This window comes from Zosterops lateralis, assembly GCF_965231275.1.
Source record: "Zosterops lateralis genome assembly, chromosome: 1".
In the NCBI taxonomy this organism is placed as follows: Eukaryota; Metazoa; Chordata; class Aves; order Passeriformes; family Zosteropidae; genus Zosterops; species Zosterops lateralis.
The window spans coordinates 67,115,571-67,187,659 of record NC_139762.1 but is presented as its reverse complement, the minus strand read 5'-3'; the positions used below and the strand labels follow the sequence as shown (position 1 = coordinate 67,187,659).

General features: G+C 43.1%; 1 protein-coding gene across 1 annotated transcript; it reads left to right on the top strand.

Moving 5' to 3' along the window:
• Positions 1-21,600: 21,600 nt before the first annotated feature.
• LY86 (lymphocyte antigen 86) lies at positions 21,601-48,003 on the top strand. Its single transcript, XM_083865761.1, has 5 exons — positions 21,601-21,902; positions 35,700-35,786; positions 37,228-37,356; positions 44,299-44,351; positions 47,263-48,003. The coding sequence occupies exons 1-5, from the start codon at positions 21,782-21,784 to the stop codon at positions 47,356-47,358; spliced, it is 486 nt and encodes a 161-aa protein (XP_083721887.1). The 5' UTR covers positions 21,601-21,781; the 3' UTR covers positions 47,359-48,003.
• The last annotated feature ends 24,086 nt before the right edge of the window (positions 48,004-72,089 follow it).

The window sequence follows — 72,089 nt, the reverse complement described above, 5'->3', positions numbered from 1 at the left end:
GACATAATAATGTTAGATCTATGTTCCTTTTCTGATTGTGTCTAACCTTCTATCACGAGGTCATGAGGGAACTGAAATGATAGGTTTTATAATACAGAGGCAGTATCTTCTGTGCCCCAGCTGAAACAGCTTTTGTTTACAGGAGATCCAGGCTATGATGAATGAGAGGATGCCACCAATAAAAGCAAAAAAATAAAAAATAAAAAAATTTAAAAAAAATCAAATAAAATTAGGTAGTCAGGTTAGAATTTATTTTAAAAGAAATGATGCTGAGATAATAAAAAAGGAAAATGTATGCAAGGGTTCCTAGCACAGCAATTTGGAGGGATGAAAAACCCCCATATTTTATTTTCAAGCCGTGGTTTGAAAAAACATCACTGAGGAAACAGTAACAGAAATTTAGGGTATGTCTATGCTGCACAATGCTAATTTACCTAGCTGAGCTCTGTGCTAATGTGGCTATACTGTTTACTGTACTTACAGCTAAATAGTTTAGTGCTCTCTCTGAAATTGCTTCGCCAAATTGCACTGTGCAATGGAGAAATACTTTTTGTAGTCTTCACCACTGCAGGATACCTTGAAAAGCCAGGTGTCACACTGCTGTGTCCTTTACATAAGTAGAACAGTGGTTGTGCTACCCTTGCAGACTTAGTATATTAAACATACCTTGCAGGAACCCAGCCAGGACAACCCACATTGCTTAAATGTGCCTAGATGAACATGCCTACAAAATTCAACAGAAATGCTCTCAGGCACTAAGTCAAATCCAGGCATAGGGGTCTTCTGCAGCAGTAGGGCCCAAGATCTGTAACCACCCCCCCCCACACACACACACACACAACTCCATGAAAATCAGCCCTTCAGCAGAACCTGTAGAAGATGCTGTGCTATTGAGGTGACCATGCCACACACAAACAGGGGTTTTACCTTGGATACAGCACCTACCACACACTTAGAAGCACCTTACTCTACATAGGCTCAAAACAGAGCAGCTAGACTGTGTCTTGCCCAGTCAAAAAGGCCTCTGGAACAGGGAGACTTACTGCTTTAACTCTGATCTAGAGTTAAAGCTCTGTCTGCCCATAACAACACAGCAACATGAAGTTGTGCAGAGGTTAGTACTCACTGAGTGCAAAGGTCTTTTTCCAGAGAGGAGTCACATACTGTCACAGCCTCGCTGATGCTTTTACCTACAGTCCTTAGCCACACACAAGCCCATACACTGCCTTGTGTACAGATGTCTGGTGTGTCCCCAAATGCACAGGGAACAAAAAATTCTCAGACTGCCAAGCCCCTTCTGACAGCACACAGCAACACTCAGCACTCAGTGGTGCTTGGAGGGGTCAGACCCAAACATTTCCAAGTAGCTCTTCACTGAAACATGCACCAAAGAACCATAATTCTTGGACAGCAGAGTAGCTATCTCCAAGGACTGGTCTGGGAGAAATGCAGTACTAAATTAGCAGCTACTCTTGAAACACACAACTGACATGATGGCTGATGTATTTTTGGCCTGATTCCTCTCTGCCAGCACCCTTTAGTGATTTTTCTCCTTAGCTAATTTTAACCAGATTTGAAAGAAGGGCTGGACTATCACAGATAATTATATAAGTTTCAGGGATCTGACAGCTGGAGAGAGAATTAAGACCAAAATTAGTGCTTTCTATTAAGGGAAAGCAGGCAAAATTCAGCCACTATATATTGTAGCAAGCCTGAGGCAGCCAACAAACCTGTACATGTTTGGTAGCAGAGTAGCACTGCTGGCATTTGCTCTTGCCAGAGCTGGTAGTTTTGCAGTAGTACATGGTTTAGGACACAAACTCTTAAGTGTCCATGTATAATTATTTCTGATATTGTCATAACAGCTTCTATAATTTTGTTGAGGTATTTGTAATAGCAGAACATCAACTGAAATTAGGCTGATTTGTGAGGGAGAAGTCAAAAATATCTGTTTTATTGTAGGAAAAAATGCAATTACAACACCTCAGAAATTACTTTTATTCTTCTTGAACAGTCCGTTGTTCAACTTTAATCTTGCAGTTACTAGAAAGCAAGATTGGACAGTGAAATTAATATTTATTTGGAAAGGAATTCAAAGCATGTCAGGCCAATCTTCTGTTATGTGTCAAATTAAGGGAAATTGTGTTTTGCCTCCAAATTAAAAAGAAAAACAATTCTTGAGGAATAAAAATGTCATTGTTCAAGGAAGAGTAATAAAGTATGAATGTCTTTCCTTCAGCTGACTCTCTTTGTAAATAAGAAGAACACAGAGGTCAATAAGTTGTCATTACCGAGCTTCATAAATCCTCAGTGGTTGGATTTTACCACACAGTTTAAGTTACAAGACCTTATAAGAGGCCAAGAAAGATTCATTTGGAATATTTATAGGCAAAGACGAGGTCTCTAAACTTTTGTGGTTGTTACTTGTAGTGTCAACAGGGAAAAGGCTGCTTGTCCTGGAAACTGCTGGCTCCAAAACACAGTTCCCTGCACATGAAACCATTAATAGAGGCCTATGGCCACTGAGTAGAATCAGAGGGTTTACTTGTTCATTACCAAGCACAGCTTTGCTAGCAGATCAGTTGCAAAAGACAACCTAATTTCCTATTACTTTTTTGGTTAAAAGTAGGGCCAGCACAGATACAAATAGCAAATATCCCTGAAAGTTGAAGCACAACACAGAAAGGAAAAATCAGGAAAGTTGACTTGAACAGGAGGTAAAATATGACCACCTGTGCAATAAGTTGCATGAATCTTACAGGGAGCTACCCAAGGACAAGATGGGTTCCTCTCATAAGGATTTGGTCCCTAGACCGAACAACACATCGAGCTGTAAAGGATATATAGTAGCACAGTATGAAAGGGGAAAAGCAGCAAAAAATTCCACAGAATGTCTAGTATACACTACAAAATGGAAAAAACTGCTGAAAAGCACTTTCTGCCTTGTAGAAAACAAGTCTCAACTTATCTGAATTGTCCTGTGACTAAAGTGTGAAGGAAATGTGTATATTTGCATACAACATCCTGAAGAAAATCTAGAAGGGTAGATTCAATTAACTATGAGTAAAATTTGGGCTTCTGGGTACACTAACCTCCTTAAATTTAAAGCTTGTGTTATTTGCACACTTCAGATAATTTTTACCCCTTCACTCCCATTGAGTGAAGTAAGCTCAGCATGTCAGGCCCTGTCTTACATGTTTCTCTCTGTAATGATCCCAAAATACAAGCCACAGCTTGCCATCCTTCTCTAGCAGGACAAAGAGAGAAGCCTCTGTGGCAGTGTACAAACGTGAGAAAGCCACCATGACTGAGCTCTGAGCCAGAGCAGAGGGGGACAAGGGACTATAGGAAAGATGTTAATTAGGCACTACTTCTACAATGAATAGGCTGATGGAGGGCATCATTATCGAAAGGAAACATGCATCACTTCAAACAAGCTGTTTCTTGTCCTTGCTTAGTTAACAAAGAAGCCATTTGAGTATGTCGGGTTAAGATTACTATTACACACTGCCATGGGAAGTCCTTGAAAGCAACCTATGAACCTAACAACAGACAGCATGTGATAGCATTCAGAGCAAGGCTTTTACTGCTCCCATGCCTTTGTGCAGCTCTTGGTGACCTTGGATATTCTGAGCAGGGACACAGGAAGTATATTAAGAAGGAATTATTAAATATTGATTTTTTTTTTCCTGGCATTGAGTACCAAGATAAATGCCAGAAATTCATCTGTCCTGTTGAAACTGACCCAGAAAAGGTGCTTCATCAAGTCCATGGAAAAGGAAACAGGGACAATGAAGGAAGAAACTTTTCCATCTTACCCTCATAGATCACTCATAAGAACTCATGAAAGTGGCCTGAATATTGAGGCCACAACATCTGGCAGAAGGGACTTTGTAAGTGCTCAGGAACTTTGCTGATTCTATACCTCAAAGTTGTCTGTCTTCCCACAGAGTTTTGGCCATAATCTGCCAAAATGACCAGGACTTCCTTGGTCATACTCAGTAACCTGTGCCATCTTTCTGAGCAGCTGGCATACACTGACATTTACCCAGGTTGCAGCTGCTTTTGCAAAGAAGACTTAAAAGTAACATTTAATTGCATCAGATCTCAGCCAGAATTCCTGAACTGTCTTCATTAACAGCTAATAAAGGAGTACCCTTCAGCAATTGTTTTTCTCATTCACACCAAATTAACAAAACCTCACATGTTTCTTCCAGAGTTCAGCACTGGATTTTAAGGCCGATGTGACTTTGTCCAGAATTGGATGAGCTCCAGGGCTGAAGGCAAGGAAGGTGCCAGCACTAGTGATGGCATTGAAGCTCAGCTGCAACTCGAACTAGGATACAGTCTTTCTGGCACCTCCAGTGCCACCAGATCCACTTTACTAAGGAAAGGCTGGAGGACATCGTAATGACTTATTCAGGCCGTAGTCAGGTTGTTCTCTGCTGACAATGCAACATACTCCTTTGAACTAGAGCTTCAGCTTACCGGTGTTTTTCCACAAAATTTGGAACAATTTACCTCTTTGGAAGAGTCATAGCCCAAGGGGGTTATGAAGTTTTTGTCCTTGAGGATTTAAGGACCTGCCTGAGTAAAATTCATGGTAACCTGGTCTAACCTCACTGCCTATCCTACTTTAAGCAAGAGATGGGACTACAGATTTTCCAAGTTCAATTCCAACCTGAACTGTCCTATAATCCTGGAAAAACATAGAAAACTTGTAGATAAATACTCTGCTGCAATTTTTTTTTCTCATATAGAGTAGGAGATGAAATTTTTTTCAAAACTTAACTTAAAGAAAAAACTCCTGTTTGCCTTATGCCTTACTCAGAATTGCTTGTATGAACTAAACAACATTTGGCTGATCCAAAGTGTTGATCCTCATTTCAACCTCTTGAAACCTAAGCCAATTTCTCTGTTTCATTTTGAATGTTGATATAGTGTTTATTTGCAGCCTGTTTAGGCCTGGCCTGAAACTTTAGGGGAGAACAAGAGGAGAGAGCTCATCAAGTAAATCAGTTGACAAAAAGAGAAGAACCCTCTCATACAAATCCCCCTTAGCAACATTTATGAGAGAAAGAAGCTTTCCATGGGAATCTGCTGAGAAGGGAGATACCTGGAAAGCTCTTTGGCTGAAGGAATCCTGATTTTTTTTGTGTGTTTTCATGTACATTTCAGTTTCTTCATTAAAGCAAATGTTTTCAGCCAAAGATGGATCTAAAAGCCATTTTCACATACAGGAAGATAAAGGCAAAATCGAAGTTAATTGTGCATGGGGTGAGGGGTGGCAGCCTGCAAAGCTGTGGAAAATCGGTCATGGCATGGAGAGTCTTGAGGGAGTTTCATTTCTGAAAGGGCTACAAAGACACTTGCTTAGGAGTCTTTCTGGTGCCTTAGAGAGGCAGTATGGATTGTGTAAGACACTTGCTTAAACTCTTGCACAAAATCATGGAACCGCAGAATAACAAGCACAAAAGAACCACTGGAGGTCATCTAGTCCCACTTCCAAAGATGAGATATCACAGTGCTTCTGAACAACTTCTTCCAGTGTTTGGCCATCTTATCTGTGAAAATTTTCTTCCTTACACCCAGATGTAATTTCTAGTTTCTCACACTGTGACTTGTGCCTGTTGCCTCTTGTCCTTCCTCTGCTACACTGAAATCTAAACTATGTTTGATGGTTCTCACAGTCCAAGCTTCCTTAGAGATGGACGAGCAAAGACATCAGCTGGCAGAACATATAGTAACCATGTCTGGTGACAAAAGTGACTAATGGGTGACACAGAGAGGTGCAGCATCTACTTTTTAAGTAAAAAAGTGAAATCTGCTATATTTACTCTTTCATGCAAAGTCTGAACTTACTTAACTCATGGCTGAAGTACTGTAAAATCATAGTGTGAAATACTGGGAAATGTCAGCTATGCTGCTGAGAAAACCTACCCTGAGAACCAAAATTTAGACACTGCCTTAAATAGCAATTTCCATTATAATTGCCCTCCCTTCACCAAGTTGCTGTAGAATAGCAAACATTCTTCTTTGTTCTCCTAGATCCTAATACAAGTTCATTAATTTGCTCTCCACTTTGGAAACTAACAAAGTGTTGCTAAAAATGACCATTCAGGTACAATTTCTGTCACTTGCATTTGTAGCAAGGCATGTTTTGCCCTATGACTAGTCCTGTTTATTTCTGGGTTGACAGAAGTGGCAAATTCTAGCCCATAATATCTGTGTGCCTTAAAAATAGAGAATGGAAGAGAGACAGTGAGAAGAGATTAGAGTACCATATATGCTCGGTAACCACCCACACATGCCTGCACCCCCACAGAAAAGAAGTCTCACTCTACAAAAAGTTATTAATTGCATTTTAAAGATCGACAGGTTAATTGAGCTGTTTTGGAAAAACTGACTACAGAATCAGTTTGTTCTGTCATTACATTTTGTCAAATTAAAAAATCCAAGTATATTTTTTAAAATCTACTACGAAGCCCAATAAAGACTATGATGGAGTCTAGGACACCCTCACATTCTTTACCACAGTGCCTGCTTTCATTGCATATCATGAATATTGGCATCAAGTTCCCATACATCTAACTTCCAGACATTATTCTTTTACAAGTTGGCTTTCACTGAACACTTTGTATTGTAGGGTATGAGCTTGAAAAAACATGAAGAGATGAGTCAAGTTTAAAGAGAATAAAACACAAACAAAAACCTTCTAAAACATACTCATAAAAAGTAGAGATGAAGCACAGAGGGGTTTAAAGGAGTCAAAAAGATTTATTTTCCCAGACATATTAGTGAAGGGTCTGTCAGAATGGTGATTAAAGTTTGCAGACACAAAAAAAGTACATCCCACCTAACCCTATTTTTTCAGCAGATGTGTTTGGGCCCTTTTGGGGGAAGGAACCAAAGGACAGCTATGACATTGTGCCTAGGAAAACCAGAGCTTTTCTGGGGGTTCTTCCAAAACATGCAGTAATAGAAGGCATACTGTACATCTATACATACACAAGCAGATATGAATAGCACGGTGGTGGGCTGTCCATGCTCTACAGACTTGCAGTCTCTACAGACTTCACAAAATCTTAAAAAGAAAAGAACAAAAAAAGCCCTGAAGCAAAAACCCTACCAATGATTAAAGCTAATTCCAGGTAGTTTGGTGCTGTGGGCTAGTTTATATACCAAGAGTACATAGTAGACCTCTTCAAATAGCGGAGCCTAGACTGTGTCACCAGCACAAAACTTGCTCAGTCTCAAAAATTTCCCACCTCTGTTCTGCACAGTGTATGTCAGGAGCTTCACACAGAGCAGAGCATTCAGGTTTGCAGGACCTGGCTGCTGCAGTGCAGCATTGGGTGGCCTGTTGCACAGGCACACACTGTGCCAGGCAAACTGCAATATTGACATATTAACATCAATATTGATGTATTAAGATTGACAAGCTGAGATGAAAAAGTGTAAAAATGAGGAGTGTATCTCATTTTTCACTCAGAGGAACTGTGGAGCTTGGTTCCAAACTACCAACTTTTCTCCTCTGCATATGTCAAGATGACCCCCTACTTCCCACACAGCTACCAAATTTTGTCTATTCACAACTTCTCTCCTTCACTCTAGCTGAGAAGCAGCAAAAAACCATCCAGTATTAAATAAAGAGCAGGCAGATTTTGTAGCTCATCCCTGGGGTCTGGGCACCAGAGAGAGGATTCTGAGTGTACAGGGATGGAGATGGCTTTCAGGTACACATGGGCTCCTTTCCCCCTGCTGTATCTGACATGATCACAATAACCTTTGTTCCTTCAGGGCCCCAGAGCTGCCACCAACAGCCCCAAAGGAGGGAGCCAAAGAAGCATGGATGGTTACAGGTACCTGTTGGCTGGATTATTTAATCACTAGTGAAACACAGCACTCCACAGCCCTGGTTTTCAGTGTGGGACTTCAATCACCGTGAACGCCACACAATCCAGAAAATCCAGGAGTGCAATTCTGTTTTACATTGGTGTAAACACCACCATTACAGAGGACACACTCCCACTCACTTTTCCTCAATCAGCAGGTGAGGAGGGAGGCACTGCCACCAGCACATCTGCATCATGCAGCTGGGACATTCTGCTGCCACTCCACCATCAACAGAGCAATATCCTCCCTCTCAGCTGCAGGGCAAACTACCTTTATAGACCCCACTGTCAACCTTGGTACTCTACCCCAGACTGATTTTTTCAGTTGGTTCAGCAATAAAACACCTAATGATGCTGGTGTCTGAATCATCATTGGTCTCTGAGACAAATAGCTTAGGTATCCCTCTGCAGAACGATTGCTCCAGGCTCTTTGCAGTCTCAAGCAGGCATTAACACGGGCATGTGTCCCCTGCACACTGTGCCCTGCTTCCATTAGAATGTTTTGCAGCAAGATAAATTGGTCTCACCACCTCCTCTGCTGCAAGTGCCTATTCTAAAGAGGGAGTCTCTGATTCCAGCCGAGCCTCCCTCCCGGAGGTGTGGCACTGCGGGAAGGGAAGGAAGACTGGGTACTGCACTTACAGTGAATGGGATTAGATGGCTGCTCTTGCTGTTTCATCAAAAGAGCCCCTTCCCCAAGCAACACTGATTCCACGGATATTTAAGTGGAATCAAGGTGAGATAAAGAGTATTGTATTAATACGTATATGTATTTCCCCCTCTTCCAAACGTCAGCAGTTAGCATGCCTGATGAGAGATGCTGCAAAGAAATGATTTCAGGTTGACTGCATCACATACTTACTCACTGCCATGAAGCTCTACACTTCAACAGAATTCCTGGTGAACGATGATGAAATATTCATCAGTTCATATTTGTAAATGGCCCAGCAGCATACTGAGTAAATGACCTCCGAGGAAGTGCCTTGCATTAAAATGGAACAGCAACCAGCTGAAATGAGGGAACTACAAACTATGCATGTGTTTTGTCAGCACAAACAAGCAGCAAACACAAACAGAAAGAAATCTAGTTGGACTCATCATCCTGACAGCAAGAAACAAATGAGAAGCCAGCCTGTTCACTTCAGCAAGACCCACTGGTGGTGCTGCCTGTGGCAGGAGTGAGTAGGGCAACCTGGGCTAAGCAGTGCTTCCTGCCCTCTGTCACAAGCAGAAAGCGAACCAGGCAAGGCAGGAGATTGAGCTGCTTGTTTTTCCCACATGCTGGCCCTGATTGTTCAGCACCTCAAGCACTGCTAGTCCTGAACTGCAGGTCTTGGTCCGTAAAATGGAAAACACAAGCCTATAACCCTCCTCAGAGGAACTGGGGAGCCTGGCTCCCCCAAATAGATACGTGATGCTGAGCAGGAGCATCCCCACAATTATCATTCCTTGCCGTGCCTGAGCGCTTTGATGGGAGCCCCTGTAGAGAGCGAGCCAGGTTTGCAAGGGGGGCAGGCTGTGGGAGTGGGAGTACCACCCAGCACTGCTCTTTGTCTGGGGTGCTGCTAGCCAGTGCTGATTTAAGGAGCAGAAGGGTGGATTTTCTGTCCTGCTTTCAGCAGTCATCATTATTCAGGATGCGTGTTTTCCAGGGAGGTTGCCAGAGCTGCACTGCACCGCTAGTGATGGTTAATCCTTGTACGGGAAAGCTCCACAATGGAAACTGTGAGGAGAATGCAAAATAAATTAGGAAAACCTAGCAAGCCATCGTCAGCCTTTGCAAAATGCAGAGACACTCAAGCCTGGCCTCCCCCAGATCTTTTCCAAGGTACTTTCTTGAAATTGAGCTTAAAACCCCATCTGTTGTTGCCCCAGGCCTCACAGAGAGGTGAGCTCCCACTGCCAGAGCCAGGTGGGCGATGCAGCCCTTTTTTTATCATTTATTTATTAATTAAACGCCCTGTGATAAGGCAGATCTACATGCAGGTCCACACACAGCTCTGCAGGCTCGGAGGGGCCTCGGCGGCCGGGAACTTGAACAAACAGCACCATCAGGTGGCTCTCCGGGAAATAGATGAGTGGAAGCACCCAGGACATCTCCAGGCGGAGCTGGCCATCCCTCCGCTTTCCTCTTCCAACCCTCCCAGCAGGGGCGCCCACAGCCCCTCCTGGCAAAATCCACATTCAAAATTGTTAGAGAAAGCTCCAACCGCAGCAAGACACATCCAGAAAAAGTGTTAAAGGAAAACTTTCGATCTGCTTCCTCTCCCCCTGGCATGCAAGTTTCTTACGTCCTGTTCTTTCCATTGCTGTCAGCTGTGTGTATCCTAGCTCTAACTACATGGTTTAATTGACTCCTTAACGGGCCATCAGGCATCCAGAGCACCCGTCTGAGCATGGTACAAGACTTAATTCCCTCCTTTAGCTTCTTCAGTCTTTGACGGCACTGGCAGATCAATGTTTTCACCTTGAAAAGGATTTCTGGTGTACAACCCCCCCTTTGGGGGACCACTAGAATCCACCTCCTCCCACCTGCACAGGGAAGGAGGAGGATGCCTCATTCAGCCTCAGGCAGGTGCCCTTTCACCAAAGACTGCCTTTGAAATAACTTGGCTCCTTCAGCCTACTTGCTGCCTTCTCCTGCTGCTCACATATTTGGTCAATGCAAAGTCAGAGCAGAAGCCTTTCCCACTAACTAACCAGAGCAGCTTTGATCCCCTGAGAGTTGCAGAGCAGATATAACCCCAATACACATAAACACAACAGATTCAGCTTCTAGAATCCAGACCTCAGCCATTTCACAAGCTCTGCTCTCAGGCTCCTGCTTGTCACCTTTACCTATCCCCTCAAAGAGAGGAGAGTACTGGATAAGACAATCCAAAGGAAAGCAAAATGCTGTCGCACCCACAGTGCTGCAGTGACTGCAGCCATACCCTCTCTATTTCCGTGATTACCAGGGGAGGGACCCATGCCATCAGTCTCAGTTGCTTTTCTCATAACTGGATTTTAAAATTTTTTTCTTCAAGTTGTTCTCCACTTCAGTGAATAATTAGATATTTCTAACTATTTCCTAGCAGAACTAAGGTAATTTAAATATAAATGCATATAAAGAATATGTTTAGTTGTCTGTATATTTATTTGCCTATACAGACATGTCTTCTATGAGTAAATATATATATGCCTTACATTTATATAAGATACAGAAATCAATAGGCACATAAATATATACACAGTTACATTCACAAACCTAAAGTAAAATTATTCAAAAGTGTGGTTACTCAGTTCCTGTAGGAAACACCTCAGTTCACAGTTTCAGCCTTGAGTGCCCACAGTTAGATCTTACAGCAACAGCTCTGAAAATCAGGACCTTTCATTGTTAAATTTGTGCTTATGCATACAGAAGGACTGATTTACATATCTAATTTCAGGCCTCTAATTTTCAGAAATTTGCGGCCTGAAGAGACAATCCAGTGTTTCCAGTTATACTGCCCCCAGGGGCACTTCTGTACCAAGCACATCATCCAGTCACCTTGAAGGGATGTCAAAGCATTGCAAGTTGTTGACAGCCCATCTCAAAAACCTCTGCCTTCTGTAATAAAGAGACCTCCCAATTCCCAAATATGCTCAATGCAATAAAATTTTTGAACATCCCATATAAAGTTGGTAATAGAGCACCTATCACAAAAGACAAAAAAATAAGAGGAAATGAGATTATATTTCCCATCATGGCATCTGCATTAAGCTCAATAGCTGCTTATTTCTACTATAATTGTGCCAAAGTCACTTTGAATTTCATTTTCTTTATGCACCTTGCTCTGAAGCTGAAATATTTTGGGAAAAACAATGCACAAGACAGTACTTAAATGCAACAATAACATCTCACCAGTTGCAACTAATGATGTCAGAGGAGGTCAGGTGGGCACAGAAGTATGAATTGTCCCTACATTTGTACACTTTTTGAGTGGCTAAATAGCACCCAGGAGAACTGAGGTCTTCCTAGGACAGTAGGAACATAGAACACTAAGACAAAGGGATATGTTTTTCCTGTCACCTTAATTCTCTTTCCTTTCAAGCTCTTCCTCACTCCTTGTCTTCTCTTTTTCTGTGAAAGGAGAATGCAGTGCTAGGGGAAGTCAGCCTGCAGCAGCACTGGAACATGGGAGAGCCTGCACAAGCCACCTCCAGGCACTTCTATAAGTACCTCTTTTCTACACTGGGCTGTCAGTTGTGCTGCTCTATTCTTGTAGAGCCATGGAGCAAGATGCTTGGGGTGGATTTGTTGGCAGATCAGTAGGGAATCATAATATTCCTGCCAAATTCATTTTCTCATGTGACCTGAGCTTGACTTAGAACATGGATTTCCTACAGAGACAAGTTTGAGCTGTGCCAGGAATTTGAAAGCCAGGTGGTCTGCAAAGCTTCTCCCCAGGCTCTGAGATCCTATTTCCTTGCGTCATTCTTTCCAGACAGCATAGAGTGCGGGCTGGGGTGCTCACAGCAAACTGAGTCCTCAAAACCAATGCAATTGCTCCTTCCCACCACCATAATCCTCTGCAATGAGACTGTTACAGAAGTGGGAGGAAAGATGAGCACGTTTTCTGCTAGGAAACAGATTCAGACAGGCTTTGACCAAGAATGCTAGTGAAACTTTTCTCTGCCAGAGGAAACTCTAAAAAAAAAAATCCCACTTTTTCATCTCGGCAGCATCCAAATCTGGCTTAGCTAGTCCAAACTGTCATGTCCTTGCTAAATCAGAAAACCTATATTTGCCTATTTGGAAAGGAAAGCTACCACACATAGGCAGATAAGCTTTTCTGAAGAAAGCTACCCATAGGCTCTCTGATCTCTTGGGACAAGAAGGTCCATACATTAATTTTAGATGTCTGGCAATCTGCATACTAGAAATGTCGTATGGCTCTGATCCATACTGACTTCTATTAAGGAAACAAAAGCTAGAATGAGCTGGAAACTCTCCCAGATGATGATCTCTGAATATCCATTGAGAAAAAGCAGCCTACCCTAATATATTTCTTGCCCCATCCCTAAGAAACTCTAATTAAAGAAAATATGTTTGGTTCCCTAAGGAGGCACAATAGTGGTGTTAGCATTGTAATGGGACATCAGACCAGGATCTGGACCATTTCTCACAGACACAGAATGGTTAAGGCTGGAAGGCACCACTGGAGGTCATCTAGTCCAACCTGCCTGCTCAAGCATGACTCCCTACAGCATATTACTCAGGATTCTATCCAGATGGCTTTTGAGTGTCTACAGAGAAAGAGACTCCTCAGCTTCTCTGGGAAATCTGTTCTAATGTCCAGTCACTCAAAAAAAAAAAAAAAAAAAAAAAAAAAAAAAAAAAAAAAAAAAAAAAGAAAGTTTTACTCATGGTCAGGTGAAACTTCCTGTACATCAGTTTCTGCCATCGGTTTCTGCCCATTGCCTCTGTCCTGCTGCTTGGCACCACTGAGAGAAGCTGCTTTTCTCACTGTTTAGTCTCAGCATGAACTGGGAGTAATGCACAGATTACAGCTGTTTCCTTCTGGACTTCTTAATCTTCTTGTACAGCTACAGAAGGATCCCTGACACAGAGCAGGGAGTTGCAGCCTCATCCTAAAATGGCTCCTGTCATTCTCTCCAGAAACATTACAGAAGTGGCAATGGTCCATCACACATATAATCCCATATCTATAATTGCTGCCTTGTTGGCAAATTCCTGTCACAGATTGCACTCAGTTCTATCCCACCCTCACATCAGATGCAATCCACACCAGCCTGTGCCTGCTGGAGTGCCTGGCTGAGGTAGCAGGATGGAGAATAGCTCACTGCACTGGCACTCTTGGGAAACAGAGAACTCAGACTTTGGAAAGTCTGAACCCTTGGGGAAGCCACCTCAGCTGAAGACACCCCTGTATCACCTCTGTTTCCTGAGGGCCCAAGGAAGGGACAGATGTAGCATGTTCTTCTCCTCCTACTCTCTCCTACTCCCTCACTCCTTTCTGTCTGCCTTAGATGCAGTCACAGCAGCCAAGCTCTCCATATGCACAATTACAAAAATGCTCAACGTGGAGGGAGTGATGTCTTCCATTGAAGCAGCATTTGAAACAGCACGAGTCACTGAGAAAGCAAAGTCCCTGTTGACGTTGTGCTGATGGCTAAAGGACAGACAGAAAACCTGTGTTTCTACAGTCAGAGAACAGCTGGATAAACTCAAGAATAGCTTTGCTGAGAGCAACTGCAAACTCCCTTAGCACACTTGAGGAAGAATGTAGCTGGGCGAGTGTCAGCAGAAACTATGAAATTCATTTGCATCAGACTCACAACTTTATGGCAGTAGGCTGACCAGTCTGAAATTCACTCCTTAAATCCATGAGAATCTAGTTTAAACTCAGTCTTTCTTCAACTGTAGTTCCTCTGCCTCCTTTTTTTAGCATGCTTCCAAACAAATCCAACATCCCCACCCATCAGTCAGAAAGGAGAGGAGAAACACAGGCTGGGAAATACTCAGGTACCAACACTCAGGCATAGTAGGTCAATGAAATCCCAAATTACTGCTAATTTAAGCCCTGCTTTCTTGCCCGGAAGGGCTGAGCTGCTTGTTCACAATGTCTGTTGCTGGTAGGAGAATTCCACTTTCAATTGCTCTCCTTTTTACAGTTCTCTCTCTGAACCAACATTTCTTTACATATCTCCCAGCACACGATTATGAGACCATTTTTAAAAATTTCACATCAGGCCTCTGTAGAAATGAATTGGATCATTTTAGAGAAGGAAAACTATCAGTGCCAGGTGATCCAGGAGCACAAGGGCAGCTATTTTGGACATTTATCCCTGCTTGCAGATGACTGTTCAATCCAAAACCCCACTGAGTTGCTAAGTTCCCCCAACATAATACTTGTGCCACTACAAAATTCCATACCACTGCACTGTGTGCATTGGCTGTAGGTACTTGATACCCATAGATATCACTTCCTGCCCTGTTGAGTCACCTGCAAACAGAATTTGTCTGAAGAGCCAGGAACTCTGCTCCTTAGATTAAACATTAACTACTCCTTGGCTGAGTCTGCTCTGTCACAAGATCCCAAGACATATTATGAAAGCAGTGTCTGGACACTGCTGAGCACTCCTTAGGCAGGAAACTGAGCATATTCCACAGTCACTTCCCCATGAACACAGAGGAAACTGCATTAGCCAAGATGGAGAAGCACTTCCACCAGGAATGGAGAAACATTTGCACCAGAGTTGCAAAACTAGATGGATACCACATGACTCAATGCAACTGTCCTGGTGTGCTGTTCCTTACTGCCTAACGTGCACTGATCTGCATTGATCCAAAATTACACTCCAGCACCTCAGTGTTGGCAAACAAATTCAGTCTGTCCAGGAGGGCCACTGGGTTTTGACAGAGGCCATTGATCCACTGTGATCCTGATTCAACATCAATTTAAACATATATTACCTGGCTGAAGACCTACTCACGAGCACTGTCATGAGGTAACACAGGAGAGACTGACTTCTGACATAATGACACCTGCCAAGTTCATGCTAAACCAAAGGCTGTTTCCCTGCCTAATTGAGGGTGCCTCACCAAAGCCATGCACTGGGAGGCAGTTCATGGAAGGGAGAATACAGCAGTGTGAAACACCTTTTCTCACTCCTTTGAGGTTGAGGTTTCAAAGATTAAATTCAGAAGCTCCCATTCTGAGCTTCATCTGAAGAGGAAACCACCTCCAAGGCAGGTCAGAGCTCTTAGCCCAGGAGAAGTGCCCACATTTTGAGCTCCAGCTCACAAGAAATAAAAAAGTTCCTTAATCTATACAGGCTATTCTGGAAGTGGAGCTTTCTTCTAATTGCAGTGCTTGATCCTGGTGCTGAGAAAATTCCTCTTCTGGTATGGCACATTTCCACAATATTGTACCAGCACTTTCACAAGAAGCTTTGAATTCAGTGAAGTGGTATTTTCTAAGGAGAACAGTATCCACTAGAAAATTCCCACCCACCTTAAAACCTAACTACTGCAGCAATAATTCTGCACAGCTACTGAGACTGGTTGGTGGAACTGAGGAGACGAGAGGCAGAAATAAATGAATACTTTTTCTTTGCAGCAAAGCTGTTTTTCCACTTTTATCCTGACTGTGATTTTGAAGCCCACATGACTTCAAGGCCAGAATTCCTTTTCAGCCCTAGACCACACACATTTGCATCATGAATGTGCATGTAAACCCCAAATAAATGTATGCATGTGTCATGTCTCTGCTCTGTGTTACTAAGTCTGCTTTCCTCTTCCCCATTCCCTTAATGCAAAGGTGCACACTGAGGACAAGCTGACAAACATGACAACACTAGCCCAAGAATAACATCTGAAACTCTCAGTCAATCTCATTTTTCATGGACATATGTCACTTTAGGTGCATCACAAGTATGGCTGTCCTCTCCAGACAGCACCAGAACAAACTTATCCTACATTTTCTCCTTGCATGCAAACAAATGGCAAAGGGATCGTATATAAAACTTACCTTCCTGCTCTAGGATCACAGAATGGTTTGGGGAAACTTTAAAGCCATCCAGTCCAACCCCTTGCAATAAGCAGGTACATCTTCAATAGGATCAGGTTGCTCAGAGCCAGGTCTAACCTGGCCATAAATGTTTCCAGGCTCTTTGGGCTACCTGCTCCAGATTCACCAACCTCATCATAAAAAAACTTCTTCTTATATTTAATCTAAATTTACTCTTATAGTTTCAAAGCAATAATTCTCATCTTATTACTACAGATGTAATTAAAAACCCTAAGCCCATATTTCTTGTAAGCCTTCTTTAACCATTGATAAGATTCTCCAATAAGATCTCCCTGGAACTTTTTCTTCTCCAGGCTGAACAATTTCCACTCTGTCAGCCTTTCTTCACAGGAGAGGTGTTCCATCCCCCTGATTATTTCTGTGGCCCTCCTCTGAACAGAAGGAACATAGCTGCTCCATGACAGCAGCCTAATTTCACAATTTTTTCCATGACTGCCCACCAGTTTATTCCAGCAAAGACTAGTTTTTAACGAGAGAGAGAGAGAGGCTTTACACTGCACACATCTATTACAGCTGCACAGCCTAAGGTGTATATGTTGGTGCAAGCACACACCCTCTCCATTTGGCAGCAGATGAGCCAGGAAACTTTAGTCTGTTACACAGGCTGTAGACTCCAGATGGAGTCCTGAAAAGTTGTAACAACACACAACCTTAGTTTTCTGAACGTTTATTATAAACGATAAAGAGAAGAAAGTTCTTTCCTTTTCTCCACACTATTCACTACTCCCTTTTCCTTAAAGCTTTAATTTTAAGATGAGCTCTTAAAATTAAAAAGGTAACATAGTAGCCTGCTACTATATAAGGTGTCAAAGTGAAATTAAAACCTATATAAAACCATGTAGACTTATGCAATATATTCCAAACAGCACCAGTGTTCCATGAAGAGCAGACAGTACCAAAAGCAGTTCAGCCCCAGTCAGTCACTAAGGGCTTGTGCTGAGAGCATGCCAGGACTCAGCAAAGCTCAGCTTTACAGTGGTTACAAAAAAATCACAAAACATCAGCCCCCTCTGAAAGTCCTGCCTGCATCAAATTTTGTCACTTTACAACACTCCCCACCCCTTGGTTTGGTCTTGGAACTCTTAAAAAGACAAGGGGTGATTTGAGTAGCTGGGTTCCCACCCCAGGTGCTGGGTTGGCAGCTAAGGGCCAGTGGATCCCAGGAACTTTCATGCCCTATGGAAGGAAGAAGACTTGAGGGCCTCAGGCTCCACTGGTCTCTGCTCCTGGCAGGGCTCAGAAGGTGCATGAGCCCCATCAAACACATTGCTGAGCACCTCAAACATCCCCAGCACTGGAAATCTCAGAAAACAAAACTCAACTTCTCTCAGGTACAGCTGGAAAGGGGGGAAGGGGGTGGCACATTAGCTTGTATTGCATTTCTGGGTCCTGTTCTTTTTGAGCTAAAATATTAAATATACTATTGCAGGCACAGTAGGAAAAATTCACTTTTATGGAGAGAAAAGGTATCACCTTTGGAAAGTCTTGTCTGTTTGCTGAGAAATTTTCACTCGTTGTCTTTGACTAGAAGGAGATCCATGCTGAGAAATATGAGGCAGAAAGCTTTTGTTCAGAGCAAATTGCAAGAGAAAGGAAGATAAATCAGTGAAGCTTTTAATATGAAGTCTTCCCTCTGGCAACATTTCATTGTATGATACAGGCATGCAAAGATGCCAATGGCAAGAACAAAAGATTTTGGCTTGAAAGAATGAACTTAAACTTTGCTTAGGACCCACCTGATACTAGACTTGCTCAATAGAGGAAAAAAAAATCCTTAAATAAAACATGCTCTTGAGAGGAAACCTCATTGCTGAAGTGAAGCACTATCCAGGTCTACATTTGAAAAGGTTTTGCAAACACAAGTACTTGGCTGGGAGGATAGGAAAAACAACCCACCTACAGCTACCCTGGCAAAAATCAGTGTAGGTGCAGCTGTATGAGTGCAAGCAAGAGGCCCCCTCTAGGCCCAAGCCCCATGACTAGCTAAGCCTCTGTGGGGAACCCAGAGTAATTAAGCCATTCAAGGGCAAGGATGATGTGTGAGCACAAACCATCCATTTGGAGGTGGGGAGAGTGGGGGTGATTTGCTATATCAGCAATCTTCTTTCAGACAACCCAAGAAGTTACAGACATTAATGTAACATTATCTGCTTACCAGCATGCCTTGTATCTCTTTACTCTTCCCAATTACATTACAGATAAAATAATCTTCTTGACAGGGAACAAGAGATTTTTTTCACTCTTTAATATGTCAAAAACATCCGATCAAGAGTCATGACTGATCAAGGTCAAGAGTCCTCTAGGTATATGAAGCCACTGCCCCTCTAGGTAAATAACTTTCTTTGCAGACAATTTTGACCTGTTTATCTCCGTGGTCAAAACCTTCAGTCAGGCAGATAAAGAAATATGTTTGTTGGCCAGATAAGCAATGTGCCAAAACAGAATTCCCTCTGCCAGGACTGATACCACTTCATTTAGATGTAGTTTCTCATCCCACAGGCTTCGGCTGTTTGAAAGGAAAGTAGTTCTCAGAACATATGGAGTTGGTAATAAAGCTCTTTCTAGGAGATACAAGGATTACACAGGGAATGAAATGGAGAAACAGTGTCTGCAGCACACCCTGTAAAACTTGAACCACTCCAAGTAAAATTCCCTTCCCACTGAGAAAGAACAACATGGTGGGACAAAATGGATGTGGCAGCATGGCTTTCCAAAACATTAGCTATATCGTGGCTATTTCCCCTCAGAACACTGGCTACCCAAAACCTGCTTGAGACACACATTCCAACCTCGCACTCACAAAAAAAAAATCTTGTGACTTGTCATTTTGAGTCTGTGTCAGGAGCACTGCCAAAAAAAGGGGATGAAAGAGCAAGAAAGAGTCTATGCACCAGACGGGGAAACAAGTGCCTGTGTATATCAGAGCTCCCAAACTCAGCTACAAAGTCATATTTGGTTTCTGCTAGATCTACCCCTGGCATCCTACTTCCAGTGAAGCAGGAAGACATCCCACAAGTCCAGTGTTGTTCCATGTTCCCAGGCTGTCTACTTGTTCTTAAACTAAAATGTCTACAAGGCAAGGCAAAGACACTGAGATATCTGCAGAGAAGCTGCCTTCTGCCAAGAGGACTGCTTGGAGTCAGACTTCAAAAGCCACAACCAATGGCAATGCTGTTCCAATCGGATGGGGCAGGCAAAGGGAATGCTGGTAAAGAAAAGCCCATTGTTCAGGAAAACCATTCTAGTCCAGATCAAAGTTCCATTTAACCCAGTAATTTGTTCCCAGAGGTGCAGACAAGCAGCCATGCAGAGAAGAGTAAAAGCAGGCCAAGCAAGTTTTGCTTTCTTCCATGTATTTTTGCAACTTTCAATGTTTTCATCTCAGGAAAAGTCCTGATCCTGATTTGGTTTGTTTATTGAATGATCCCCAGTGGGTCTCTCTTTGAAGCATTTATCCTATCTTTTCATTTGCTTTGTTCATTGCTATTGAGCATTAGTCTAACATTTTAAGTGAAAGACCATGATGATAACTGCCCTAAAAAAAAAAAAAACCAAAACAAAACAAAACAAAAAACGGGAAGTTAGGTTCTCAAGATCCTGATCTGAAGTACTTTGTGTTCTGTAATATATTGCTATATACAATTTTTACTATTGTTATAGAGCTTTGTGGGAAGAGGCTTTCATTTTATGTGATTTTAGTTTAAATGTGTTACAGTAATCGTAGACATTATCTCTCCCTACTATTCCCTTTTCAATTGCTCTTGCTTTTGTCAACTATCTGCAGGGTACAACCCAAGTCCAGCCAAACCAGATCTGTAATTCAGATCTCATTATGTGACTCATATATGTTCCATGCCTAAGGACAGTTGCCTGGATTCTCACTCTGGCCCTGGACATAAAATTTACCATTATGATAGCATCCAAAAATATGAAGCAAGCCTGAGCCTCATTATTTAAAGCAAGGTCTCTTGGATTGCACTGAACTGAACTGGTTTTTAAATTTAATACATCGTGGTTGAAATCTTGGCTGCCTCTTTAATCTGTGGGGTTACTTTTACAGCCTTCATTGAGGCCAGGATTTTGCCTGAAGAATAGCTCTACCATTTAGCATTATTTCGTAATTATCTTGTTAGGTGCTTTCCTGTTTACTAAACAACATAAAGTAAAGCTGTTCAGCTTTACTCAGTGGCAGAGCAAATGATACTTGCAGCCTTCAGAGCAAGAAAGACTGAGATGGCCAAAGGGGTCTTTTACCCTACTCTGTTATGGTACAGAGCCAATTTCTCCTTGTCTTGAGCTCAGAGAAGACTATTGCAGGCATTTGCTTTAGGGTTGAATTCAGCTTGTAGCATTTTTCCAGTTGGTGCTCTGTCCAGAAAAAGATCTTTCTGGCAACTGCAGTTTGAAATTGTATTCCATCCCTGGATTTTAAACTGAATCAGAGAATTTTACTGGAGATGAAGGAACTCTCCCTCCTTCCCTTACTGATAGATCCCTGCCATCTGCACCAGACACTAATTTCTGCATAAAGCACAGCTTTAAAAGAGCTAGTGCAAATAACAAATACACATTTTCACTAGAGGGCCATTAAGTAACCAGGAAGACAGGAAGAAAAAAAATAAGTCTAGGTTTACCCGACTGCCTATACTGCTAAATTGTATATTCCCAAAAACCACTGAACAAAATCAATGTAAATGAAGGATTTAGCATAGTCAAGCAGAAAGAATTCGTTCCCAAAAGTTTCAAGACTTGCTTATGTGGTGTCAGCTTTATCAGACACACCTCCTTTCCCTCCAGACGACAGATTTGTTACTAGGAAAAACATAGAGACCAAACTGTTCATCTTCCAAAATTTGGGCTGACTTTATGTGATTAAGATGGGGCAATTTGGATTGCAACTTTTTTTTCAGCCAGAAGGCTGCAAAATAAGCCTGTCTGAAGTCTTGTCCCAAATGCTTTGACTTCAAGAGAAGAAACTGGCAGCAAGAGGAGAAATAAACACATTGCTGCATTGTTCCAGCAGGCACCAAGGCAGGACTATGCCGGGCAGTGAGTAAGTGTGATTAGCTCATTTGTCATTAGTTTAACACCAAGCAGAAAGCAGAAGTCTAAGTACACGGAAATAACACCCTCCAATTCTGATTAGCCTCTTGTTTATACCACATTGCGGGAAGCTGAGGCTGCACTGGCTCACAACTCTTCTGCAGGCACGAATGCTGTAAATCCTGCGTCCCTTGGAGGAAGGAACACCTCTCTCCAGAGTCTTAGCAAGAGATAGAAGTGATCCTGCAAACTACCACCACCACCACCATGAAGACATCAAATGCTCTTCTTTTCATCTTAGTCCTGGTTTACATCAATGCCAGCACAGAATGGCCTACACACACAGTCTGCAAAGAGGACAACTTGGAAATACATTACAAAAGCTGTGGTGAGATTTTTTTACATTTCCATTTTCCTTTTAGCTGCTCAACAGAGTTGTTCTTATGCAGTGAGTAAAGCTTATAAGCCAAGGAGTGAATGGAAGGGTTACACTCCTAAACCTGCTCTGGGTTTCACATCTAAAATATTTCTCGTGTTTCAAGTACAGCTCGTTTTGGTTCACATACACGCACAAATCTAACTGTATTTGGAAGATAATAAAGAGGAAATAATGTAACTTAATTCAGAATAGTAAACCGCTGTGAAAGAAACAGTTTCGCATGAAAGAGATGACTAAGATTTTTATCTTGAAGTTAGAATAAAGAAAAAAATAGGAAGACCCTAGATCTTTAACTTTTTAACCCCTGGGATGAAACAGGCTCTTCAATGCACTGATCTGCTGGTTTCCTAATGTGTGATGAGGCTGTGATGATGTGCTTTTCTGTCCTCCCACTTGGAACGACAAGGGACCCAGTGTGACAGTGGGAAGGATTCATGTTCTCTGCCATTACCACCGTGCTTAGCCAGACTTCAGCAGCAGCCCTTACCAGAGGCATTTCCCAGGGATCACAGGGTTTTGTTTGTTCTTTAAATCTGTAGAGAAAAAAAGGAGCAAGCGACACTGGAATTAACTGAAAATGAATTCACTGAATGGTGCCTGCTTTCCACCTCTTGCCTTGCTGGCCATGTGCCTCGCCTATTGTGCTGATCTGCTTTACAACTGGGACAAAGGGAATTAGATTCACAGACGCCTCATTCATTTTCCGCACGTGATTTGAAAAGCTATTCATGGCAAATGAGCACCCTGGAGTTTGTTTTTCCAATTCATCCACTTACAAAGGGTTTTCCCCGGGGCTTTTCCTCGACTGTAGCTTTCATGCGTTTTTACACACCCATTAAAATAAAGCCAGTGAGGGACAAGAGAAGAAAATAAATATTTGTAATGCTGTTCTTTACTGGCCTGCTCCCAGGGGACCAAAGTCAGGCTTCACATTCTATAAATGGGTAAAATGCATTAAGAAAATATTTAATTAGATATTGAATACAGACTTCGGTATTGCCTTCATTTTAGTAAGAATTTATTACATAAGTGAATTCTGTTCCCTCAACAGGTCTCAGTCAGCATGAGATGCCTTGACACAGAGGCACAGGCTACAGTCTGAGTGAATTCAAAGTATGATGAATTTGTCTGCTGGCATGTGCCAGTTTAATGTCACTTCTTACTGTGCACACCACTGGCCTAGCTAGCAATATGCATTTGTTTAGAGTCATTTGTTTCTGCCACTTCCTTTGGTTTGCCCAGAACAGAAAGATAAGAGGTACACTCATTCAGGAGGAATTCACAGCTTGAGAAGCACAAGCCTGAGATCATAAAGGTCAGGTGTCACCACTTAGAGTGGCCTTCTGTTCTCCTGGGCACAGCTATGGGAGATGAAAAGAAGATTATACAGATGTGGAAACAATGCAAGAATTAAATGAGATTCCTTGTTTGAAGTCAGGTTCCTTTCTCCCTTACTGCTCTGTCAGATTAAAGTTGAGGCAATTCATAACTGCCATCACAATGTCCTGCCTTGCCTTTTGCCAGGGGCTACCACACGTGTAGCATCAGCCCAGGATACAACCATCTGCATTGCTGCTGATGCAGTTCATAATCCAGCAGTTTGCATAAAGGAGAAGCATAAAAGGTGTTTGGGGTCCAGCCCCAAAATGTATAGGTCAGGAAGATCAGTCCAAGTACACTAATTCACATCTGCTTCAGAGAAGACAATGTCCTTACTGAGCTCACTGGCAAGCTCACAGTGGTGCCCGGGGTGCTGATCACCCTTTCAGGAGAAGGGGAGCTTTGTCCCTACTTCATTTCACTGCAAACCATAACTAGATGGGCAGAATATGACTCTGTTTTTCGTATGTGTCCTGCCAATTGTTCTTACCCAGGAGGGCACAGGCTTCTTAGTGTTTGACAAGACCCTTTCCCAACAAAACTTCTCATTACAAATTTATAATGGCAGCAAACTCAGAGCTGATATTAGGCAACTGCCCATAGTCTTTAGCTATTTCCGAGGAACACTGTTGCACATGTCCCTCCAGTCTGAGAAATCCCTTTGGTATTTCCTGCTCCACTGAAGACATCAGAGGATGTCCCATTTGGGGGATAACAGGAGCCACAGCGAGGTAACAAGTACAAAATCCTGGGTGAAGGATTGTCTGTTGGCTTCAAGAGGGTGAGGATTTCACCTCTAATGTTGTTACTATAGACTCTAGGATGTTATCAGTGAATTAGGATTGAATCAAGTAAAATATAAGGATGTTAAAAGTGTTTTAACCAAGTACTTCACAACTTGTTTTTGGAGCTTAATATCCTCTCTCAACAAATTATTAGAATTCAGTTTGAGCATTTAAAGAGGAGCCAAGTAGTAATTTTTGCTTTGCTGTTTATCAGATCCTCTCCTATAATGCAGTAAAAATCTGACTAAAGTCAAAAATATGGGGTAATATAACTGTGATTAATGCAACAGAGAAGTTTAGGTAGATAACTGAGAAAGTGTAGCCATCTCCTGTACCCACGAGTAAGTTGCAATTGTTGGTCACAAACAATTGTTCTAGCTGCATCCTGCTCCTATAGCAGGTAAGATACAGGTGTGCATCAGGCACCCAGCCTCAGCCCATGCTCTGGATCCTATAGAAGGCATCCCCATTCCCACTCAGCCACATCAGACTAAATATTCTGTAACCATGACCCCAAGTCATGCACCAAAAGAAAGGGTTAGATTAGATCCTAGTCATCAGTACAATGCAACTGTAAAAAAGTAATCTAAAAGAAATCAGACAGAAATTCTCAGCAGCAAGTCCATGGTAAGAAAATCAAGCTGAGAGACAGGTGGTCTAAAAGTAGAGTAAATAGACAGTGTGCTGCCTCCTCTATGTAACCGCAGGAGACATAACACCGAGACAGTCTATAAATAGCAAGACATTTCCTATTAGGGCCACTCTTCCTCCCAGGAACAAGTGACAAAAATGAAGGAATATCTCAAATGACCACAAATCACTTTAGAAACCTGGGCAGAGATCCTGAGATAAAAGCAGCACAGGTTAACATCTCTGACTGAGAAAAGAGAACCGTAATTGGCAAGTCTATGCACAGACATGAAAAGAGCCGGCTACATAAATGGCCAATTTCTACCCCTTTTAATTTGACTGTAATAATGCTTTTGATCTTTCCAGCTACATTTTAAAAGGCAATTGTCTGGGAAGGGAAGGGCAGGTAGGCAATGGTAACAAAGTGCCCTGGGCAGATTCCAGTGTTATTTGAGTAATAGGCATCTACTTGGAAGTGCAAAGTGCAATGCAGTCAGAGACTACAGAACATGACTCCCAAACACGTCTACCAGCACCTGCTTCTAGATCATTTGAGTAAAGCCTAATTGTCTTAATTAGCCATGAAAACATTCTTACTATGTGGTGTTCAAATGGGACCCCCTTCATAGGGAAAAGCAGGTGATTGCTCCTGCAGACACATGAAAAATATTTTCCAACTATTTTTACATCTCCCTCTTGAAATGTTAGGTGGGCCTGTATTAACACTTTAGTGCTTCAGAATGCCTGCTTTCGTTTTGACCAGCAATTTTGGTGATTATTTAATTGAATTATTTAGATTAGAACCTGGGAGATTTCAGAGCTTCACACTGCCTGAAAATGTGGGTTTCTTTACAGTGCAGAAATGAACACTGATAAGGCAGAAGGTTTTAAAATAGGGTATGGACACCATCAACCATTAAGGAGGTCATTTTTTGTGCACTGGAGTAAATAACAGGGAATTTCGGGGAGATCTTCAGAAGAGTCAAAGTAGTAGATTTCCAAGATGACATCTTCAGAAACACTTCCAAGACTATATAAAACACTGCTCAGATCACATGATATTTTTAAATATAGACAAACATATTTTCCCAATTCATATCTGATTTTGTTTTCTTTTTCTTCTGTTTTTCATCTGAAGCAAGGTTAATAGCCATTAAAGTTTCAGGAGAAGGAGCAAACAATCAGTATTCATTTCAACCTTCTGAATTAAATATGAAATTGGCTGCACTCTTCATAAGTTTTCTATCTGTATATCTACAAATTTTAAAATAATAAAACATATATAGGGATATGGATAAACATCTGCTATAATTCATGTCTTCTGCTAGACAAAGAACCAGGACAATCTGGTCATCTAGAAAATTATTTTTACGTGACAGTGCCTCTTCCAAAACAGAGGAAAGTCACTCTGAACTTATATCCAATGAGCTCCATGTTTGCTCGCATAGTTCTATGTAACACTTGAAGCAGTGTCATTTCTATAAACCTTTTTCCTGGCCTCCAGTGGCACAGTAAGAGAGAGTAGCACTGCCCACTTCAGTATACACTTCCATTAAATTGCATTTGTAGATAGAGAAACTCTCATTTTTATGGCTTTACTTTTATGTGTGAGCCCAGATTTGGATCTCTGTTAAAACAGCCCCTTGAAGTCAACAGGGTGTAGAACCTGCTCTGGTCAGATAGTGCACGATAGAAATGCTCCTGTTAAACTCTGTATTGAAAGAACTTTTTAGTGCTTAAAACAAGTGGAGACAGAGACCAATTTGCTCACAATTTCCTGATGATTTGTCTGTCCTTTCTGAAGAGTTTCAGGCTTACTAGGGTCCCTCTCACACACTCATTATACTTTCTCCTACATACTTAGAGATCAAAGATACAATTTTCCTTAAATTCCACTTGTTCCTTTTTTAAAAATACACCTGTAACATGCAGCCCTGATCAATCATCAATACCAGCTTGTAAGAAGTACTGTTAAATTGGCATCACTGCAGCAGTAATTTTACAGTATATCATCTTCTGTTCTCTATGTCAACCCACGTAACTAGTCCTTTTCCCTCCCTGACCACACACTTATATTCTTTACTTAAAAGGTATAAGTAATCTGATAGCTTCAGCTGGGAAAGAAAGGTCTGCAAAAAAGTTCTCACTCATGCCTCTCCAGGGCAAAAATTCTTCTAGACACTTGGTAAAAAGAGGTTATTTTTCCATTATTCTTTGGGTTTTTGGCAGACAGATTGAGCCAGATGCTTCTCTTGGACTTATTTATTTATTTCCCTCAAACAGTCTCCAGCAATTGCTTCTGCTTCTAAATTATTTAAAGCCACACGACACCAAGTCCCCTCTGATCTTTTGTTGCATAGATTGCTAATGGGCAAACAATCAAAGAACTTAAGAATTCCACTTGAAAACAATTTTTTTGTTTGTTTACTCTGTCCAAGCCATCTTACTGTCATAGCTTTGCTGTTGTGCTCATCTGGTATAGCTTACTTATTCCAAAGGGAAGACCAGATGTGTACATGTATATTTCTGGCACCGGATCCTAGCAAACTGAAACTATCATCAGAATCAAGGTAGTGTAGTTATGAGCGCACATGCAAATCTTCTTTTAAAATTTTGGTCCCACTATAAATTAAAACTATCCCATCTATTTCATTCTCCATATCTCATTTAAACTTTCTTTTTTCTATGTGAACTCTTGAGGTGATTCTGAACATCATTTTACCCTTCTTTCGGGGGGGAGAGTACTTAGTAAGTTTTAAAATGTAAATGGCATAAAGGAGCAGGAGACTATGTCATACCTCCAAGTTACTCTGGCAGAAACATTAGATTCGGTTCCTAGACTTTAAATCTTTCCAAAAAATCAATATTAATGTTTTCACTGAGACTAGCAGTGGAGAGAATTAACCTCAGCTGAACTTCTCCCACCAGGCTCTAAATTTTTCCATCCAATTTAGTTCTCAGTGGTTTCCTCACAGAGCCAAATTCTTCACCAAATCAATTAAGGTCCTGCACCATGGACTGCAAAAGAGGGTTGTTTATGTGTGACAGCCTCTCCTGCTCTATCTCCAGCTGATAAATCTAAACTCTTTGGCATGTTTTTCACCTACTCAGTTTTGCCACATCTTTGGTTGCTGTAGCCACTGAGTCACTAAGGTAAATGTAATGATGAGTGGTAACAATTCAGAAGGCAAGCCATAGAAAAACATGTTCTCTCCTTTGGAAACATATAGGAGAGATATACCTAAAAAATGGCATATTACATTACAGTCAAAAAATACTCTGGGCAAGGCAATACTGTCATTTGCTATTGAATGACAGCCGAATCTGAGCCTATGAAGAGAGCACTTTAATACACTAAACAGGTGAGTCACAGCCATTTTAAAAATTTGATAAAAATTTGAGATTAGCTCCTGTATTACATAAAGCAAGTATTATCAAAAGGCACATTTCATAAAGCCAGGAGCAAGAACAAACCACAGTTGATGATAAGTGCTCTTATGCAAAGCTTTCTCTGTAAGCCTCTAAGCAATAAAGCATTGTTACACTTTCTTGACACTGCCACATCATCTCATCTAGAGCTGTCATCAGGGCCTCAAAATATCTCTGGATCCTACTATGCTTACAGTTTAGCAAAGAAAATAGAGGCAGGAGATCAGATGCTCACAGCAAGTTAATATCCATCGGAAAAACATCCAAAGTATTCTAAGAAAAATTAACACCTCAAAATGAAAAAAACCTATATCAGCATTATTGTATGTTGGTGTCACTGAACCAACTTTAAGGAGGCAGCCTAAAACCAGGGAGAAACAGTGACCATCAGGGACAAGATGTCCAAATGCCCTTTACAGATTCACCACGTACCGAATCAAAATCCTTTGATCTGTTCCAGATGCTGCTTTTACACTCAAGAGATCTTCTAGTTGCCAAAAGCTAGCATCTTGAAAACTACCACGAATTAATTCAATGCTTCAGTTTCCTCTTCATCTGAAGATGGATGGCTCCTGTCAAATGATCCAGCGGTGATCAGGCAGGTGGGAACCCAGCTAGTTTCCTCAGCAGAGGGAGCATGCCATTCCAACTGTAGCTTACTGCCATACTCCTGTAGTGGATTTAAACCCATCCTGGGAAAATGGGAACATTTAGCCCATTTATATGCTGCTGATTACTGTTCTGTATAATCAGCGGTGTAGCTGATATCCCAGAGCATGGCATGTGTCTGACAGCAGGGCACTTTCCAGCAACGTTTGGTTCTATTTCTGACACAAGTCTGAAGGTCTCTTGTGAAACCCCAGTCATTCTGGCAAACACTCATGTCCAGAGAACTCAGTGTCAAGTAGGGCACTATGAAAAAATTATTAAAAAAAACCCCACCACACTGAAGAGGGAAGAGACAGCTCTGATGAGGGATACAGGCAGTTACTGTAAGCATCTTATTTATCCAGTGCATGGTGTTTTCTTACCAACAGAAGAACAAAGACTTTCTCTCTCTAATACAGTCCCTGCTGGGCCCAAATTAATGCAGTATTTTCTTGCTACACTGCTGTAGTTGAAGCCTGCCCTGTCTGCCTTTCTCTCTCAAGCTAACTAGGACAAATCAGGATTATCAAGTACAGATCTATATGTGCTGTCTTTCAAAGCCTGCATCTTTCAGTTTTGTCCTCTTAAACAGGCCTGGATAAAGCTGTCATACCACACAAAGCACAGAAACCTCCCTTTCCAAATACCACTTCTGGCAAAAGCAAGGAAGGAGTCCAAGAGCCTTCAGACACTGAGCCTCCCCTCAAGCCTCAGCCAACAGCTCTAACAAGCCTCCTCTCAGGAAATGTGGTTCAGGCAGGAAAAGGCAGAGAGACTCAGGGCATGTCTTTGACAAGGCTGCTTTATGCATGCTAGTGACAGCCCCATCTCCAAACACAGCCCTGCAGCTGCAGAGAGCCCCTCACACCTTCTGTCTTCACGGGGGTTTCCCTCCACCTCATCACATCAGCCTGGTGCCAGAAAATCTCTTCCTCTCTTCTCCACTTGGCATTTGGATAAGCCTTCTAAGTTACTGTTTCTTAATATTTGCACATTTGGACATCAGTTATGCTCTGCAATGAGTTTTATTCAATATAGCAAGAGATAAAATCTTTGTCTTTTATTTAAGCTGGTTTTGTAAGACACTGAAATCACCTTGCTCCAAAAACAAAGCCATAAGCACCACCTGGTAATGCTTGTACCTTAATTTAACCAAGAAATATATAACTGCTCTATGCATTAACAGTGTTCAGTATTCTTGGGAGAGGGGTGGAAAATATTTAACTTGCATAAACTCTTTTTTTTTTTTTTTTAAGTCAGTTTTAAGTTTCTTTTGCTAGTGTCATGGGCTTTTTAGTTTAGAGATTATACTGAAACCAAATCTTCAGGCTTCCCTCTACAGCCATGAAAGTTTTATCAGAAAGAAAGAGAGCTATTCACTCCATTGCAGATCTCCAAAAGCTTTAGAGATTTGGGTTTAAGCACCTCAGGGACCTCAAGTTGATAGCACTGTTTGCAATGGGGAACTCCCACAGTCTGTAACCCCAGGACATTAAGGATACACGAACTCTACCCTTCCCTATTCCTTCTCCTCTATGTTGCCTAAGCAAGCCAGAAAAGTTCAGGTGATAAAACATACAGTGACTTCTGCAAATGGGGCCAGAGTGACTGAACTGAACTAGGCCAGAATTCCAGTCTGAATTAGGCAAAAGCCTGGAGCTGGTCATAGCTAAGGCAAATGTCTTGGGATGAAGCATTCTCATGATAAAGTAGGCACAGCCAGTGTGAGTCTCACGGTTTATTTTGCTCTGCTCTGAGCAGAGGGTCACTCTGCCCCTCCCAGGCACGTCTGGATGTGAAGTGGCATGCAGGGAAGGCTGTCCCAAGGGGAAGTTCATTGAACTAAAGGTGCTCAGGGAAATGCAGATGCATAACCAGAGAGATGCTAATTCACCTGATGCTTCTTCCTCATCAGCTTATAAGTAGATTCCAGTGTCAAATATAACCTTGAGCATTCGGGTTAATTTATTTAAATAGACATTAAAGGGAAATTGTTGAACGAATACATAAAGTCTGAAATCCCAAACAGTTCCTCATTCTTTCCCTCTCCTTTTATCACCTTGAATGTTGTAAAGACTAATGATTTAATTTTATTAAGAGCTTTGAAGGTAAGGAGTATTGGGTAATTGCTAAATGTTTCTTCCTTGTGCTAATTTCCATCTCCTCTAGCACCAGCTTGTCCTTATATGACCTTAGCCAAGTGCAGTTGTGCCATTTCATCACATTCTGTGGCTTATTTGCTCCTAAAACTATTATTTTGAAACATCCAAAGCTTAGCAGTTTGGAGGGTCTTCTTACCACTCCAAGGCTTACACATGTGGACTTTTACAAGCAAAGCTCATCTGCTTACTGCTGCTATTCACTCATAGCACTGATTTTCATGCTCATATGGAAACAATGTGATTTTAGAGCAGATTCAGAAGAGAAGGAAGCCAGTACAGGATAGTTAAAAAGATTGGGGGGCAGGGAAAGAGGGTGGAGAAGGGGGAGGGAAGAATAAAAGACAGAGGCTGTTGTACACCAGCACAGCAAAATTCCTAGAACAGGTGCTTCCCATCTGGCCATGCAGTTTCTGTAATGCCCAGTTAGTAGCAGCTCAGGCTCTGAGGGACATTGCCACAGTGAGTTAGCACATTATCATTCCCAGCTGTCAACTTCATCCTGTGCTCTGGGGATCCCCTCCCAAGAGGCTGTAAATGCAGCCCCAGCCCACAGCCCTGTGCCTTTGGGCACACCCATGCTCAGCAGGGGCAGGAGCCACTGGCCCCACAGCTGCAGTAACCAGGACACAAAAGGGAGTTCTCATTTGTTGTCCTTCTCACTGTGGTTACACTGCTGTAAATATGTCTGAGCTAATTTACCTAAGACCCTTCTTCCAAGGGCAAAAGCAGGGGAAAAAAACTCCAGAAAGAAAAGGTCAGGAACTCATCTGAACCTCTAGGCTGTGCTACACACACCTGCTCGGTGTTCTAAGAAAGACCCAGCCAAATCCATCACTGTGAGCACCTCGAAATAGTAAGTCAGGCTGAAATCTTGCACTGTGGTGCCAGTGCACATGGAAAACCACACCCCAAGTCAATACAGGAAAAAATCTCCACCAGGGTACTTGGGTAAGGGTGAAATGGGGAGTAGGATGCATGAGCTCAGCTGACACTAAGCCATGTAAGGGGTGATTGGTAGCAAGATGCCTGGTACATCCCAAATTCACCTCTCACAAAGCAGGATTGTACTACAGAAGCCAGTCTTCAGCGAAAGTTGGACATTCAGTGCTAGATACAGTTGGGGGCTCAGCATCAGCCACAGCATCAGGTTCAAATAACAGGTCTGAAAGATCTTGGAGTGCATTGATTGTTTACAAAAGCCAAACATTTTCCCATTTCTCAGAGCAGTTGCCCAAAATTTAGTACTGCCTAGAGAGAAACTTGAGTCAAAATTCTGCTGCCAGACACCTTTCATGCTAGTTGTAAATATGTTGCAGCCCAAGTCCTTCTCACTAGATACACAAAAAATGCCCTTTTCCCCCTCAGTAAGCAGATTTTCACTGATAAACCTCAATGTGTTTGCAAAATTTCCAACAACATTATGAGTGTTGGTGATATATCAAAGCTGAACTGGAAAAGCAAAATTCTGCAACCAGTTAAAGAGTTTCAAGCTTTAATTATGGGAGAGGGAGCAGATTGAAGGGAGTAGGTGGAGGGAAGTCTGGGAACATACAGTACTGTGCACCATGAAATGTTGCAGGGAAGGGGAAGGCTGAAGGGCAGCCCCACGTGTTTTAGAGATTTAACAGTAAATGTTATTGCTCTGCACATGTGAAAGCCATAACATGGGTTTTTTTCAGTCTAACCAGCTCATTTCAGATTGAGGCAAATAAGGAAGAATAAGTATCAAACCCCCATAGGAAACACACAGTGACTCACAGTTGTACATCTGAGATGAAAAACAAAAACGGCAATTGCCTTGAGTTGCCTTGGCCACAGGAGGGACTCCTCACGATTTAAGGCAAGAGGGGTATGGCACAATCCCTTAGTGCATAAAGCTCAGCTGAATTTACAGACTCCTTCACTTCTCATGTGGCTAAACCCCACCAATTTCATTAATTTCCTTGTAGCAGCAACGTTTCTTCCTACATGTTTGGGAAACCAGACTCCCTGGCACTGCAGCTTTAGCAACACAGCCATTCTTTCAGTTGATTTCAGCAGGAGGCACCCATGCATGCCACAGTATCTAAGATTGCAAAGTTGGATTGCTAAATCTGAGCAGGAATTTCCACAGAGATGGTCAGAAAATTAATTGGTGTGCTTTTGGCAGTGGAAAATTTCACATTTCTCAGCAACAGGGTAACAACACAAAATCCAGGTGCTCCAATTCACAATTTTTTCTGAAATTTCTCATGTGAGTACTTCCACACTCTCTTCTTCTCTGAGGACCAGACAACACCTCCTGGATATGTCAGGATCCTATGCTGCATCACCAGCAGTGCAGTAAAAGACATCCACGGCTACAATGCCCTATGAAATGTGTCATCTGTCAAAGGAGCTCAACCCATAGAAATAAACAGACATCCAAACTAAAATAATCATAAGATCACAGTTTTGTAAGAAGCCCAAGTTTTCCAAAAAAGCTTAGTTTCATGAACATACCTTTTCCATTCAGTTACTGATGAGAAATTTTAAACTAAAAGTTCAAATTCTAGCCCTAACACCACAATTTCATTTGTTCATTAAAGCCTAGTCTCCTTGAAAAGAGAAGAGCATCATATCTGTTCCACTGCCATGTTTGACCATAACTCCCCCTTGAAAATGCAGAACCAACAATTTCAGTAACTTGACAACCTGCACTATTTCTAGGCATCAATGCTCAAATTGCTCTGAATCTAAGCAGCTGTTTCCTGAACCTTATCATCACACCACACACAGAACAGAAACAAGAGGGGCTCTAGCAGAAGTCCAGAGGAAAGCGGAAACCAAGCCGTGAGAGATGGTAGAAACCAGAGGGGAAGCAGGAGTAACAGTCCTGGAGAAAAGAGAAGTTTGACATGCTTTCCAGCTGGAGCAGGAAACTGCTCTCCTAACCGATTCCAACAGCTTCTGAAACTGCAGAAACAAAGCTGGAACTGACAGGAATAAAAAAAAAGACAACCCTCTGATTGTGGTCACACTTGATAAACAACTCCAGGCACTAACTTTTTGTCCCAAGCAGATTATGCAACTGCAGAGACTGCTTCAGTGGTGTGGAGGTGTCCTGGTTTAGGGCAAATTTGGGAGGAAACTTCCAAAGGAGTCCATCTAGAAAGCAGATTCAAGTGGCCCCTCCCCCAGCTGGTTCAGGCAAATATTTCCTTGGAGAAAAGTGGACAAAATCCAGCACAGGACACAGAGCTCTGGAAAAAACAGTGCTTTTTATCTTCCTCCTTTGAACAGTCACTTTAATTTACCAGAATTTAGGGCTCGGGTACTCATGTTAGACCACACTGATAATCTGTGGGCTCACAAAGCCTGGCTTAGCTAAAGCCCTCCAGGTCCTCTTAACATTTTCATTCATTCTGTGATCCCCTCTAAGCAGTCAGGTTTTGGTCACACAGGCTTGCTGATTGCCAGCTGCTACAGCTCTGGGGCACTGCTGCAAAAACAGGGTCAGACTTTGGGGATGCTGGCTCAGCCTCACAGAGGACACTTGTGACTCAAGTTTCACCACAGCATCAAAGGAAAATTCTCCCAGCCTGTTATTTTCAACCCAGTGAGAAGATTAGCTCAAGCAACAATAACTCAGAAACAGAACTCAGTTCCCAAGTCTGTATTTGTCACTACTGGATCTGTGTAAAGCAAGGAGCCTATGGCTGCTCCTGCACATGCCACAGTTGCTCCTCTTTTTTTCCACAGAGAATGATGTTGGTTGTACAGGCTGGCTGGAAAGCCAAAATGAGGGACAAAACTGTGCCTAAAGCAAGTTTGAGGCTCAAGATATTTTTCCAAGTTGGCCAAATCTTTCCTCTCCTGCCACAGCTTTGGAAAACAAATGCACATTCTATTGGTTGTGGCAGCTGAGCTGTCAGAGGTTGCTGCTGCCTGTCACCAGAGAGTGACATGTCAGCAAGCCTTCAGGCACAGTATCAAGTCTCATGGAGGCTAGCAAGGAACAAGGTAGAAATGGGAGGAAAAGAGTTACATTCTTACAAGAGTTTTAGAGCTTTTTGCGAAGAAAGGGATACTGCAGGAATTGGAAAGAATCATGTTCATGACAATTATGAGGCAAAGGGCTCCTTTTGGCCCCACAGCTCTGCTAAAGTCTCCCAGAAAAGGAGAAATGTAGGATATTTTCTTGCTTAGGAATATCACAGGATGGTGGACCCAGAAAAAAGTGCTGTAGTATCTCAGTTAACACATTTTTTTTTTTCAGCTTTGGACTTTCCATCCCACTCCAGAATTCATTTTTCTAATCAGCTTCACCAAGCCGTTTTGTGATACAAATTAATTAATAAACATCTTCATAACCAATTGCTCATCAGTGCTGAGGGAGGAATGGCAATGTGCAGGGTCTGGGAAGAGCAGTTGTGCTGAGACTTCACCATTGCATAAGTATTGGCTACTCACCATTTTGGGAAACTTGCTTTCTTTGAACTTGGTTAATTTTCCTACACAGTAGATTCTAGTCTCACACAGGTTATCATCTGGGTGTGCTTCAGACCGAAGGGGCAAGAAGGACAGAAGCAGCTATTGAATGCAGGGTATGGGAGCTTTGAGCACTTCTTGGAGAACTTTTAAGGAATATGTAATTTGTTTCTTATAACACTTCTATATTTTACTTGCTTCTATACAGTCAGTATCTCATTAAAGATACAACTTGTAACCCACTGCTTTGTGTCTTCAAACAGATCCCGAGCAAGATTTTGCTTTGAGCATTGACCATTGTTCTGATATTGCAACCCACACCTTTGACATCAGAGCTGCAATGGTCCTAAGTAAGTGAATTGCTAATTTTTTCATGCTGTACACAGGTAATTCATGTGTAAGTACTGGTATTAAGAAGTAAGCAAGGGTGACAATCTCCTATAAAATATGAATGGACTTAATTTCTTAGAAATTTCAAAACCTATGAAGGGTTACAAAAATGTCAGTTCTGTTACCAGCTCGGCCTCAGACTATGTATGTCACCCTAAACAGGTCATATCAGCCTTCAGCCCCTATTCTGCTCCTACTCTTCATTTGTACACATGGAGAGCCAAGGGAGGGGCTGCTCTAGAGCTCATCATCTTCATAGATAAGTCTTCTGGGGACAGTCTTGTTGAATGAGACAGGTACAGCACCTGCACTCTTGTGTCAGTACCTCACCAAATTTCCAAGGCTGGGGTCCTTGCAGGTAGGGGAATGAATGCACTCCCAGAGAGCAAGGTGGGGTCACCCTTCTGCCCCTCCTGGGCATACAGAGAACCGTGCTGGGAAAGTGCTGGCCTCAGGCAACAGTCACGCCATGAGTTCGCCACCTGCACTAGCTGAAATTATACCCTTCGGCATTTGACTAATCAGCAATAAAAGGTAAAAATTGGGTGCACAATTCAATATTAGCCATAGCTTGCTTTGTGATGCTTTCACAGGAAAGCCACCTGTGAAAACCTGAGCCCTAAGCTCATCTAGATCCTGTACTACCAGAGCATAAATATGAAAGCGCTGCTGTATGCTCTTGGTGCTGAAAATAAATTTATGTGCCAAGTGTCTTTTAGCACCTGGGAATGCTACCTTGGATGCAAAAGGTCACTCTTCCTGTGAGATATGCAGCCTGTTTTTCCAGGGGGCATCAGTTTTCAGGTGGCTACAAAGGTAAACAAGCCTGAAAAAATCACACTACAGACATTTGCAAATACCTTTCCCACAAGTCAGAGTACAGGACCTCTGTCTAAATCCAGTAGCCTCACTGGCTCTGCCTGTGTCAGCAAGCCAGGCATAAGCAGGCAACCTCCTAGCACTGCCAAGCTGCTGTGCTGGTCCCTGGCACGTTTGGCTCAGGCCAGTGACTGTTTTTCCAGGCAGCAGTTACAGGTCACAGGCTGCTCCCAGGGGCCCATTGGATATGATCTCTCTGCTAAGAGCACAAGAAAAAATTAGATTTAGATTTTAGATGTAAGGACATGAGATTTGCTACAGCATTTGACCTCAGAGTCAAAGAATGGCAATGGGCATAGTTTATTTAACAATCAAGATAACTGCTATTATGTCCCCTGTCATGTACCTTGAAGTGGCCAGAGACCTGTTCCTGAAGCATGGATTTCTATGTATCAGGAATCCTCTGTGAAGAGAAAATGTCTAATGGCTCAAACAGCAGGGAGGAAAAAATAGAATTTTTTTTAATAAAGTAATAAACCTGTTTATCCTTTTCTCTGAGCTCTCTTTCTGTTTTGTGTGTAGGACACGACATCAAGGAACTCTATGCCAAGCTGGACATGATCATAAATGGAAAGACTGTCTTAACCTACTCAGAGACGCTTTGCGGGCCGGGCCACTCTAAGGCTATTTTCTGTGGAAAGAAGAAAGGAGGTAATTTAGGTAGCACTCTAAGTGTTTGATGGCTACTGAATACTCCAAGCAGGATGCACCCGCTGTGCTGTTGACTGCACCAATACATCGTAATGTTCTGTTTACTTCACCAGCATGTTAATGGGTGACAGGAACACAGTAGGACAGAGACGTTTTAATTGAAGGGCCTGCTTTTCCCCCCAACCTGTTTGTTTGCTTTACTTTTAATCACAGATCATTGCATGCACATGGGATTTCAAGTCCATTAAAAATAACTGTGGTTATGCGACCCCCATCCACCAGCACAGAGATTCATAAGCCCTATTTAGAGGCACGTGCTTGTCACGTGAGCAAGAAGTATGACAAAAATAAAGGCTAGTTCTGTAAAAGAAATGGCTAAGCAAACAAACAACCATTCTGAAAATGCCCTTCACTATTAAGCAAGTCACAATTTCTGTCCTTAAAGGCAATTTTTTAATCACTTTATGAGCAAATACACTTGAATAAGGATATTTGGAACAAGATACTATTTGCTACCATCTATAGTTTGCATCTTGTTTCTGTTCAGCATGTCCTATGCAGAAGTCAGATGAATTCAGCTCATGCCAGTCACAGTGCCAGCTGGTGAAGACTTGCTCTAGTTGGTTTAGAGTGCTATTTCTTGCCCCCAGAAAACAGGCATTTTTGGGTGCAGGTGAGCCTGGGCATCTCAAGGCCCCTTCTGCCACCACCCAGGCCAGGTAAGTGCCAAGATAGCTGTGCCATGTCTGGAAGAGCTATGGTCATGCTTCTGGATGGCAGTAGCCACATATCCAGTAAGTTTTATAACCCTCTTACATCATGATCATCTATTTAGGCTGATTTTATAAAACAACAGGTAAAGTCACAGAGAAATTTGAGTTGTCAGAGCACCAGTTAGATACAGAAGCTCTGCTTTCCTTCCATTCACTTGCATCTTCAAGCTGATAACACTGCAATAACTCATGTGCAAGGGCCGTGAGTTTAAAGTCCATTCACAGCACTACTGCTAAGACAGCCCCTGGAAAATTACTAAGACATTTCACACTGCACAAAACTATCACAAAGAATAATAGAGAAATGCTGCATGAGCAACCAATTATGTAAATCCTGTAAGCCAGATAGACAAAAAATTAAATTCAGAAGTTTCTTCAATTGTGTATTGAATTACAAGAGGAGAAAACCCACCCACAGACCTACTGAAAAACTATCTTATTCCGATGAAGTACTTAATAACATCCTTTAGTGAATACATTAAGGAGAAGTAGAGTCAGTCCTGAGCTGAGCACAATAAGCTACAAAGCCAAAACCTCCTGGGGTTTCCAAGTTTCTTAAACTGACAGGCGATTGTTTCTGCTAATTGAAGTACATTATGATATAAACATGTAGTTGGTTTTTTAAGTAATACTATATATCTTCATTTAGAAGTATCCCTACTTTAGTGAAAAGAGGTCTGCCCTGTACTTTTTAATACACACCCTCTCATTCAGTAGTTGTTTTTATTTAGTAATTAAGTCACAGCTGGAAAGAAGTTACCTTTCTCAGACAGGTTCAAACCGAAAATGGGGTATTTCTTAATTAGCTGGCAGTTGAATCTACCCCATGTTTTAGGACAGAGAATTGAGCTGAAGACCAATTTAAGGCAGTTCAGGCATAATTTACCATATTAGCACAGCTGTAAATCTGATATAATGCTGGTGCAGGAAGGACAACTTGTGAATGCCCAAGTACACAGACTACCAAGACACAGGACAGTAGAGAGTTTTTTCAACTGAAGCTTTTCATGGAGAGCCTTTTTTTCCCTGTTTTATGGGCAACATTTTCAACATCTGGCCAGACCTGACCTGAGTTTAAATATAGTTTCACACAGAATTTGCTTGACTTTCACAAGGAGGCCAAAAATTGCCTGCTCCTCTCTCTCCCAAAATTAGACAGAACATCATCCTTCTACAGGTTTTGTTGATCCACTTACTTGTGGGAAAAGCAGAGCAGAAGTTACAAGAAAAAGAGACTTTTAATAGCCGGATGTGGCAAAGTCCTAGTTATTTGAGGGAAGTATTTTTTCTTTATTTATATTTGCTCTCCTATAAGGCTACAGTTTTTTCATGACTGGAAATACTCTCTGTGCTGGAAAGACTTAATATAGCTGGAGATTTCATGTTCATCATAATAATATAGTATTTACTATATTTGTTAACCAAAGGTCATGTCTGGCACTGCTCACTTGGACTCATAAATAGGATTCCAAGATTTTTTTTCTTTGAGTTATATGTCTGTTGTGAAGTTGTTAGCTCAAACTTTGCAAGGACTTTTGCCATTGCCAATTTAGGAACAATAGCAACAAAATTGCTAAATTCTTGATGGCATAACATGAACTCAGGCCTTCCTCTTTTTTAGTAGAAAGTGCTGGTTATTCCCCATTTCATCCAAAGAAAAGAGTTACATAAGATTTAACAGATTTCCCAATGCAATCACTAAAATCAGAGTGGAAGATCTACCAGGGTAATATTAAGCAACGTGCCAACCACAGCTTGCAGGCTTAAGCAAAGCTACCTGACAAAAAGACAGTTGCATCCTCTGCAAGTTTTCTTTCAGTCTCAGTTGAGAGGCACCATCAGAGCACTTGCACAATTCCTTGCGCACGCTCCCCAAACCATAGAGAAACCCCCACCTTACTTCAAACCTCCATTCTTTTACATTATTGTCCCTTTCAGTAGGTGTTACATTGAGCAAGTTTCTAAATTAGTATTTGTGAATAAAAGCAGAGAATGTAACATGAATTAAAAGACTGGCTATCACATTGAGAGTGTAGGTAGCTGTTTCTGAGAAAGCAGCTATACCACAAAGCTAGGTCTTTGGGCTGACACACAGTGCCCTCTTGCTTAGCCCCTTCATCTCACCTTTTCCTCACCTGTAAAAAGAGTCAATCTCTCTCATCTGGCCATGTATTTACATATGTTTTTCCCACTCAACTATACATCTAAAGCTGGCAGTTGTTCACATCATTCCTACATCCATAGCACCCACAGAAGCTGTGTGTCAATTGCAAGATTGTGTCCTAGAAGAACTCCAACATGGAGCATTGAAGTTCTAAAAATATTTAAAACATAGAAAAAGGAAGAGGTGGGTGCAGATGTACAGGGCCTTTATATAGTACAAGAGTGTGAGAACACATAAAGATTTTCAGTGAAAGGAAGATTTGAGAAAGAGGAGTGAGAATTTCATTATAGGTGTTTAGTCAGGAAGGAGAGGCATCTTCATGACAAATGATAACTAGTAATTTGAAGTAATCCTCAGGAAGTTCTTACGCATTTGAAAGCTCTGCCTCAGACTGGAAGCTACTAAAGACATGCTCACTAGCAATGTAAAGGACTAAGTCACTTTTGGTAGAAACAATAGTGAAAAGCTGCTACAAAAATATAGTAGTATCACCTTGATTCAGTGGTACAATAGAAATATTTTCTAGCAGCTCTACAGAAATCACTTTCAGATAAATCTATAAGAAAAAGGGCTGAAAGCATATCACTGATGACAGCATGCTTGACAGGTACCATAAATTACCAGCAGACCAAAAAAGAAAAAGGAGAGTATTTAATTGGAAAAATGCACTCTAAATGGTTTATGCTCTTCCAAATGTGTGAGCATTTTTTGCAACCACATTTGGGCTTTTCTCTAGGAAGACCACAGAATTCTTTCAATGAGATAGGCTCAGTATTTGTGACAGCTACACTTACTGCAGCAGATGTGTTCATCCTCTTTCAATGGAGGAATGTAAAAAATGTATGTAGAGAAATGTAAAAATATGTGGAGAAAAAAGTCATATTAAGGATGCTGTGATAAACTGCAGTGCTTCAAGTCTTGGAGGATGTTTACACTTCTGGAATTATAGCAGAAATCCCCATGCAACTGGAACACTGAATGGTCTTTGAAAAGCCTGATCCAGTGAGGAGATTTCCATGGTCCAAAGCTAATATGAATTATAAAATTCAGCAGATTTATGAATCCATAGTATTTCCTGACAGGTCTCAACTAGCTGAAAATGAAAGCTGCCCTTGCTTTCTTATAAGGGCATACTTTCAAAGTAGCATCGTTTCCTCCTCCCCATTGAAGCAAGGAAGGTCACAGGAGTTTTTCAAAGGACTGGTTGCAGAACCACAGAATTGTTGAGGTTGGAAAGGGCATTTGAAAGTCATTTAATCCAGTTCCACCTACTTCAAACAGGGCCATATGACAGGCCAAGGTTTTTAGCTTTATCCAAGGTCGGATGCTCTACAACCTCTCTGGGCAACCTCTGCCAGTGTTCAGTCACCCTCACAGTAAAAAAAGTCTTTCCTGATGTTCAAGAGAAACCTCCTGTGTTTTAGTTTGTGCCCACTGCCTCTTTGCCCTGCCACTAGGCACCAGTAGAGAGAGCTTGGCTCCTCTTTTACAACCTCACTTCAGGTATTCATACATATTGATGTCCCCTAAAGCTTTCGTTCTCTAGGCTGAATTATCCCAGTTCTTCAGCCTCCTCTTTGGAAAGATGTTCTGGTCCCTTAATATAGTCCCTATATCAGTGGCCTTTCACTGGACTCTCTCCAATAGCTCTATATGATTCAGCTATGAACCACTGCACGACCCCTGGTTAAAAAGAGCTAAATAAGGGTAAAGCTGAAGCATAAGGCAGTAAATGTGGACCTCAAACTGGACAAGCAGCACCTGCTCCTGAAACTGGAAAAGCAGCATCTGCTGCTCTGCATTTGAAGGCTCCCTAAAAGATAATACAGTCCATGACAGTGATTTCTTTGATAACTGAGCAAAGGCATAGCTACAACACATCAGAGCAATCAAGGAAAACTTCTCAGAGTGGGCTGAGGCAGAGCCCTGAGACTGCATTCATCTAGTTACTTTATCACAGTGAAGTGTGTGGGGAAAAATAGCTTCTACCTACACTAGATGAGAGATTAGCATTGCCATCATTTCAGAAGCAAATTTATGGCCTGATGACACCTACTTCATTTTAAAATACAGGCTTTGCAGAGCCTGAATGCTGCATCTATGTTTTTAGATTCTGGATGGCTTTCTGAGAGCCTAGATGAGATCCTAACAAGCCACATGATCCGAGAAGCTTCCATGTCCCTGTGCAGAAGGACTTTGGGTGATTGTTCACAGCCCAGTTTCCTCTCTACTCTCCTCTGCTGTCATCCAAGATTTGCTAGGCTGTGAGTTGACTGAAGAAAAGGTAGTCCTAGAAGGCTCTCTACTGAACAAAAGGACCCTCAAAGCACAAGCCCCACTACTGCATGGTCCACACCGCCCTGAGGGGGCAGCTCCCAATATGCCTTAAATCACATCAGACACACAGCTCAAGTCCCAGGGGAGTCACTCATCATCATCACGCAGCCTTCAGTGTCTTTAATTCCCATTTAGAGTCTATTAAAGCTGTGAACCGAGAGGTGGGCTGTTCTGTATTTTTAAAAATTTTGAGTCACCGCTCTCTGCAGTGGAGATGTGTCAGACTCCTGCCTGGGCTCTTGCTTCATGCACAGAAGTGAGAGGCAATGGTGACTACTCTCTGCAAGCAACAAGACTTCTTGCTGTCCACATGAAGTGCAATTGCTGTAGCATAGTTGATAAGTTTGAGATTGACAAGCCAAGAATACTTATTCTGTTCTCTGTTTTGGGATTAGGTTTTTCAGGGCAATGCTGAGCGGTTTCGCATCTTCTCCACCTCCCAGGATCATCAGGGCATTACATTAAACAAACTTCTCATTAATGCTAGAACATTGGAGATATCTCAGGTTTCTCCTTTTCCTAGTTTATTTTATTGTCATGATTCTTTCATATAATCTTGTTACAAGACTAACATTTCATATTGTGTGTGGGAACAACTTTTGTGGACTGTTTTCCAAGTCTGTGCATGGTGAGATGGACTGTACAAAGATGTTACAAAGGTTTTATCCAACCTTTCACAAGAAACAGTTTAAACCAACAGTGAGACTAGACTAAAGCAACTCTCTAGAAGTGACAAGCATCAAAATTCCAGCACATACTCATATAAACATGATGAAACACTTACTCTGTCACTGTCAAAGTAAGGAATATTTCATGACACCTACAAAAAAGAATCCTTAAACAGTTCTTAGACTTTTCCATGACTTGTGTGGGGCAAGTTGTGCAAGAAATTCTGAAATACTGAAACATCTACAAGTTTTATTTTCAGTCAAGTCTGCACAGTTTGGCCCAGTAAGCTATGAAAAAGTAGGAGGAATTGCAGAACAGCTTGCTAATTCTCTCCATTAATGCCAAAGCTGCCCTTTCTTCAACAGCCAAGAGCAGGCATGCCTCATACGATTAGGGAGATGAGGATTGGAAGGTGGAACTCCCAGGCTCTATTCCAGTCATCAACACAGTTGCAATAACTTTAATCCCTCATGTAACTTCTTGATGAATGCTCCCTCGGCAGAGAGACAGACATGTTCTTAATTACTTTAAAGTCATGTTCAGCAAGCAGTCAGAAGTCCACACCTACACAGTCAGCTCAGATTGGTTTTTCTGAAAGTTACCAAAACAGTACAGTTTGACTACTGAAGCTGCAGGTGTTTAATAGTTCATGCTAAAGGGCTTGAGACTGGCAGTCCCCCCCCTCCCCTTTCATTTTCAGGATGTGTGATGACATAGGAATGCCCACCTAGCTATGCAGACATGTCCCCTTTTCCATTCGCATGGGCTGCAGATGCTCCTTGAGCCCTAGCTCTGCCTTGATTTCCCCATAGGCAGTACACATCCTGTTATTTCCCTCAAGAGGGCTGTTGCAGGACTGCGTATGGAGCATTTTGCAGTTCCATAACACTTGTCACTGGAGGCTTTGAAATGCCATTACAAAAAAAGCACCTATGATCAGCTGACTTTTTCCTTCATGTGCTGCATGTCTAACCATCCATCACCATTGTTGCCTTCCAGAACATCTCTATTATGAGGGACCAGTCACGCTGGGAATCAAAGAAATCCCTCAGGTAAGTTGGTCACAGCCAGGTTCCCAAGCAGAAGGGCTTTCTGGATGAGGACTGCCAGCAATCACACCAGCACATTCCAGACTTCCCCAGCTGGCACCCTGGATCTGATAGTGTTTTATATGAATAATCCTTTTCAATAAGAAATTAAGTGGCTTTGCTTAGAAAGAGTCACAGAGGCACTACTATCCAGAGACAAAGGTTTTTTTCAGCATAGCAGATATCTGTACCAGCATTAAGTCAGAGAGCCATAGAGTTCTTTAGTAGGCTCCCCCTCTCCTACTCTTAAAACAGCAAGAAAAGAAGCAGTTCCAGGGGACTCCCAAGAGACCAAGGCTGCAATTTTGCTCAGTCCTTAGTGAACTGAACAATTTGGAGAAGCTCATTCATCCTCTCTGGCTATAAAGGCAATTTAGATAGCTATTGCAATTGAATGTTTTCCACTGTGCATACACAGGCAGAGAGACCAAGGTCTTCTAGGCAGCAGCTGAAGGTGCAAGTTATTAGGCCAAGAACACTTTCTCTGGATTTATGGAGCCTTAAAATAAGAAAATAATTTCTTAGTAAGGTGAGAAAACAGGCAGTACTCTAGGCACTGCTCTGAATTTCCTGGTCATCCAGTACAGATGCTTTTTACTGGCAGCCTTCTTCACACACAGCCAAGTCTTCTTCTAGAAGTTCAACCGAACCACACTGCAAAAAAAGATAGATCTCAAATGCTGAATGCAACAGTCTCCTAACTGGGCACAGCATGAAGATACATTTGATCAGTATGTAACAAAGGATTTTTAGAGACATACAATGAATAGATTGGATTGAAGGAAAGAAGGCAAAGTCTTTGATTATCAAGGCATCTTGTTGAGAATGTGGCAAAGAAAGGATCACAGTCACCACTGCAAAAGCATAGAGTTCAGGTGGTCAGTCAAATACTCCTTAGATTTACTCAGAGAGGCACAGCATGAGCTCTCAGTTCTTCAGCAGCAGACATAAAACGTATGTCAGAGGCTCAAAGATGAGTTCTGGGATCAGCTCAGCACTGGATTGCTCCAGGCAGGAAAAGAAAACAGGATCAGAACAGGGATACAGAACAAAGACATGAGTTCCAAAGAACTGGGCTTGCCAAGACCTGCAGAGGTGATAACAAGGATAGCTGGCTTCTGGGAGGACCGAGCCTCCCTCTGTAAGTGCTACCAGCTCATATGTCTCAATCCTCCTTTGGTGAATTGCAACAACCAGCACCTTCATTTTCCCAAGGCTTTCACACAGGGAGCTGGACTCCCTTTGTGCAGGCTGTTATCCAGCTCTAACCAGCCTGCTTCCCTAAAGGCTATACCTACAGAGGCTGTATTGAGTATTGCCTTTTGATGTCAGGAGTGCTTGTGCTCACAACAATCAGCATCCTGTTCCAAGGGCAGCTTTACTAACATACTTATATAGTAAAGCCCCAAGACAAACTGAAGTATAGGTATTTAAACCAAGAAGATGCCATAGAAACATGTACACCGACCAGTAAAACTCCAGTTCAGGGCAAATTAGCTGAATTTTCAGCTAGTTTCTGGAGCCAGAAACTCCAAGACTGATCACAAGCCTCTCTTAATAACATTTTTCACCACAAGCAAAAAATTATTCAGAAGGAGAAAAAAGAAATCTAATCCCTAAGAAGCAATGGAAATTAGTTATTATGAAGTCTCTTCCATGAATTAAACTATAAGCTTTAAGAGAGTTAATGTGCTTATGAAAAAAGGAATAGGAAGCCTCTACTGTTAATTAATAAATCAGGAAAATAACACTATCCTCCCATGCTGACAAAAAGGAATAATTCCATACAGTACAGCAATCATGTTCTGCTCATTGCAAAGAACAGCCTCATCCGAGAAATCTGAGAGATATTTGCCCACTCCACTCAGGAATTACAACCAGGCTCTATTTTCAAGAGTATGATGCCATTGGGCCTCTCTCTAAATTTAGATTTTACTCTTAACTTGAACCTCTCTGTGAGGACGCAGGCCAGATATTGCTTTAAAAATCCCATTGTAAAAGAGAAATGCCAAGAAGCCTGACTCATTCTAGCCATGCCTCCTTCTACTCTACAACCAGAAGGACTCTAAACAGGTCAAGAGCATTCTGTGGTTCAAAACGAGGAGGCCACTGCTGCCAACCTCTCCTACTCCACATTTTGCTCACCTGCATGCTCCAGCAAGAAAAACAAATAATTACTGCAGTGCCAGCAATATGCAGTAAATAAAATCTAGTTCACCTCTTCTCCCAAATCTGTTAAAGCTGTCTTGGTCACCTCCCTGTACAGTGCTTCTCCAAGTGTCTGGAGAGAGCCATTTTGACCAATACAAGGCAGCCATGGCTTCTTTAAGGTTCAGATTTTTTTTTGTCCTGTAATGATATAAGTTCTCCCCAAAGCCTGAATTCATCATCTCAACTACACAAATGGAAATTAGACTACTTCTTGTTTTATTATATATGAATTTGTTAGAGATTGAGTCATCTATACACACACTTACCCCAGTGTGCTCTGTTATAAAAATTCATATCGATAACACTGAACAACAAGATCCATGTAAGAAAAGTGCCGGAGAACTGAGCACCTCCTTTTCCAGTTACTAAACAGCACAAGCCATATTGTGCTTGCTTATAAGAATCATGAGAATCTAAACAGATTTGAAGGGATTTTTTTAATGCAGCAAAACATTTCATTCTGCTTGCATTGTATAATTTTCATTTGTGCTGTCAGCATTGATATCCCTGCATGTCCTTTACCACCTCCGAAACATTTGGACGAGAAAGGTTTTGGAAAACCTTGGGGAAAAGCATTGTTCTGTTTCTAGAACGAGGAGTAGAAACTTAAGCAGTTATATAGTACTGATGGGCTAATCTCTTGCTTTGCATTTGTCTCATACAGGGAGATTACACTCTTTCAGCAAAGCTGACTAATCAAGATCACGTCATTGTCGCCTGTGCCGATTTCACTGTGAAAAATTATTTAGACTATTATTAGCAACAAACCAATTTCATGAAAGCTACAGACTACCAACACTATCCAAGGCAAGTAGGCTGCTTGCATGCTACAGTGATTCTGAAGAAAATAATCCTCACATGGTGATTCTTATGCTGTTCCTCTTTACAATTTGCTATTTTCAAGAAGTTACTAGATCCTCTAGTGGTAATTTTATCTCTAAATGCACACTGTAGCCTACTTTTTTCTTCTAATATATACAGCTGTAAGAAGAAAGTATCCAATACCAACACTCTCATCTTAGGATGAAAATAGCATGAGGCAGAACAGGCGAGAGCCTAAACAATTTTTTGCAGTAAGTTATGGAGGTATCCATTTCTAACACAGGCTAGAAGATGACTTTCACATATATCACGTATTATGCAGTTACAGAACTCAACATCTTAAATCTTCTCTGGAGCCTGTCTGGAGATTCCACTAGCACAGCTTTTGTTATAACCACAGAACAAAAGCAAATAGGATGAACGTGCCTTTTTTCCAGTGATCGATGTCCTGTCACTAGATTCATATCATTCTAGTCTTCTGGAGTCTACCTGGAATTTTTTGTTCTGTAATGTCTTTTAAGTGATGTGTGAATCATTCTGTACCTTGGCTATGTGCTCTTCTTGCTTCTCAATAAATTCATAATGAAAGACTGTTTTTTCTCATTTTTTGTCATGATTCTAGGATCTCTCCAAAGTTTAAGGGGGGAAGGGGAAGGTGATGATGAGGGAAACAAGTTCAAAGAGTATGTTTTAAATATGAAGTATCAGTCATGTTTACACGTTTTATATTCACAGAGGACAAACTGTTCCTTGCTTTGAAGCCCCAGGAGAAGTAACACAAATTATATTCCAAGTGCAGCACATCCCCAAACCATCTCATTCCAGGAGCCTTTGTAGCTGGCATAGCTGACGGGTAGATGGATAACCAAGCATAGGACAGCACATGGGATTAGGATCTTGGGTTGGAGAGTGTAGGGATCTGTTTGGGATCCTGCCCTGGAGTAGAGTTGAGTTATGATTTGAAAAGGTATGGGCAGGAATCAGAGACATAGGAGGCTCCTGGAGCTGAGCACAAGTTTACAAAGGCTGGTCACAAGCATTGGGCTGCACGCCTCGTGTTGGAGAGGTTCAGCATGTACAGCTAAGGCAGCTGTGGCTCACATCTGGCCACCCAGGAGCTCTGACATATGGCCTGCATCCTACACACTCATATTCTGCAGCTCAAACAAATTCCTGAGCAGCCAAAAAATCCCTGGTGCACAGATGACCAATACCTCAGAGTGGCCAAGAGTTAGCAGCAAGGGACTCTTTCTTTCCTCTTGTGCAGCAAAACTCTCACCTGCTATCCCAGCAACAGAGAGCAGGTCTGAGATCTCCTCACACAGGGAGGCTTACCACAGCTGAATGTGAACCAGCAAGCACATAAGATGGGATGGAGCACATTGAATACACTGCACTTTCAGCCCATTTCTATTACACCCTGGTTTGGAGAGGGGAAAAAAGAAGAAAAAGAGAGAAGGCCAAGGTGTTCATCACAGCTTTGACCACCATTCCCCAAATCAAGTTTCAAATTATATTGTTTTGGGAACAATTCATCCAAGACACCATCACTGCTGCATTTTAGGTCCACATAAACAATAAAATAGTGTCACTATACAGACACAGGAACTTTTTTTCCTCCTCACACCAGCACCTCTTCAAATTCATCTGACTCCCCATGATTCCCATGAGATATCAGAAGAGCTATACCTCAAGGAGCACCTAACAAAACTCCGGCAGCAGCATTCACAAATGAGTCGACTTGCTCAGCTCTGTTTCACTGCAATCACACAACAAAAGCAGGACTAAAACCCAAATTCTTACCGCCAAGCTTCTTGGTCTGTTATCTGATGAAAGACTCAGCAGATTAAAAACAGACACAGAGCTAGTTCAAGCCCTTGTATTTGAAACTGATCCCATAACAGCCAAGATCCTCTTAGCCAAATTCACCAGGCTCCTTATAGCCTTGGGCACATCTGAAGGGGCCCCCAGGCCCACCACAGCAAACAAGCCAGCCTTGACCTCCACATAGTACAGAGGCTCCCCTAGAGCATTTGTAGCAGAATCTGCTGTAAGATGTCTCAGCTGACCAAAAATAGGAATTCAATCTCGAAAGCATCAGACTTCTGGCCCATGAGATCTTCTGACCCTTCAATGCCCACCTCACACATGAACACTGCAGAGCCTCACTCCCAGCATCAGCTGAACAGCATTTGGCTTCCTCTCACAGAAACTGCTTGCCCTTTTTCTATGGGAATTAAACTGAAAAACCAAGATTACATCTTAAACCCACATTCCACCATTTAACCTGGAGCTTTCTCCATAGCAAGAGAAAGGTATGTTTGTCATAGCACAGCAACAGGGAGATTTGTTGTATAAAGATCATTCAGGGGTTGGCAGCTCAATATCTCTGCTGTCCTCTAAATTAAAAAGGATTTTACTCCTTCAGCCTAAGAATTGCCTTGGTTTCTTCCTTGAATTCTGTTTCTAATCAGACATCTTTTTGGCATGGTCAAGCAACAAAACCAGAGTTCATCTTTGCTGATCCTAGCACAGCAAAAGAATCCCTTGATGTCCCAAAAGATCTGTGGTATATTCACACTATTACACCTGCATTCTAGTACACCCAGCAGCTACTGCAGTTATCTTTCTGAAGGAGCCTCAAAAAGCTTAGTAAGGGCTCTCTAGCAACAGCCAGGCTCTGAACACAGCTCCATTGTGCCCAGGTGAGAGCAATATCCTCCAGGGATGTGCAGCCTGAGCAAGAAGGTGGTGGGGTTTTGCTAAAAACAAAGATCTGCACATTTCCACATAGATCTCCTTGAAGTGAGGGGTATGAGGCACAGGTGAATCCCATGGCCAGGTTCTGGGACAGATTCTCAGCCCTTTCTGGCAAGATTGCCTGAATTGGAAGTGTCTTTATGCTGTTACTTCTGTTATGCTGAGAGAGGCTTCTCTTTCCATAAAGATCAATTGCTTAAATTTCTCATCTACCATCTCCTACGCTCTCCAGTGCAGCCCTAAAATAATCCCAGTGTGGCTGCATTTTGTTGTGTTGATGGTGTTCTGCAGCATGAGAAAAGAGAGTAGGGGGAGTGGGATCATCTAAATGGTGTTATTCCAACTGAAATCAAGCTTTTGTCCCAAAAGACACAGGGAAGGTAAAGTATGAACTTATTTTTACCCTCAGCTCTCATGTAATGGACTGTGATGAAAAATCTAGCTAGAGCACAAACTTCAATCTCTTTCATGGATCATTCTGGGAAGTAACCTTCCCAGGACTGACAAATGCTTCAGTGAGACAAATGGGATGGGAGTCTGCTCCCCAGGAGCTCCCACAGGGCTCAGGCAAAAACAATGATCAGTGTGCCACAAATACACTCACTGATCAGCTAAAGCTGATAAAACAGCTACTACAATGTTTCTACCAAGTCATGCACACGCCAGTCACAGGGACTTCTGTGTCCCAGCAGGCAAAGTCCCAGACTGCCAGACACGAACAGATCTCTCACCACTCCTTCATACCAGCACATCCCTGCTTCAGTGTGAAGGTCCACCCACAAAGGCAGCTCTCACCCAGCCTCCTTACAGGGCTGTAACTGCTGAGACCGTCATTTCTATGCAGCAGCAGGATGCAGGGGCATATGCTACAGGGATCAACCAGCGAGAACAGGAAAGCCTTCCCAGACCTCACATATGGATGATGCAGGACCTTCCTCATGCAGTGCAAAAATGCTGACTGTGGCAGATATGAGGGCAGAAAGTCACACACTTTACCCTGGGAGAGCAAGGGGGAAGTCTTACTTGAATTGCTCTGTCAGCCTTACAGATTGCTTCCATTTCCCCTCAACACCCACACCTCCAGGAGGCCTCAAAAACAAGTACTCTGGCCTAGCATTGGCTTGATAATTTGGAGCTATTTAAAAATATGAATTGTAAAAAATATATATTATGAAGCAATCCTTTGCAGTCTAAAACCCACAGGGTTAACTTCCTGCTGCCTGCTCTCTTCTCTTGCTGCTCAGCCCAGTCTCCTCTTGGAGGCAGGGACTCTGGTTCTTCAGCACTGCCCTGACCCAGGAAGGAGAGCTGTTCATGTCATGAGAGCTACATTCCAGCCCAGCTTCCCTTTTGACTCTCTAGTGCAAACACATGAGTTTGCCTTAAAATGAATCTGAAGTCAAGCATGCAGGTGTCTACAACAATCTCCCCAACAGAGTACAAAATAAATAAAAGAAATTTAAAAAAACAGAATGGACAAAACAGGCAAGGAGAAATTTAAAAAAAGAAAAAAAAAAGGCATGGAAAGAAAGTTAGAAGTAAAGCTGCCTTTGTTCTGCCCTTAACACAAAGTGAGCTGCAAGGTATTTGCATAGAAAGATCCCATTCCTGAGGACTTAAAAACCTTCTCTTCTGTTTCTCTCATGAGACTACCCTGTTTTTCACCCCTGTACCTCCTCCCAGAGGCTCTTTATGTATTTCTCCATCCAACGAGACTGAACAAGAACACCACATTCACCAAGCGAGCCCCCGCCACTAGACATCAACCATGGAGCCTGAAAGGATCGGAGGGGAGATGTTTGTTTCAGCCAAGACTCATTGCCTAGAGGGATTCAAGCAGCTCTTGTTGGAGGAGAAAGGGGGAACCCTGAACAAAGGGATCAGTCAGAGAAGAGGCTCTGGAAGGGAAGAGCCTGGGGCTCAAGGTGATTTCTGCCAGAGGGCTATTTTGTTGATAAGGATTACACAGCTACTCAGTCTGCCAGACATGAGCCTGCAAATGGTAAAGCATTCCCTGTTGGCCCTGTGATAATACCTATGCCATCTAGTTATACAATAAGCCTAAGGTTGTTTTCCTAAACCAGGCAGCTGCTGGCAAAGCTAAAATAAGATACTGTTGTCTCACACTGCCGTAAAGCAGCCTCCTACAATTTCTCTCTCTCTCCTGATACTTTCCTTCTTCCACACAGCTGCAGACGATACTGATGCCATCAATGCAAGATCAGGGCACTCCCAGTCCAAGCAAGGAACAACTTAAAAGAGGTTCAAACTCCAACCACTTTGATCAGGGGAGTGGCTCCACTAGAGCCAAAATAAATGTTTGCTGATAATCCTGTGCCCTCTGTTTGCTTGTATGGCTCCCATTTTATTAGCCTTCCTATGGTAAATTTTACAGCTGGGGTTAGCAGAGTGATAAAATGCACCGATTATATTCTTCACTGTTGCTGGTCTGCTTCTCCCCAGTTTAATGCAGCTTTACCTCGAAAAGAATAAACACTTTGATCCAGGATGCTCTTTTGTCCCTTGCAAACGTTCACCTCCTTCTACTACTTGACGGTGATCAGTTCAGAGAACAACAGCCTGCTCCAGGGTGGGAGGAGAGCAAGTCACAATCAGATTTCCCTACTGAATGCTTGAGATGCTCTTTACTAGAGCACTCAAATCAATGATCCTCCTCAATCACTGCACCACTGACAGCGATTTACCTCTCCCTCCCTGCAATGTTCTGCCTGAGCTCCAACAGGACCCCTCAGATGAAATACAAATAAACGCAGGATCCAGACCGCAGAAACATATTGGCATCCTATGATTTGATTTCTCACACCATCATCACTGAAGCAGAAACTTCAGTGCCTATGCAGTAAGTTTTGATTCAGCCCCAAACACAATACTGTAATTTTCATCTCCTTCTTCTTGATTTATTCAAGTTATGCCCCAGCTATTTCTCATTCTGAAAGCCAAGAGAGAAGCCAGAAGAAGAAAGGGACTTGTTTTGCCTTTATTTTTCCAAGTTCAAACTCCTCAGATTGGAAACTACACTAATCTGCCTCACTTAGCTGGAGACACCTTTGTTCTTTCTACATAAAAATCAAACATGAACCAGTTTATTAACTGTGGCACAGCAAAAGCTGAAGAAGCTGTCAGTAGCTCCCTAGTCCCAACATGGATTTCCTATGGCTTGACAGCAGGCTAAGAAATTACTGTTCAGTCTTTAATGTTGAATTTTATGAATGGAAAATGGTTTTGCCCAGAGCTTGTATTTATTATTCATAGCTTGGTCTGCTCCCTAAAAACACAAAAGCAACATCAAATTCAAGGCCTCCCTGGATTCCTAGAGAACTACAAACCCAGATCAGGAACACACAATATTTTTTTCATTCCTAACTCTTTTGTCAGCATCTCCAAGGGTAAACACATAACAAGAAGCATAAGAGTTCAGAAAAACATTGGTACCTTGTGGATGATGAGTACAAACAAACAGGCCTAGAGCCACTACTACAATGAGCTTTGGTACTGCAATTGCAGAAGGTGGGAAGCAAATAACACTACAGGATTCTTTCACATCCAAGTCACCGCTGCTTGCTCAAACAGTCCTCTTCTATAGTGTTGTCTACAATAGCAAACTGCTCCCACTGGCCAACAAAAAAAAGGCAATATGAACAAAAACCCCAAGAACAGCCAAGCTAAGAAAAAGACTCAAGTAGGCTCTTGGGTATCTCTGGATTTAACCACATCAGAGTATTCCGTAGGGGGAAAAGAAATTTTAGAAAGATCACTCTGTCCAACAGTGGTAATGATTCAGGGAATTTTTTCTGTGTCGGCTTGACTGAAATAAACTCTCTGTGCAGACCTTCATATAACTGATCTCAGCCTCAGTATTGAGAGGTATTTTCTCTGTTAATTTTCTGAGGTTTATCTTCCCCTAAGGATGAAACCCCAAACACAGGTGAAACTGAGCTAACAGACAAATATTAAATTTTGAAGACTTTCTGCTTGAAGTCAGGGTATGCAGCCAGATCAAGCAAAGCACTTTTGTCTGGAAAGAGCAGTGACTAAAGTGGATTAAATGGAGACACAGACTGGGACCACACAGCAGAGAGGACTGGTAAGACAAAGACTCACCACAAGCTGTTTGAAAAGAAACTCCAAACTATAAAGTTGTACCTTGACAATATGGGGACTTCTGCAGTAAAATTGGCTGAAGGAATTCCTGGTTGTGCCAAGACACTGGACTTGCGCTGTAGTTTTCTTTACTTATTTTAGGCTCATAAAATGCTCTGGTTTGGCTCATACCACAAAACCTTCAGCTGGGCTGAAGGATCAAGGTCCCGGGGTACAGCATTGCTCACATCAAAATCACTGTTAAAGTTTCTGCATTGCCCCACCACAGTGCTGCTCAGGAGTCACTACCACACTACCAGGTTTTTCCACCACAGTGATTTCAAGATGTTCTTGCCTCCTCTCCTTCAATAGTAACTACACCCACGGGAAACACCAGAGAATGAGATGAAAGAGAGGAGGATGGGGAACACCGTGAAATACAGATATAAATCCAAAGAACTTGCCAAAGTGGTACATCAGAGGGAAGATTAGAAAGCCAGTCTGCTGTATTGCCTAAGTGATTACATTTTGTACCATCTAGAGAAAATAAAACTCAACACACATGCTGTTACTGGAACGTCTGCAAATTGTTTCCTTAGAGAGAGAAATGCTGCCTGTACCTATAAGGTCCTGCACATCTCTAAGTGCTCTTGAGACCATGTTGAAGCAGCTGATGTGCCTCAGGAAGTGCACCCTGCTTATGAAGGCTTGCTCTAGCTGCACTGGGAGCCATCACAAACACACCATCCACACACAGAATCACTAGATAGGAAGAGACCTTCAAGATCATTGAGTCCAACCCAGCCATAACACCTTAACTAGACCATGGCACTGAGTGCCACATCCAGTCTTTCTTTAAACACATCCAGGGATGGTGACTCCACCACCTCCCTGGCCAGATGATTCCAGTACTTTATCCCCCTTTCTGTAAAAAACTTTTTCCTGATATCTAGCCTATATTTCCCTTGGCACAGCTTAAGACTCTGTCCTCTCATTCTGTCCTTTGCTGCCTGGAGAAAGAGACCAACCCCCACCTGGTTACAGCCACCTTTCAGGAAGTTGTAGAGAGTGGTAAGGTCACCCCTGAGTCTCCTTTTCTCCAGGCTAAACAACCCCAGCTCCCTCAGTTGTTCCTCATATGGCTTGTTTTCCAAGCCCCTCACCAGCCTTGTTGCCTCTGCCTCCTCTCAAGCATCTCAACGTCCTTCCTAAACTGAGGGGACCAGACTGGACACAGCACTTGAGGTGTGGCCTGACCAGTGCTGAGTACAGGGGAAGAATGACCTCCCTGCTGCTGCTGACCACACCATTCCTGATACAGGCCAGAATGCCACTGGCCCTCTTGGCCACCAGGGCACAGCTGGCTCATGTTCAGTCACTGTCACTAGTATCCCCAGGTCCCTTTCCTCCTGGGCACTGTCCAGTCACACCGTTCCCAGCCTATAACACTGCAGGGGGATTTTGCGGCCAAAATTCAGGACTCAGCACTTGGACTCATTAAACTTCATCCTATTGGATTCTGCCCATCCATCCAACTGTTCCAGGCCTCTCTGCAGAGCCATCCTATCTTCCAACAGGTCAACACACACTCTCAGCTTAATGTCCTCTGCAAATTTACTAATGAAAGACTCAATACCCTCATCCATGTCATCAATAAAAATGTCGAACAGAACTGTCCCCAGCACAGACCTCTAAGGAACACCACTGGTGACTGTCCCTAGCTGGATACAGCACCGTTCACCACCACTCTCTGGCCCAACCATCCAGCCAGGTCTTAACCCAGCAAAGAGTGCTCCTGTCCAAGCTGTGGGCTGCCAGCTGGCTGGGCCTCAGACCCTGGCCATCCTGTAGGTGCTGCTTGATGACACCCAATATAAACTGCTCCATTACCTTGCAGGGTACTGAGGTCAAGTTAACTGGCCTAGAATTACCAGGATCCTCCTTCCCACCCTTTTTGTGGATGGCCGTCACTTTGGCCAGTTTCCCGTCGTCCAGAACCTCACCAGTGAGCCAAGATTGTGGATAGACGATGGAGAGCAGCTTTGCAAGCTCATCTGCCAGCTCCCTCCTCACCCTAGGGTGGATCCCATCTGGGCCCATAGATTTATGAACACCCAAGGGGCTCAGCAGTTCTCTGACTGCCTCCTCCTGGATAACAGGGGGACCATTCTGCTACCTGACACCATCTACCAACCCAAGAGGACAGTTGTCCTGAGGACAAGCCATCTTCCCTCTAAAGAGTAAGGCAAGGAAGGTGTTAAGCACCTTCTCCTTCTCATTGCAGTTACTAAGTTTCCGCTTGGATCCAGTAGAGAACAAAGGTTGGTCTTACCCTTCCTTTTACCATTAATATGTTTGTAAAAACATTTTTTATTATCCTTTACAAAAGTTGCCAAATTAAGTTCAAACTGAGCTTTGGCCTCCCTATTTTTTTTCCTACATGCCTAGCAACCCCCTTAAATACTTCCTGAGAAACCTGACCCTCCTTCCAAAGATGATACATCCTCTTTTTATTCTTAAGTTCCTTCGAAATCTCGTTGCCCATCCAGGCTGGACATCTGCCTCATTGACTCATCTTTCGGCACGCGGGGACAGTCTGTTCCTGTGCCCTCAAGATCTCTGTTTTGAAGCACACCCACCTTTCCTGGACTCCTTTGTTTTTAAGGGCTGCTTCCCAAGGAACTCTCTGAATAAGTCTTCTAAATAGAACAAAGTCTGCCCTCTGGAAGTCCAATGTAAAAGTCTTATTGATGTTCCTCCTGATTTCACCAAATAGCAAGAACTCTACAATTTCATGATCACTGTGCCCCGAGTGGCCTCCAACCACCACATCTCCCACCAGCCCATCTCTATTTGCAAACAACAGATCTAACATAGTCCCTCCTCTGGTGGGCTCACTCACCAGCTGCAACAAAAAGTTGTCCTCCTCCACACTCTTAACAATTTCCTGAACTGCCTCTTTTCTGCTGTATTAAGTTCCCAGCAGATGTCAGGCAGGTTAAAGTCACCTACAAGAACAAGGGCTGGTGATCCTGAAACATTCTCTAGCTGCTTATAGAATAAATTGTCCATCTCATCTTCCTGGCTGGGTGGACAATAACAGACTCCCAGTAGGATGTCAGCCTTGTTGGCCTTCCTCTTAATTCTTACCCATAGGCATTCAACCTCATCATCATTAGTTTCACTACCCATGGCATCAAAAGCCTCAGAAATATAAAGGGCCACCGCTCCACCTTTTCTCCCTTTCCTGTCTCTTCTAAAGAGCCTGTAGCCATCCAGTGCAGCGCGCCAGCTATGTCACTCATTCCACCATGTTTCCGTGATGGCAACAATATCATAGCTTTGCTATTGCACCACGGCTTCCAGCTCCTCTTGTGTCACAGCAGAGCAGAGCACTGAGGCCCCTGGAGCTGTGTTCATGCCTGTGACATCTCAGCTGCACACTCCCTTCCCCTCCCTTGCACCCACACGAGGTTCATTCTGCTCTGCTGCACACCTGCTCACAAACCACACCAGCAGAAAGCTGCTTGCCTCTCCCTTAGGCTTTTTTCTTGGACTGGCTCTGCAAGGGTCATAGAAGTTCTGTAGCCAAGAGTGGGGAAACAAGGTGGGAGGTTAATAGATGCCTAAACTGCTGTGGGACTGCTGCTCACATGCAGGGCAGTCCTGAATCCTGCTCAGCTACATGGACACTCAAATGCAACAGCAAAGGTAATTTTTTGAACCCAGTCCTCTAGGCAAACCTAAGTGCTCTCCAAAGTTGAGACCCTGTTCTACTGGCATCTCTAAGGGCACCTTTTTCCACAGCACCCCAAGCTACAGTTCTTCAGTCCCAGGCAAGCCCTAGCTGTCCAGCTGATCCCCTCCCCATCTCGAGGAGGAGCCGAGCTATGCCATCCTCACCTCATCCTGGCTGAGGGGGTATTTGCAGCAGTACCCAGTGCAGTCCCAGCCAGGCTGCCTGCCCATATCCATGCTGCCTTGTGCAGCAGCCCAGATCCTGTGCTAATACTGATCACATGCCAAGAGGATGGGACAATGGCTACCCCCTTAAACCAGGAAAATCCGGCCTGTTCTAAGGAGAAATCTTTACAAGAGTGCCACAGAGAAGGTGATTTCACTTCAAAGTACCTTCCCCCCCCCCCCCTTTAATTAACATGAAATTTAAATATCAGCATTTGGACAATTGATCTGATCTTACCAAAGAGGATCTGTCATCCCCACCCCACTGTGAATAAAACATTTTATATTCTGAGCCCCCATCCCCAGGAGAAGAGGTGAGATCAGGGCTTCTTTTCATCCAATGCAACGAAAAACCCAAACCAAACAAACAAAACCAAAATAAAACAAAACAACAACAACAAAATAGGTATTTGCATGAAGTGGAAAAATCCTGTTTGGGCCAGCCTTTGCACACAAAGACCGTTCGTGGCTGCTGCACTGACCAGGCCTAAAGCTGCAGCTTATTTTTCCCTTTGCAGCCCTGCAGCGTCCATCACTTGGCGAGAAATCCGTGTGTGGGACTCCGTGGCTGCAGCTGGTAGCGAGTAGGTGTGGGACACGTCAGTGGGGACCTGGGACACCCCTCCCTGCCAGGGCCAGCCAGGAGGTGGCACTGTTAAACTGCTGAGCCTTCTCACTACGCTGGAGTTTTGTCGGGTTGGGTTTTTTCCGCTCCTACCTCCCCCCAGTAATCTATTTTCCTGCCTTGAGGATGGCGATACATCATAGCAAAAACTTGTCTGGAAAAAAAAAAAAAAATAGGAGCTCGTTAAACAGGCGATGGCTTTGTGATTTCACGACTAGTTCCCTCTCGCATAAAGGGCTGGCCGGCGGAGAGGAAGAGGTTTACTCGGTGTAAGGTGATGTTATACAACTTTCTCCCTCTAGCAAGTGCCGGAACTGTTCTGGTTTAACCCTCTGACACCTTGACCCAGCCCATTCAAAGTCCCTTTTTTAATTTCTTTTAAGCGGCCTACACCCTTAACGCACAGCAATGCAGAACACCTACCGAGCCCTGACCCGGCAGGCAAACAACAAAAGCTCTTTATCTCGAGGGACGCCTTATCGCCCAACTCCCGCTCCCTGAGCAAACAGCAGCGGTGGCCGGGGACAGCCAGGCTCCTCTGCCCAGTGCCCGGGCTGCTGGACACTGCAGCAGCACTGACCTGCCCCCCTCAGCAGTCTGGACCACGATTTGCTGAGCTGGGGGTACAGTCTTTCCTCATAAGGCTCAACAAGTCTCTAATCCCCAGGGAGGAGGCAGCGATGCCGCAAGGTTTTCCAGAATGTGTCGGCACTTTCATGTCCCAGCAAGGCCCCGGGGGAGCATGGCTTGTTCACTGAAGGGAGGTGATTGAACAAGCTGCTGCAGTTCACAGCAGTGCTTTGACTCTCTGTGAATTTCTAATAAAGTTCCAAGTGGGAAAAACATTGTCAAAACATCCTGAAATTACCTCCACTCACACTTTGATAAGGCAGACACCAGCTTTCCTCATAGACACCCCCTCCTCATCAGCAACACTCACTAAAGAGCAAAGCCCCATCATCCAGGAATTAATAATATTCCTGCAACTATTTCATCATCTGTTTCCAAGAGAAAGAGGAGAATGAGAATGTATATGCTGGATTTTTACTTCTCAAACTTGTTTAGCAGCAGTGGAAGCAACAGGTGGGAAGTAACCAGCCAGCCATGACCTGCTAGCTCTCCCTAAGCTGCATCTGGCCGTGGTTGGAAGGAAATCAGTGGTCAGAGGCTCAGCATGGGAACTGCTCACCTACACCATTTCTACTTTCAGGGCTTCAGAGAGTTCACAAATGAGTGCTGCTCCCTTGAGTAAGGAGGTCCTCACCTGCTCACCCTGCCTTTTTCAAGTAACAGCCCAGATGAGTCATAGCAAAGATTGCAGTGTCTGTGTCTTTTTTTAGTGAGTTGTAAGTTCTCATGGCCACTTTTTTCCTCCCTGAAACTTGTCCCTTCTATACCACAACTGCAGAAACTACCAGTAAATATGGCTTTGTGAGCCTGGTACTCTGCCACAGCAGTGCCCCAGTTGCTGGCTAGACAGGCCACAGGTTCTTCTTGCCACACAAGTACTATACACCTCACCTTTCCTGAATGTCACACGTCACACACAGATGGAAGAGCCAACCTGTGTACGTGCAGACAGCTCAACACTTCTCAGAAATACTCCCTCTGTTGTAGGCACTCAGACAAGCCTGTGCCCACTCTGCTTTCCACTAAGGCCATCAGAAGGATGATGCTGAGCTGGTGGTACCAGAGAAAATAATTTTCCAAGAACTCCTGCGATTCATTATAGAAACTACCCACAAGCACTGATTTTTCTGGAAACCAAGCCAATTGCCAGCTTTCCTGAGGGCCTGGCAGCCTCTCCTCTCCCACTGAGAGAGCTCACACCTGGCCTCCTGATACAGAAAAGACCATCATGAAACACAGATGGGGCTGCAGTGCCTCAGCTGCAAAAGCACTGACAGGACCAGCATTGAAGAGTAGCCCACTGCCTGCTTTGAAGGGCTCTTTAAACAGTGGTGACAAGGACCAAGCCAGAAGCCTTAGAAATTGCCCCACTGGGACCTTACTTGTCAGAGGAAATCTAGTGTCATACACCAACACAGTCTAAGTGCTTTGAAAATAGAAAGTTTCCAGTTAGACAATCATCTTGATTTTTATCAAAGCCACTTTTCTAGGATTTTACTACATGAGGAGATATTTATCACTGAAGTGTTAATGGCTTAAATATCATTTGTATCCATAGTAAGAGATTATTTCAGCCTACATTGACAAGACAAAATTTTCTTCTCAGAACGAGAGTAACAGTAACCCCAGCACAGTACTACAGTTACCCCTTCTGACCTCTGCAGCCAGCCAAAAATGTAGGGAGTGGTAGGCTTCCATTACAAGCAGATTTGGTGGCTGAATGGGGTGTTCCCTCCATTCCTTGCAAAGAATGCACAAATTCCTTTTTTCTACTCCCCCCCAATGATGAACACAGGAGAGATCAAACAGGCAATGTATTTGCTCACATTCTCATGTCACCTTTTGAAATTCATTTAAACTCTGTTTGAAAGCCTCTTCAAACTTTGACAGTGGCCCTGGCTACTCCTGCTGCAGGACTCAAGGACACTGCCAGTTGTGGGCCACTGACCCTTTCTGTGCCAGAAATTACTGCCCTGCAGAGTGGACAGTTGAGCACAGCATATATATTGCTCCCAAGGCACCTCCAGTAACAGGCTGGTGTGCTAGCAAGCCTGACAATACCAGGCATTAACAGATCTGCTCAGTTCCTGCAGCAGATACACAGCCCCTTCATTAAGAGCTTCAGTTGCCAACATAAGAGTCAGCAGATTTTGTTTTACTGAGAATCACCCTCAGATCACTGGCTCTTACATCCTCACAACCCCTGTCTGCAGCTAAGCTTCTCCCTCAGGCCACCACAACCACCTCTGCTATCCCAGTGCAAGCTGATGCTACTGAGGGCAAAAGAAAAAGAAGGGAAAGAAAAAGAAGGGAAAGACAGAGACAGGCAAAAAAAGGAAAAAGAGGGGGAAAGGAGGCAGGAGGAAGAGGGAAAGGAATCATTGTCAGGGGAAATGAAGGATACTGGGTTTGTGTCTCCTTAGGCAGCTCACTTCATAGTCGGGAAGGAGGAATAGAGGAAAGGGAAGAGCTGGAAAGTGTGTTCAGTAGCAGCTAGCCGTTAGGACAAACTTCCTCAATCATTACAAGAACACCATAATTTTTCCTTCCTCAATCCTTTCACACTTGAAAAGTCAATAGCCATCTGAAGCTCCTGCTGCCCATCATTTGTGAGGGAGGAGTTCCAGTATTTCCACCTTCAAGGTAACATTTGGGGCCTTAACTCTTTCCTACTTCTAAGGGGACTAAAAGTCCACTAAAGGGGAGCAGTGTGTGAAGATTCTCCCTCCACTACTAGTTTCAGTGAGGTTTAGTCTGTTTGCAGTTTGACCTCAGTCTATTCACGTCTGCAGCAGCCCTTGCTGAAATCAATAGAAAAGATCCCCAATTAAGGTGAGAATAAAATTCCTTCTCTTTCCAAGCAGCCTTGAAATATTTCTTTCTGTTCTTTAACACTGCTGCATCCTTCATGCAAGGAGAGGGCTGAAATAGCGCCTTCTACTCACTTTCACCAAAGTGAAAATCGGGGAGGATAAGACTGATCTGAAAATTGTACTCCAATCTGTGTTGCCCCAAATAAGGCCAAGAGATGTTTTCAAGAAGTTTAATTCTGTCTTCTTTTGTTGGGATTTTAAGGCTGGTCATAAAGGTATCATTACTAAATCGGGTTCCTGGTTTTTTACAGGGTAGATGCTTGTGGCCTGAAAAATACTTGATCTTTTCCCACGAAGGGGAGAAATTAGGTTTGCTTCCTTCAGGTATGGGATAGGATTTGCCCCCCTGCCGCCCCTGCTCTAGGAATACAAACTAAACCTGGCCTTATCTGGCTTTGCAGAGATCAAGATGTTTTCAAGGCTGAGTACCACGTGCTATCATGACTTTTGTGAAAACGAAGAGTACTGAATGCTTAGGAAAGCAATGCTCCTAAATACTCCTAAACACTTGTGCTCTAAAAGTACTTACTACATTTGTTTCTTCATTATCATGATGCCTTTTAGGCTGGTCAAAACATGTGTGTTAAGATATAATAATAAAGACTTGTTTAGTGCATTCTAACAAAAAAAGGGAACTCCCTCTTCTTTTTTTCCTACATTACAGTACTTTTAAAAAATCTTAATCATGCTTGCTTTCACATTGCACTAACAGCTGACTCAGAAGACCCTGAACTATTTTGTTTGTTGACTGGGCTCAGTAAAGGAAAAAACAAACAGCTATAATATAAAGAGTCTGTTAGATACTCAGATCACTCTCATTTTTGCCAGTGTTGCTAATAAAAGCACAAAAGTGATAGGCCCAGGAATAGTTCCTTAAGTAATGTTCAATATTCCAGGGCCTGAAATCCATGACAGAGTAATTATTATCTCTGTTTTGTTTCCCAGGGAAGCTAAGGCCAGTAGCACAGCTGGGAATCTCCTACACTGCCAGACTGCCAGCCCAGCATCCCCAATAGAAACTGTCCCCTTCCTGTCTAGGACATGCCTCTGGATCCTCAAGCAAGAGGCAGCCTCAGGAGGAAGCAAGGAGCCAGCCCATGACTCACCTGCTCCCAGACTGGTTTCAGCCATCTCTCTCCTCCAGCAGGGAGGGAGAGGGGCTCTGCCAGCTCCCCACCCGCACAGGCTGGGGCAGTGCGAGACCTCAAAGCTTTGTGAGTGCACAGGGCTGGCTCGGCTGCAGCCGGGGTCAGCCACAGGCACGGTGTGAGGGGCTGTGCCAGCACACAGCGGTGCCTTTCCCAAGCCCTGCTGAAGCGGACAGCACCAGGTGTGCTGCCCAACCAGACCGGGCGCGGTTCTCGCCCATTACAGCCAGTCACCAGGATCCTTCACCTTGAGTCAGCCGCTGGCAGGGCTCCCGGAGAGGCAGTCTGCTTTGCATCTTCCATCCCGGGGCAGCCCTGGCAGTTGGGAGAGGATGAGCACGCAGCGCTACACCTCTGTTCTAGGACAGCATTACAAATCCTTTTGGCTAGTCTACACTTCTATAGGAGGGAATAAACAGTGTCTAGAAGCCATTGAACCAAAACAGGGCTTAAACTGCTGGGATAAACATTCACCAGTCCATATGAACACACTGCTGTGAGCTGACAACCGGTTTTTATCTGGTTAGTACTGTGCTCTTCAATTAATTACAGACCAGCATGTCCATACCATGGTTTCTCTGTGATTTAGTCAAGTCAGTTTTCCAAAACACTTTTAACGAACCCAGTCACAACCAAATATGTAGAAACATATTTCATGATCAGGGACAGCAGAGTACAGTCAAGACTCTCAGGCACACAGTGCACATAAACCCTTCCAAATGCATTACAGAAACTCACTGCTTACACTACTCATGCCCACCCCAACCCTCTTGCAGGGGCTGCCTGCACTCCCCAGTGTTGCTGGGGGAAAGGGGTACATGCCTGGGTCTTATTTGCCTTGTGTTAGAAAGGGTAACATTAAGTCTAAACTGCTGAGGAAGGTTTGTATTCAGCCCCCAGCCTGCAAAAGGAAGGTAACAAACAGCTGAGGAGCAGTAGCATCTTAAACAGCTGCAGCTGTTTCCCCAGTGAACGTGATTCAGAGCCACAGTGTTCAAGAGCTGAAGCTCAGAACATAGCAACGATTCTTGCAAAATATTTTGCTTCTTGTCTTTTTTTTTTTTTTTTTTTTTTTTTTTTTTTTTTTTTCTTCTCCCCCACACAGCTTTTTAACCTCTTGGTGCCTATACTGAGTTCCTCCCAAAAATAGGTTTCAGAGTGGAACATACTTGCCACTTGATCCATAGCTTGCTAAATTTAGCCAAACACAGACTGCCTGTATAAGATGGGTCTCTTGAAATGTCAGTAGCCACAAGTAAAGTTGCCAATGTCATCCAGGAAGTGGGAGACCACGGCAGTTATAATTTTTACTTAAAATAATAATAAAAAGAAACTTTCATACTCTGTGGAGATGCAACCATAAATTTGATTCCAAAAAGTAGAGAGAGTAAAGAAAAGACAGACTTCAACAAAGCAGCACTTGAGCCAGAAGAAAACCTTTGTTTTAACATATGTAGAAGAGCTTAACTCTTTGTATTCGACTAGACTCACTAAAAGCTGAAAAAGAGAGCAACCCATCTCAACGGGCTTTTGGCATTACAGAGTTAAAGTAGAAAGCACACTGATAGTCTAGAGGAAGGAAGGACTTGGAAGGAAAAGAATACACCAACATAATACACAATTCCACCTTTTTAAGTTATTAAATGTTTGATGTCAACCTCTAACTTTATAAATACATGAGTTCTGAAAAAATGTCAAATACCCAACTGGTCCTTCATTCAACAAGGCACTGTGATCTACAAAAACAGTTTTCCCAGGAGTAACATGGAAAACTTAGCAGGGGTGACACCACAGGCTGCTAAAGAGCCTTTCTTTTGCAGTCCCCAGGCAGTTTTTCTGCCTATGCTCCTTGCTGCATCAAAAAGAGCCAAGTTCTGACACTCAGCATCAGCCTAACTATAATATTCCCACAGTAGCTTAAAAAAAAAAAAAAAAAAAAAGAGAATATATATATAACTAAAAGGACAGTTATCTATGAACTTAAGCCCATGTTTAAAGAATTAAAAATAAACAATATACTTCTTTAAAAATTATCTGGCAACAGTACCTTTAGAACCAGAGAAACTCCTGTAGATGGAGTGTCAGATTAGTTTATCTCTCTGTAAAGGAGAAGGCAGGAACCTGAAGTAGGAATAATGCTTCCAGCCTCTTCTTCTCTCACTTCCATCCTTCCTAAAGGGAAAGTAAGAGCTGCTAGTGAGGTCAAGTCAGTCAGGAGTCAGACCTTAAGGCAACCAAGTTCTGAATGAACTCCCTCAGCTCTGTTTGCAAATTCCTCCCTGCATCCACAGACAACCCTACCTAGGCTCTGTTAGGTCTTACAGTTTAGAAACTACCCCAATTGTAAATAAGCCCCTCTGTATCAGCCTGTAACTCTGGTCATCTGCTACACGTTCAGAAACATGAACCACTTGCTGCAGCACGGCTCAGTTCAGGAGAAATCTGAACATGGGTGCAATGACTTCTTAGTACACAAAATCATCATGATTCTCCCCAAAGTATATAGAAAAGCTAAGCAAAAGCAGAGCTCAGCTGGCCCAGGGCAGCTGAGGTTCCCATCCCAGGATGTACAAACAAGGGCCTAAAACCTGGAGGAGATTAGGAAGCGTGTCTGAATGTGGGGCTCTGAGATCAGGCTGGGGTATGGGTACACCCAGGCTCAAGAACTGTCTTGTTGTGTTGGCAGAAGTGATGTCTCTTATGTCAGCCAGTAAAATGTGATATTGCACTCTCTTGGCACACAGAGACCCTAGCCTTTAAGATGTCTTCGGGGAATAACCTGTTGCATCTCAAATTTAGCTTACTGTCTGGGCGACATAGAGCTATTTTCAAGATGAAGGTGCCTGAACTTATCCTCCCAAAGACCAAGGCAAAGGAATGAGAGATTAACTGTGAAAAATGTATGCATATGGAGAAATAGAGCTGTTATTCAATATCATGCAACATTTTCCCATTTGAAGAGCTGCCTGACTCTTCAGATAGATAAGCTTCTGGCTGCGATGAGATAGTTGTGGGAAGGGATAAAGCAGGGTTGCAGACAGCTGTGGGACAAGAAAGTGTTCATCATGTAACCAGTGGTAGAGATGCTGCAGTGTTTTGTCATCAGTATTTTGCAGAACTCTCCATAAACTGTTGACCTTTTTGCCCAAAGTCACAGGTGATTATCTTCATATCCAATATAAATTTGTAAGATGTGGGTGTCACCGATACTGAGACGGCGTAACTTGCATCCTTTTTGGCATTCAGTGATCAGTAAAATAATCCTAACTATGTGCAGAGCATGATTATGGCAGGAAAAAGGGGGAAATGCATGATTAAAACTGGTAGGTGGAGCCAACATCAAAATTGTGCTGATTCATCTTCCCTATATTTTATATTTTAAATTTAAGCTCTTTTCCTCCCTCTGCTAAATATCTCTAGGGTCAACTGAAGATCCAGCAGGTATATAGTTTCACAGTTCCCAAGGCAGCAACATAAAAACATTCACCTTTTTTTTTTCAGCTTACTTAGAACTTTTGGAGTTCTAATGACTGTGGCACAAATCAGAAAACTCAACAGAATTCCTTGGAGATGTTCACCAGCATAAAAGCTGCAAGCTAAAAAGGAAGCAGGGCCTTTACTCCTAAATAATTCTTATTTAATTCTAATATCTAGCAATCAGTTGGATGAAAATCTCTCTTTGTTTAACATTCAACAGCTGCTGTTCTATTAATGCCTCCATAAACTACTAATCTGGGTTCCCCAAGGAAGACCTCTAGCAAGAAAACTCTGAAAGAAATATCAGATCTTAAAAACTGTGGGTCTTTTTTCTTTAAGAGATGGCAGGGAGGGATGGACCAGAGCATTCAGAACTTTCCAAAGTTTTCAGAGGCTTTGCACAGTTGCACACTCTCTTCAGTTTCAGAGTTCCTGGCTGGCAGCTTCCACTTTACACAGCCAACTGCAGCTACAAGGCTGTGCAGGTGCATAAACCCCCAGGCAGCATGAGGAGGTCAAGCCCAGAAGGGAAATGCAGGACATAGTCTGAACAGATACTTCAGATTTGTACACCTGCAAACTTCCAATCATAAGGAACACACCTGAAGCATCATACTGGGCCAGAGCTCCTCTGGGTGCTAATAGCTTCAGAACCTGAGGCAGAGCCTTTGACCGCAAAGGTTCTTCCTGTTTGTTGTGTAAATGTCACTGTCTGTTAAGAAGAGATACAACTGCCCAAGCCATGGCAGCATCATTCAGGTTACACTACTGTCTTGGCCAGCAGTGGGGTGAAACAACCATCATTTAGTCCAGTGCAAATGTTATTCTCATTAAGCTTGTGCCAAGTGATTTGCTAGTTCAGCTAATCTGAATTGGCTGTGGGTACCCGAATGCCAAATAAGCACTTTCCCCTCTTTAATTATAGTCTTCATGTTTCATGATTTAGGTTGCTCCTGTCATTGTTTGCAAGGAGGATGGGGTTGCATAACAGTGTGTAACACGATACAGCTGCAGACGGGGCTGCTCAACCAGCACAAGCCCAAATAGAGAACAGCTTCTTCAGTTAACCAGCAGCTGAACAACAGCAGGGAAATCTCACCCAGCCCTTTTCCACTGGTAGGGGAAAGGGAAGGTCTGTGGGCTGTCCCTTTAGTCTGTTTATGTCCAGCTCATTACAGCTATCAGCGTATCAGTGAGATTTAATATAATTCTCTCTAGTGAGTTCTGCCTAGAAGAAAAACCCAAACTCGTTCTGTGTGGAGAGTTGTTTTTGGTGAGAGTTTTACCATCTTTATTTGAAGAAAATGGGAAAGTCACCCCAATAATTTCACTTTTCATTCATCAAGTGTCAAAGCTAGTAGGTCTCTCTCAGGCAAAAATCCAGCCTGTGTCAACAGGACTGTTGGATTTGTTTTGTTTTGTACAAGGCCTGTAGGATCCAGTCCAGCAACTCTTCAGCCATCATATGTTTGGGCCCAGGATTAGTCCTAACTTGACCAGATCTTTGTACTTCTGAGGGAAATTCTGTGGGAAGGAGGGACAGTATTACTTTACACTTTTCTGTGGCCTACAGGAGGATCTGAGATCAGAGCCTGGGACCAAATTTTTTCCTTGCATTCTTCAACGTAGTCCCTCTGAAGTCACTGTGACCAGATAAGCTATGGAGCATAGCACAGCCTTATGTGGATGCTTGGACAGACTGACTTATTTTTAGCTCAAAGCTCTACCTTAAGGGTTGTCTGTTTTAACAATCCAGAATAGCCCTTGCTGGTACCTGAGAAAATAAATTATTTTAAAATCATACAACCACTTTAGAGTTTTGCAGATGCATGTGGATGTTCATGTTAGTTTCTAAGGCATCTTGCATCCCAGTGCTTTAACAAAGAAAGCTACAGATGTTGCCATTTTAAAATCAGTGCAATTTCTGAGGTAAAAACTACACTGCAACTTAGTGGTTGCACTGTTCTACCCAAAATAGAAATTTTAAGTATGTTCACTGTGATTCTGGAACATGAGGTGTAGGATTTGTCAAATGAAATGAACAGCTGCACATGCTCTTTGCTGTACAGACACAGACTGAGGAATTTAGGAGCTGATGAGTGCTACTAGATATAGAAAGACCACCTGAAAACCCCATGGGTGCAAATGCTCAGCAACAGAGATGTGACCTAGAAATCCTTTTCACACATGGCTCCTAGTTCACTGTGTTGCACTGACCTATAATGGCAGCTTAGGAAAAGCAACCCGTGTAACAGAGCAGTTTTTTAACTTGGTGCATGCCCAAACCTGATCCAAGCACATCCCATAGCACTTTGGCTACCGAGTGCAGATTGCTATTAAACAGACTGCTGCCTACATTAGTCAGGAACATTGCTTACTAAGTATGTTCAGACTTCTGGTTGTCTTGCACCAGCCTATTATCTGATCTTAAAGAGCTACCCGGCATTCCCCTGCTGGTGACGGCTTTGCAGATGGCTACGTGTCAGAACTGCAGCCATCTGCAGATCAGGTTGGTCTGCAGCTCATCATTCGCAGTTCAGGCAGCGAGAGAGGAGATGGAGAGCACAACAAAAGCATCCAAAACACGGCCAGCTAAACATGACTTCTATGCCAGTTCAATTTCCTTGGGACTTTCCCAGCATTCTTACCCCAACTGTTCGCAGCAGTGTTAAGATTCACGATTTCTTTTTCTGGCTCAGGCATCCTAAGAGTTTTTCAGCCTGGCTGCAAAACTATATAAACAAGGATGAAATTCTGGCCCATGTAAATCATGGCAAAACTCCCATTCATTTGAATGAAGCCAGGTTTTCTCCCCACCATCACCCCCCCACCACCACCACCACCCCTTTCCAAAATGTACGAACCCAGATTTTAAATATATTTTATAAATAGAGCACTAAAATTGTACTTTCCAGGCTGAATAGAAAAGGGAATATCAAAGACTGTAGCCTTGCTGTTTTCATTAAACTTTCACTGAGGCTGATTAACTGTGGTGGAACAACTGTTGTGATCCTGTGTTCTCACTGAGATTGTTATCAAAATTAGCAAAAGTAGTTAAGTCAAAGGAGAGAGAATGCTGTGAACAAAGTCAGGCCCCAACTCCAGGAACTTTCTTCCGAGTGTTCTCAGAGATCCTGTTTGTGTGCTTAACTGCAATTCATCTTTCATTCTCCCCTGTTGCTTATGGACTCCAGTCCTCAGTAGGATGCTAGATTCTTTGGCAAAGAGATGCAGGCTGTGTCGGTACCATTCTTCAAACTTCACTGATCATTAACTCATCTGCAAAATTCCTTCCAGATATCTTACTGCTGCCCCAGTGTTGCTCCAATCAGCATACCTCCAGGCAGTCTTAAAGATTTTGGTTCTGGGGAAAGAAACAGGACTCCACAACACTCAGTGAGCACCAGGCTTTTCAGAGAGAAGCCCTGTGTTGATTCAGGGAATGCTCCCAAGGGAACAACATGCTGTACCTTGCCCACTGATAAGCAGCAGCAAGCCATTCAGCAGGGAACTGCATGGTCCCACTTCCCAAGAAATGTAATCCCAACAAGGCAGTCAGGGCACTGATAATTTTCTCCAAACAGAGCAGACATCACTACCAGGTCTGGTAGTGAGCGAGCAGAGGTTGACAGTATGTGTCTTCATTACGACAGAAAAACTTTTCACAAACAGCTGCCTGAACTCTCTCCAGCTGTTTGGGCAAGTCCAGAGCAGTGTCTTTCTGACCAGGCCTCCTGTGGTCTGCAGAAAGTTGATGGAGATCGAGCTAGAACAGCTATGCTGTTGCTATTCTTTGTCCATCCTCTAAATCACTCTAAAGCTGTTAGGAAAGGCACATACTTCCCTAACAGGAATCAAAGTAGGATGGAATATGGCAGAAGCAAGGAGCAAATTATGAGGTTTGCACCGAGTGCAGGGAAGAGGTGCATTAAACCATGAATAGTAGTGAAGAGATCTCAAGACGCTTTCTCTCCAGAGATTTGCCCCATGCTATAAAAACACTGGGTAAAGTTCTGAGCTAAGCAGGTTTCTTTCACTGAATGCACAAAACTCGTGCTGTCCTGAGGCTCGCAGGGACCGGCAGCCATTAGAGGGCAGCAGGTATCTAACACATGCATTGATGGATCCTTTTCGATACAGGATGTCCCAGCCTGCGGAGCTCACTGGGCAAAACAAGACGAAAGGTATTTACTTTAAAAAAAAAAATCTCCTTAAAGAAGCACTGTCAGCCAAGCACCTTGCCACAGGCAATACAGCCACATGCCATCCTATGCCAGGAATAAAAGTGTTGTAATGTCTCATCCTGAATGAGCCATCCACCATCCTACCCAGCTATTATCCTGGAGATATAAGAAAGAATTGCATTTCTGGCAAACATCCTGATTTAACAGCTGAATGAAAGTCTGGAGTGAAATATTCATCCCATGGGCTGCCCTCCTCTTCCAGTAATGAAAATAGAATGGGAAGGAAGAGGAAAGCCCCAAAACAGAAGGGATTAAATATTTGAGCTGGGATACTTGTGAGTTGAGCTGAGATACTTGTGACTCGGACATTATCTGTTTCGCAAGGAGCAATAAAAGCTGACCCTGCCACATCGGTACAATCCTCATTGCCTTGTGCCACCTGGTCCTCAGGTGAGTGGCCTGGCCACTGCAGGCAGGGTGTGCTCAGCAGACTCTGCCAGCAGAGCATCCCGATAGCGAGCAGCAGCATCTGCCTGGGGAGGAGAGGCAGGCTCTGTCCCTTGCCGAGCACTCTTCAGCATGAGGCGCAGTTTCACTGGCAGCTCCTCTCCATCCCACTGATCCAAAGGTGAAGCCTCTCAGCAAGCGTATGGCACAGAGTGGAAATAAAACTGGCCTGGCAACCCAGCAGCCACCCAACTCCCATCACTAAGAACAACTCACTCATCTGCTCACATTGCCAGCACTGAGGCAGCAAGGGCTTAAGCCCAAACCAGAGACTTGAAGCACAACATGATGCCAGTGATTTCAAGTGACAGACACACCCAGAGAGCTCCTCGGCGGCGGACTGACTCCAGCAGCCAGCCACGCACAGGCACAAAATGTCCGCAGGCCCCTGGGGAGGCCCC

What these genes read in the sequence shown, in the direction of transcription:
- LY86 (XM_083865761.1), top strand. Translation starts at nt 21,782, where the DNA reads ATGAAGACATCAAATGCTCTTCTTTTCATCTTAGTCCTGGTTTACATC. An exon ending in CTGTGGAAAGAAGAAAGGAG is followed by an intron (nt 37,357 to 44,298) that starts GTAATTTAGGTA and finishes GTTGCCTTCCAG; the next exon opens with AACATCTCTATTATGAGGGA. An exon ending in GAATCAAAGAAATCCCTCAG is followed by an intron (nt 44,352 to 47,262) that starts GTAAGTTGGTCA and finishes TGTCTCATACAG; the next exon opens with GGAGATTACACTCTTTCAGC.